Raw genomic sequence first — 72089 nt, forward strand, 5'->3', positions numbered from 1 at the left:
GCCTGTTTGTTTATCCATCGGTGCATGAATTCAGCACCAACAAGAACATGTCACTTCTTGTTTCTTGTTTACCGGTGGTCATCCTGTGTGTGGAGTCGCCCGAGTGGAAGTAACCATGTTTATGTTGCAGGTAAATAAGGCAGCCTCTTCCCTAATACAGCCATCTTTCTGTAAATACACAGCTGTGGCTCAACAGTGAGCCAGTAGAGGAGAACGGAGAGGGGATTTGGCCACACCTAATCAATCACTGACAGATTACTGCTAAAGCCACTTCCATACACATTAAAGAGGGACAAATGCAGAATTGCAACTGAACAAGTTCTAGTTTTAAGCCAACAGTGGGACTTCCTGGTGATTTATCAAAGTCACTGCTGCTGAGCTGCATGCCTGTGTGATTGTAGTTCACAGCAGACAGAGCTGAGGCGCAGCATTGAAAGGAGTGTTTATGCCCTCAGCTGTGGCACTGTCAGCCTTGTGGAATTTACTGTAAATCACATTGCTTTTATTGCAAGATTTAGTAGCTTATCCTCTGTGGGCTCTATTCACTTCAAGCTTGTCCCTATTAGGATTTTAGCCCTCGTCTATACAGGGACTTGGATACACATCTAGAAATAATGTGGGAAATCAAGCCTGTGATTTTACACTTTTTGCACATCTTTTTCTCTATAATAGCTTGTGCGCTTAAATGTTTCATTGCTGTGACCACACTACGGTGTCTTAAGCCTGTGTGTGTGAATTATTTCTACTCAAAGATCTCTATTCCTGATGGAAAACACTGCTTGTGATAGCCTAGAGATACAGCGCAGCATTACTGCAAATTATGTTGTTTACAGTATTATTCCATGAATACCCCCAAATCGGATTTGTTACAACAACAACAAGTATTTTTACACAGTCGGATGTGTGAAAAGGGTCACCCCAAGGAAGCTATTTAAAGCTTTTAATAGGGGACCCGGTTAAGTTCTGTAATGATAGTTTAGAAAAGAGAAAGCTTCTCTGTGCCAGTAGAATGACTTGATATATATTTTTACATCGTTTTAAGACTGATGCTACAAGCTGCTTTTTTTTTTTTTAATCGCACAATATTTAACAACAATCACTGCTCGTGGAAATGAATCAATAATTCTACAAACTACTGATCAGGGGAATAAAAGTCTCCGTTGTTACATCAAGATGCACGCTCCTGTGAGGAAAGGCTCGATGCAGCTGGTTTCGCCAAAGTCAGTGTTTTGTGGCAGAAATAATAAACGCCCAGCAACATCGCTGAAGTGATCACACATGACATAAGAGTCTGTAGGCAGAAGGTTAAAAAACAGGCAGTCACGTGCCATGTAAACCCCTAACCTCATTCCTGGGGAAATGAACAATTCCACCGTGTGTGTGTGTGTGTGTGTGTGTTTGTGTGAGTGTCTGTGTGTGCAGGATAGGAAAGGAAAGGAGATGTCAGCATGTGTTTTACATTCATTCAGTTTTTATTCCTTTAAACAATGATTCCTCATTACAGATGTAATAAACGTAGAAATAAAACCTGATATTCATCTATAAAATACTTTGATATGCTTCCACCTTTTATTTTTAATACATCAACAACTCAATTTAATCGTACAGCTTTCAATCTTTTTACCCACTCATTTACAAAATCCATAATCTGAAATTTTGATCTGCAATTGCCTGACACCAAATCATAGCAACTGGCTAACTTTTTTATTTCCTCAAGGTTTGATCTGTGTCAAGGAGGATTCAAGTGTGTGATGGACATGAACTGTGATCCCTGTAGCTGTATGTGCGGGTGTCTGCATGATGTGTGTATTGACGTGCTGTAGCAAGAGTTCAGGGAGGCAGCTGAGCAAAATAATTTAGAATGTCCTGCCTGCTGACACAAGGACAAAGGCACAGACTGAACATGCCCATATGAGGAAGGATACAATGGACGTGGCTACACCTGGAAATGCACTGCTGTTGTTTTCACCGTGACCTCCACAGCACACAGAGATTTTCACAGGCTGTTCCTACAAGCGTGGACACTCGCTTCTGGTTGAGTCAGCTCGGTATTAACAGGACATTATTCCATGATGAGCACCAGAATCCTCGTCTAATCAGCAGCACAGCAAATGAAATCAAGCACGTAGTGTTATTATGATCATTTTCTCTACTTCTCTGTTTTTGTGTGGTAGTTTCGATACAATCTGCATTGCTTTTGTCTCTAAATTGATGACAAAAGAAACACTAACAGGGGCAGCAGCAGTAAAAAATACTGGAGTGCATGAGCTTAAACTGTCATTGTCCAGAGCAGCTCAGTGGCCACTCTGTGTCCTGCCTTTTGGGTAGGATTTCTCAGAAGAGCTCATGCAGTTGGAATTAGCATGGTGCAGTCAAGGGAGTACTGAAGGCTGAATCAATGCATCACTCCGAGGGCCTTGGGTATGGATATGAGAGGGCATAATGGGACTTTTTGTGCCGATCCTCATATCATGTGTCTAACCAGGGTCTTCGAGCAACGCTCCCCCAAAGGAGAGATCAGCCTACCCATTTCAAGGCCATGTGCAGATAACAGAGAAACGCTGGAGAATAACCTGCAATAATGTGTGTCAATCAGCAAATGAAGAGAGGATTTTTAATTTTGGAAAGAATTGTTGTTTGATATTTTGGAATACATTATATTTGCTTTTTTGCTAAGAGAAAGATGAGAAAATCAAAACCACTTTTCATTCGCCAGGTAAGTATGAAGCTACAGCCACGCAGCTGCTGGTTAGCTTAGCATAAATACTGGCTTTATCTGAAGGTAATTGAGGCCGTGAAGTGGACATAGCCTCCGTGACATCACCCACTGATTTTGAAGCCTTGAGTTTGCCATTTTGGGTGTCGCCATCTTGTTTTGTTTTTTGGAGCCAGAAGTGATCGTATTTAGATGAGAGGGTGGAGTTGTGGAGGTGCTGACTGAGAACGCCGGTGTAGCAACTTGTCATTACAAGGTAGCCATGCCCTGAAACATACCCTGCTTTATCATTTATTTTACTCTAAATGGGACCGTAATTTACAAAATGAATATCATTGCTGGATTGCAGAAGACTTAAAACTAGTGACTGAGATCATAAATTCATTAGGAAAATGTTTCCTGAGGTAATGAATCAACTGCAAAGCAATTTTCTCATAGTCTTCTATAACGTGCTCCTGGGATGACGCTTTTCTGTAGGCCAACATGAAAGTTAGCATTACCCAAGTTCTCTTGTCAAAAAGCCTATGGGATATTTCCACTGATTTTGGATTATTGCAGAAAATAAGCTCGGTGGCAAACAAAAATGTATGTTTAGATGTTTTATTCAGGAAGATGATCTTCACAAATGAACACCACTTTTGCGATTTTTTAAGCATAATGCAATCGCCAGAACTAAAAAGCTAACGTTATGCTATAAATGTACTACACCACAGTTGCATGACTTAACGTCACCACCACCATGAGGCTGTAAAGCTACATTCGGCGTGATGACATTCTGTAGTCTCATTTAGCCACGTGTTAGCAACCGTCTCTTTAAAGACATGTAAAATCTTGAAAATTCAATATAGGGGCATGTACTGATAAGATGAGATGAGATAAGATAAGATAAGATAAGATAAGATAAGAAGATTATTGACCGTGGAAGTATAGATATTGCACAGTTTAACAATACTGATATTGCACTTGAGTTATTGGTTGTAAGCAGTAAAAAAATAAAGGCAAGATATAATAATAAAGAGACAGACTGAATGGCAGAATTTACATTATTACACGTATCACGTGTTGATATTTCGCAGTTAGTATATTACACCGATACGGATATTCACTGTCAGTATATACAGATACAGATTATACTGATGTGTTGTATGCTATAGAAAAAAACATCAAATCACATCGGACCAAAAACCCATTCAAACCCACTGACTTTGAGACAAGGGAAATGGGAGTGCTAGAATGCAAACTCATTCCTGGGTTTTATCACTCATTGGTGGAGCATTCTACTGTACATGTATACAATCAGACCTCTTTTTTTGCAGTTGCCCCCTGCTGGCTATTGGAAAGAATGCAGGTATAAGGCACTTTTGCATGGACTTCATTTTTCAGACCTTATTAAACAATGCACAGGATCCTTCCTAAAAATGTATGTACGGACAAAAGTGAATAAAGGCGTGCGCCAAAAAATATTCAACAATTTCTACACTCAGGCTTCCACCTCACCATCTGCGTCACCAATTTCCCATCTCCAAAATGTCCATAAGCTGGGGTCAAAGTTTCTACCAGCAAGTCTGTTTTTATAGATCACAACTTTTGCGTTGCAAGTGGCGCACACCTCTTTCAGGCCTCGTTTAGAAATGAGACCCCTGGAGGCTACGTCATCTTCTTTTAAACTGTTCATGATTTTTACGCTAAGAAAAGCTAGCCAGCAAATGACTGTGACATATACATAGTTTGTTCCAAAAAACTGGCTTCATAGTTAGATAGTGTATGTGGTATTGATCTCCTCCTTGAGTTCGGTGTCTCTCTGAAGTCGTCAAAAACGGGTGCTTGGGCAGGGACTTGCAGCGTCAGAAACCAACGAAAAAAGGCGTCCTTTAACGTTGGCATGATACACGGCCGGTTGCAGCTATAGTTTAATGGCGCCTGGTGGTGTCAGGAGGAAATGCAGCAGGACAAGGACAAAAGTTAAGGCAGTGAAAGTCCCACTGTTCTTTTTTCCTAAACCCAACCATGTGTGTTTGTTGTCGAAGGAAAAAAAGTGTTACAGTGTTATCTTGAAAGAGACTGTATGTAAACGTTAGATTTCCTGTTAAGTGTATTTTGAAAGAAGACAATGCATGTAACAGGCAGAACTTGACATGGCGTTCCAGAACGTCAACAACCAATGCACCCGAGGTATCTTGCACGTTGTATGTGGACGTGAAAAGTCCATGACCAAACGTCAAGAGGTCAGCGTGAGAATGTGTTGCTCATTTATCTCTTGGCAAGAAAGCAAATAATGTCTTACCATCCGTCGAACAATTTCTTTATCATAGCCTATAATGACCCCTATGATGACAGCAGATGATGGCACCAGAAGAGAAGAATAGACTATAGGCTAGGTAGTTGGCAAAGATTAGTCAAAGGTCATTCTTGGACAGAAGCAATGTTCAACAATGTGTAGAAAAGCTGCCCAACCCTTTGTATAAACACATCATATTCACTGATGAATGAGAGACGTGTGTGTTAAATGTACAGGCTCTTACAGAAAGAAAAAGGTACATGATGCACCTCAGTTAGTGCCAAGCAGTGCAGATGGACTATACAGGGCAGGGCACGTGAAGCCAGTCCCCTAGTAGTGCGTGCAGACAGTACAATTAAACAGTGAATACATGAGAGGGCCTATAGCGAGATGTTGTCATGATAGGCTGCTTGTGAAGTGCTGCTTATTAGGCTTGATTCTCTTTGAATTTGGCTCCCGCCGCACAGATCATGCGCAGTGTGCCGCGTGCTGCCTTCAGTCAGCGGAGCAGCTGTCCAGGGTTTGGAATTCCAACATGGCAGAGGCTGTGGTCAGTCTTCCCCTCACTAACTTGGAATGGTTTCAAATCGCGAGCAGCCGCGCTTAACCTCCGCGAGCCATTCATCTGCGCACTCACCGGATCGATGGTACTATAAACCCTGACGCTGCTCTGGCACCTACACAGGTAAGTCTTATCATGTCTATCAGCGATGTTGACAATTAAAAAGAGAAACGGAGCAGCCCTGTACGCGCAAACGCTCGCCGAGAGACTGTGTCGCGCATCACAGAAACTGCAGCGCAGTCTGTGGCCACTCATTCTGCGTTTGCACAAGCTACATGACTTGTCATCGTCTGAGGAAAGAGAAAATAAACGCGTTAAAGTTCCGGGATTAGACGTAGTTTGCATTTAATGTTTTCCTCACTGCACTTCCAGGACACGGTTACATACACGTCTGGAAGTGGTCTCCTAAATAACTTTCCTGCAACGAGAAGTTTTTGCATGTCAGCCTGAATAAAACTTGCCGCGATAACCGCAGGCGGGAGGTTAATAGATGGGTTGTCATTGCGCTCTTAGTGGGACAACTGCTGGCAAGTAATCTATTTTAAAAGTAAAGGGAGGGGGGCATCACGCTGGTTTAGCCTCTTCCTCTAATAGGCGGCATGAAGAATGTGTGTTTTATGTCATCTACAGCCTCTCACATGCTTCCTATTCTCTCGTTTCAACTCGCGCAAGAAGTGACAGGCTCCAGCCGTGCCTGTGTGGCTCTCTGCGTCTCCGTCCAGGGCTGCTGATTTCAAATTATTATTTCATTTCACTCGCATGTTCCGTTTCCCTTTTTGGTCTGCATTGTCCTCAGTTACACGACCCTAAATGAATACCTGAAGAAAGAAACAAGGGACCGTGCGTTTTTTTTTTAAACTTGTGAAATCCGATATCTGAGGAAAAAAGTGCCTGTATTGAGAAGCAACCTTTGGAATTCCTCCTCGTGAAAATTCCGTTTCTGCTGTTTTCCCCTCTCCTCTTGTTTTTAGGCTTGAAGACATGATCACTAGCACCAGTATTTATGGTACGTTCATTTTGGAATTATCATTAATATTGTTGTCATGATTTCATATTTGTCATATTTGCAATGATGCTGTTATTGCAGCAATGCTTTTTGTATATTTGTGCATGTTTGGTTCATCTTCAAAAGTTTACTTAATTTAGGTTATAATAATAATAATGATAATAATACATGAGCACAGTCCAGAGATTACAGCACAATAATGTGATTAATTTCATACAAGTGGCATTATCAATTAGGCTCAAAGTATCCTGTGCAGGTTAAAGAATTTGCCCCCAATTTAATTTGGTTTTGCTTTCTGTTTCTGACATTCTTAATGTGAAGTTTTCTTTCTCATTGCACTGCTTTCATATTTCTGCATGCATAACTCCAACAATATGAATATTTTTGCCTCATAGACAATAGACGTGAATTTATCCCAAAATGTTGCAAATTTCCATTTAGAGACTAAATTTCAAACACACACTTTTCTTTTCTTTTTACATTTTCTGTTGTGGAGACATAGTCTGCTATTATGACATTTATTAGCCATAAATTAAATATTGAGAAATTTAAAAAGATGATATCATGACAGCTTTAAAATGTCATTGATTGTAAAATGTATGACATGGCTGTAGCTCAGGATCTTTTGCAAATGTTTAAAAATGACTGTCTAGTGAAATGCCTGTTGTTAAAATGAAAACTGAACAGAACAATACATAAAGCATCACAGTTATTATCTGGCACCATGATATAAAAACTAAATCTGGTGTTCAGCAATTATACATTTGAAGGATGATGGAAAAGTAAGTACTTGCTCTACAGCAATTCTATAATATGTTGACAATATTATTATAGTATAGGTAATTTGTAAAAAAAAAAAAACCTTATGGAATATAGTACGACTTCACAGTTGGCCTTGTTTCATTTAGGAAGTTGTCATGCACTTTTATATTTACTTGTCACACTGTTTAACAATTCACTAGTGCAACTAAATCACATTTGCTCGCAAATTATTTGAAAGGCAGCGTCGAAAAATTGCTGTTATTCATGTTGCAGTGGAAATGGTTTGTGACAAACCAGTAAATGGATCCCAGCATGGACACAAAGTCAGGAGGTGTAACAAGTTGTGTGCTGTCTCCCTTTTGCAAACACTTTGTCCTGAGCGAACCGTTCCCACCTCCATAGAACAATTTACTTAATTGTGTTCACACATTTCATTTGCATGTTTTCCTTTGAGAGGAAATTAACATCATCAGCAGTGAGCTGAAGTATGTTTTCATTCCTCTTCAAAAAAATAACAGCATTGCACCATCCGTCACTCAGTGGGGAGAAAAAAAATGTACATTACTACCACGTTCATTATGTTTGAGTGTTTGGTTGTAATGTGTTTTTGTAAAGTGGGTATTAAATTTGTTGGTCGGACTTTTATGTGTTTCATATTTAGACCCCCCCTCATGTGTGGCTGTGGTGGGTATTTTGTATTACAAAAGAACTTTGATTTGAGCTACTCAGATACGGATACTGAGCAAAGTGGGATATAGTTTGGAGCAATTAATAATATTTGAATCTGTATCTACAGCTTGCAGTCTGAAATACACTGCGCAGTCTGTTAAATGTACTATTTTATATTTTTGATATCAATCAATCAATATCATCAATTTAGAACTTTGACAAATCACAATAATGCATTGTGGAAGTAATTGAAAATATACAGTATAAGTGTTTATATTGAAAAATTATAACGTCTCTGCACAGCAAAAACAATCCTTGTGCATTCATCAAACCGTTCCCCCATTTCTCTCTTAATTATCAAGTACAACCTGGTGATATTTATCAGAGTTCAAACCCTGGAGGGGTTCCATGTCTGAGCTCCTGCAGCGTGTTAGGTGATTCTTGCAGGTCCTTACTTAACCCCAGACACCTCGGGTGTGCATGGAAAGGAGCTGACAGCTCTGTTTATTTCTGATAGGATAGCACTTATGATAGCAATCTAAGCTGTCACTCGACGTGGATCTCTGAGCTGAATTTGACGACAGATGCTGACCCCCCTGTTTTCATAACCCTCTTTACTGAGTGTCACACATGTTCACACTTTGAAGAGTGACTGTAAATAATAACAAGAAGTTGTGTGAAGTAAACTACAGTTAATAATTACATCCACCCATTTCCCAGCGATGCAAGGGCGTAGAAATACACTTGTTATTTTTAGTTGCGCTGTATTGACAAAGAAATTGCTAAAGTGTTTGCTCGTTGTTTTAATGTAGTCAGATAGATTCATAATCAGGAAAATCACATTTCCAAAGTCATCTATAAATTTCAAAATTGTTATTAATATTTTTTAGAAAAATGTAGCTTTACAAGCTCCTTTTTATTTGAGCAAATTCCAGAAATTCAGTATCTGTGTTGTCTGCTGTTATGACCATTATAACACACAGCATATCTTGACTCATTGTCACGTTACTTAATGTGTCTGTGTGAAGCAATTTAGCTACTATAAACACTCTGTCCATAATCTGAAGTGTGCAGCACTATCAGCGATCTGATCACTTAAATTGACAGCATGAGTTAAACCATGATTAAAGGGAGGTGGTATACGACAGGACAGACACTTTATATACAGTATGTGCACTAATGATGAGAATTAAAGCCACCTCCTGAATACCTGGAGCTGACTCTGTGTAAACACCCCCTGGGATGTCTGCAATGCTGTCTGTAAATTGATGAAATATTAATCTTTACAGACGGATCTATTTGTCAGTAACTACTACTAAGAAATCCCATTCAGCCACACGACTATGTTTAATGAGATCAGCGCAGGATTGTCATCTTTAAGCAAATATGTTAAGTGGTGTCTTTCCTGTGTTTTATATAAAAAGCGAGGGAGTCCCCAATGGAGTAAAGACGCTAGCAGAAGGGACAAAAAAAAAAAAGAGAGAAAAACTCCAGTCTTTCTTCTAAGTATTCCACGTCTTCCTCCCTCCCTCCCCTCTCTTTCTCTCTCCATCTCCCTCTCTCTTGTATCCACATCTCTGTCGTTTCCCTCATGGCAGCTTGCTATGTTATCTTTGTGTGTTTCTTTCTACGCTGACAATTCTTGCAGTGATCTAAGTTGGACTGCATTAGAAAGTGGAGGCAGCTGTCTGTTGCTATACTGAGGGACGTGTTTGCTCTACTGCAAAGATGAAGGACCATGAATCCTTGACATCCTCCCTTTCTCTCCCCTCCGCCTCCTCCTCCTCCTCCTCCTCCTCTTCCTACCATCTCATTTAGACACAGCGACTGTCTGCTCAGACTTGTTTTTTTTCTTCCTCTGAGTGACAGCATATGGCATGGACATTTTCTAAAATGCATGTGCCTACCATTGGCTGCTTGTACTAACCCTTCATATGTCTCCTAGCTACAGGCCTGTTGTGTTATTTGTTCCTCGTACTCAAACAGAATACTTACAGTTTGGTGTTAAAAGACTCTGGTGGATAAAACAACACAGGTTGCATATTAGGAACCAAGTGGATATTTAGTCTTAACACTGCTCACATCACTTTCTGTGGTTGCACATATTTTATCATTTAAATGTTTTTAAGGGTTGTGCAAGTGCATGTCTTTGTGCACGTACTGTGTGTGTGTGCCTGTCTGTTTCTCTTTGTGCATGTTTTTTTCCAGTCCAGTTTAAGGGAGGACACAATGCTTTGTTCTCTATTTATCCATTTAATCTTTCATACATACATCTTGTGTTTATATGATCCATACCATAATGCACAATGTGCCTATAGAGCTTATGCCTCTGTAAATGACTGATTATAACTGCAACACATCCATAAGTCACGTGGTAAAGCTGGTTTATTCAGGCCATACATGCCAGGCATATTATTTACATGGAGTGTGGCATTTGTTGCTTTCAACTCCTTGTTCTCCTCATTTCGCCAACATGTTGAAACACAGGCTTTGTTTCATCTCCTTCGCATGAGGTGTCTGTGCACTCATAAGGAGACGAGGCAGCTCCGCGCCTGTTGGGGATTGGCTAGAATAGACAATCCCCAGGTGTACTAAACTAGGTTTAGCACTAAGGCTTTTAATCTGGACTTGTAGGAGATTCATGTGCATTCATAGATTTGCCTCTGTAATTATCATACCCCCAGTGGCAGCCAGAGAGACGTTTGCCTAAATCACTGATGTCCTCATTACACTGTTTACATTTTAATTAGACATGCTAAATTCTTGATTTTTTTTTTTTTTTTTTTTTATTTTTTTTTTTTTTTTTTTTTTTTGTAGTGGCCATAAAGATTGGAGGTTTTCCTCAGCAAAGATAGACTATGCCTGGAGTGTTGCCTGGCTGTATGTGTGCATCTCGGAAAGGGGGAGAATTTTCTCACAGTTCTTGTATTGTTAGCGTAGCCTTCTTTACATACCCTTAAATGATTTATTGTGGCTGAGAGCATCATGCGTAGCTTGCTTTATGAGCAAAGTCTGAATGGAGTGGCAGTAGACAGCTTTAGGATGATAGTATGAACATTTTATGTATCTATAACAAATCATATGACATTACGACTGAATCTGCTTCCATATCGTTAAATTATGTCTTTGGCCGGATTATTTATTGTTACTCTCAGGCAGTGAATATTCAAACCCCCAAGGACTATGATTAACAAAGTCTACAATTCCATGATTTTTGAATATAGCTGGCACTTTGAGCTGTCATTGTGTGCCTGAGTACTGTTGCTTATCATTGAATAACCTTGGTGAAGAGAGGTGTTTTTTCCTGTCCTTCTTCCAAGGTGTTTTTTTTTTTTTTTTTTTTTTGTTATTGCGTGCAGTTGGGGAGTTTTGTATTGTGAGAGAGCAGCAAGCCTTTCACAAGAGGATAAGAGAAAACTCAATATTTTTGCTGTATTGAAATTCCTCTTGTGTTCTCACAAAACAGTGTCTGACTAATCTGGCAATCGAGGCCGCCATTCTATCTGGACTGAAAACCCAGTGCAACAAGAGAAGCTTTAAGTACTTTTTCACCACCCCACTTTTGTCAGCTTCATTATATGTAAATGGACGTATTTGAAGTGTACTTTTTTAAAATTCATACTCTCAGATTTTGTCTTGATGCTGACCTGTCTTAATCAATATAACCCCTTAATTATGATAACACCAAGAGGCTGTGATCCAGCTGCTTTGATTCTACAAAAGTGTAGCTTGCTCTAAATTTAATCAGAGATAAAATATGTAACTGTGAAAAAAAAAAATTAGAGTTTGAATAAATTTGTCCAACAGAATAAGGCTGTATGTCAACCATTTTATTTTGCCATTGTGTGACAGTGTAATAGTCTTATAATCCATGTGTTGAAATAATGCCTGAATTAACTTTGATATTTATATTCAAGAGCATGCAAGGATTTGCTTTGAATATAAATGTTAATCGACTGTTTTTCCTCATCCCATTCATCACATCCCATGCTAATTGTCTCAAATTGATATTTGAGACAATTAGCTGAAGCGATGATCAGACGAGATGTGAGCTATCAGTGGTTTTTCCGCAAAAGTTCTCAGCGATTCATTCATCCTCGGTGGAGCTGGGTGGCTGACAGGTTGGCATGGTGCCAGGTGCTGGCAGAGGGGGCTTTGAGTGCCAGGGACGGGACCAGGTGCTGGCAGAGGGGGCTTTGAGTGCCAGGGACGGGAGAGGATGGGTTGAGGTCTGCCTGATGGTGTGGAGGGGAGGGGGGAAGGGAAGAGGGGATAGAGGGGTGAGTATACGCTGCCATAAAGGTTTAAGGTGTCAGGCTGCGGCAAGGCAGCGGGTGTCTGCAGTGACACTGTGACGTGACCACAGCAGCATGCACAGAAGTGAGGCAGGGCGACTGGATATTTGGAGATAGCCAGTGATGTTATATTGTTGTTATAGTACCCGGCTTACTAGGGTGTTGGGTACTTTGTTATTTAACTGCATAAACCACAAATTATGTTTCTACAAGGTAGCTGTTAGAGGTGGAGGTGGAGGGTAGCAGCTCACGGTTTCTGTAGAAATAATTAAATACGAAACAATGAGAAAATGTGACTGGTAGATTAACACATCTAGACATTTTTAAATTCATAAACATGTTTCCTTTTTTCTCTTGCTTGCTATCTGTTGGTTAATAGTCATTAGAAGTCTTGCTGCCTGGCGTGTGGCCTATTTGACAGTCCCTCTTAGAGTCCACACGGAATTAGATTAATTTAAATCAGAAAAATAAGAGTGCAAAAAAACAAAAAGAGCGCTCAAGAGTTGAGCATCATCACAGAGCTTTATGAGGGCTGACACTTCTTTTGTGTTCATTATCAGGAAATCACCTCAGGGAGTCGTGTTGACTTTGCATGGTCTAAAATAGCTGTTACAGCGGACTGCCCCGTGCTCGCTCACTCGCTTCCACTCCAAGTATCTGGGGAGGCAAGGTGGAAATACCAAACGAAGGTTCTGCTGAGAAACGCTAAACATAGTATAAACTCCCACTTTAACAAAACGAAATCAAGCCATTTGTCCAGTTGCGCTGTCTAGGATGTTGTGAGCAATAAACAAGAGCTCGTGTTCTGTGTAAAAAGGTGTGATTCCAGTGTGCAGTCTAGTATTACGTCTGCAGGAATCACAAGTGGACAGAATGTTTTCAAGTTTTTAGCTGGTTGCTGCCACCAGCTCAGTTTGGCCACTGATCATTTTTTTCCTAGGGTGAATAAAAACTAAAAGTATATTTTTATTGTTTTATTTTTCACCCTGATTTAAAGGAAAATGTATTAACATTATGTCATTGCTGGCTTTAGCACGCCTGCACAGGGTTTATAGCAGCATTTCTATACTGCACAGAACAATAGTAGATTCATTTACTTGGAGCGTGATGTTTCTGCAGTCCAAACCCTGACTGCATCGCCTCTCCCACATCTTTAAATGGATCCCATGAGTCTTCAGCTCTGTTGTTTCCATTATTCATTTCAAAACTTCCATGTAGAATGGAGAGGCTAGAGGGGTGAAAAATAATTTTGTGTCTGAAAAAAAAATTGATGTAGAGCAAAGTCACTGCTTTATGCAAAGTGTGCCATGCCTGGGGAGCATGTGAGCTGGCGTACTGTAGGAGGAGTGAATGCTTGGGCGAGGGACGGACTGTATGTGTGTGTGCCTTGCCTGTGTGTGTCTGCGTGTTCCTGTCAGTCTGTCAGTTAGGCCTAATGTGGCTCCCTAGAGGTACCTGGGGGAGACCCATCTAGCACCCAGTCAGCCTCTGCTGGCGGCCAAGTGGTGACAACGGGTTCCCACAGAGAGAGGAAGTGTCATAGTATGTATGTAAACTAGTGACAGATGACTGGAGACATGTGGCCTGTAGACACCGCGCCTGAAAGTAAAGCAGTTTTGCCTCTTCGACTTCCTTTCTCTCTTCCCACTTGAGACTTCAGAGAGCGAGCATCAGGCTGCACAACAGCATGGAATACATTGACAACAAGTCAAAGATGTGAATAAAAAGGATGCAAATCATTTGGCATGAAAAGACACATGCTATGTGCAAAGGTTTTGTTTGCCTTTGAAAGGCTGTAGCAAAGGAGTGAGGAGTTTTTAGTGTGCAGAGCTTCAGGCAGCTTTTCTAGGTCACAGGTCATGTGGGTCAGTGTTACACTCCCTGCAGCCTCACTTCAACCCTCGGTCTGGAAATAGAACATGCAACGTCACCCAGCCAGGAGGGAGGTAGATTCCAGACCTCAGTGGCCACGGGCTGCACATGTGGAATCTGCTCGTGTAGTTGACCCCAAATGTTTGAAACTCAGAATGCTCCCAGTAGGATATTGTTATTTCATGCATACCCAAATGAGCAAGGCTGTACGAATTGCCTTGTACAAAGTGGACCAGTATACTTAGACTCTTCACTGTCGGCCGTTCACAATTCATCAAGGGAACTCGCACCAGCCAGAGGCAGATTTATTTAACAGTATGCACATAACCTGTAAGAGAGGCAAAACATAGCAAATAAACTGTGGAGTAGTTGTCGTTTTTTTATATTGCATATTTCAGCCAGCAGGCCCTTTGCCTACTTTCCTCTTTTAAGCATTCATTGTAATGGATGGAAAGCTGGCACATGGAAGACAGACATTCAACCAGTGTGAAAAATCAAGCAAAGATCTCATCCAAGCCTTATAATCATAGGCCATGGAGCACTTCTACTATTAGGCTTCTTACTGAAGCATCTTTTTTTAGCCCAATTTGCATCTTACATATACAGCATTTGTCACAAGTGTTTTGTATATTATAAAATGTGAACTGGATGTTAATACTATAGTTGTACTGGTTTAAATTCCCACCATGATGGCCATAAATTGAATTTTTTTTTGTGTTTGCAGAAAGAACAGGCAGTGGAATGTCTCTACAGTTTCTATTTTCTTATTTCCTAATACATACTCATTGACACTAGTGTTACCTGGAAAGACAGACAAGGAGTCAACAGCTTGATAGGGTGCCATGAAAGGTCACCAGTCACATTATAACTTCATGTGTAAATTCTGCTACATGTTTAAATAAAGGTGTAGATTTCAGGGTGGACTCAGAGGACATGTCCCCCTCAATATTTAGAAAAAGTCCATTTTGTCCTCCCCCAATAAAAGCATGAAAGTAGCAGAGGGCTTTTATTTTGGCAAAATTAAAACATTTACACTGTAAAGTGAAGCAGAAAAGACACAAATTGGTGCTTAAAAATTCATCAGAGTGCAGGAAATTAAGTATCTGGCCCCCAAACTTCCTGCTTCACGTGTGTCCCCCACCCCAATGTTGGAACACAACACAGGCACTTGTGTTTAAATCTATTTTTCTTGATTTTAAGCACTTATGCAGCACCTAAAATGGATGCAGTCAACTGTGGCATATGCATTTTTATTTATTTTGTTGTTGCAAAACGGTGCATGATTCACAATAACTTCATAATGCTGACATAATAGCTCGAATGCAGAATTACAAGCAGACATTTGTGTCACTGTGATTCCCATAACAGATATTATCTAATATTTAGCCAGTGCAGCACTAGCATCACATATTTGATCTGATAATTAGAGTACAGTATGATTGCCGTATTGTGTTTACAGTAATACATGAGCATTTGTGAGTTGTGATAGTGAACACCTGGCCCTTTCCCTAATAGTGAGTTTAATTTGAGAGGAAGCTACATGTCCAAGCGACACCTCCTGGTCCCGCTATCTATCCAGGGAAGTAAAATCTATCAGCACTGATGAGTTCGTGCTCCAACAAATATATCTGTGCCAAACTGTTTATTGTGAGCTCCAATAGTGCTATTGTGCTATACTCTCGTCCATGTGGTGCAACGAGCCAATTCACATTTGAGCAATGGCTGACCCTAGGTTGTGTATATTGATGAGTGGGATTTGTTTCTTAATAGAATTGTGTCTAATTAATTAGCTTTTAATTGGTTGAACTCTGTACATGCAAATGCAGCACAATGTAGAACAATCATTGCTTTAAACTGCGTATTGAGGTCGACTTAATGAAATGTGGGGAATGCGTTTGTTGTGTCTGTTTATTCTCATTTCTGTTTCGTGGTGTAAAATTCTCTTCCTCTTACCAGAGAAATGAATTTATAACACTAGAAAGGTGTCAGTTAAACAAAGAGAATAGACATATTTGAAATGCCTGCCTCTCAATTTCTATTCATTATCTCATTTGTTTTTCACAATTGCTTTGTGCCACAGATTAACCTTTTTTTTTCCTTCCCTTCACTTTATAATCTATTAAGGAATACTCTGGAATAATTTCCATTGCACAGCCCTTCTTTCTTGCTTGCCTCATCTCTGTCAAAGAACTGAACTCTTTGAAGGCTGCCACTCTCTCATCCACCTGCCTCACGGAGGTTTACAGTCGTTTTCAATGACAGCTCTCATCCAGAGGCATTCATACAGATTACACTGCTGAGGCAATCACAGTGCTGCCCTGCTACAACATGAATTATGATATATTGTGTCACAGCTTAAGCAGAAGAGACATATTTCTAAATAATTCAAATTATGGATCTCTATTTTCAGTACAGAATAATTTCAACCACAAACAGCTCCTGCTTTTGATTGGTTATTGTTTAGAACAATAGAGTTAGCTGATTTAGATAACGCTATGGAGTGGGAGGGTACATTATATTGATTAGTCTGTGACCATTTTAGTGTCTTTACCGTCTTTCATTTTGTGTCTTTTAAAGTGGTTAACAGGAGGAACACAGACTGCGTTTTATTAAAGCATTTTTCATTGAAATGCTTGGCCTCTATAGCTTAAATAGCCATTTTCAGGAAATAGATAGAGCCAAATACCAGTGACAATGATGCAATTTACAAAGATATAAGATGGGAATATTGAATATAATGGATTAAAAAAAAAAAAAAAAACCTTTAAAGCGCCCATAAAATAAATGTCTGTTATTTCAGTCCTGTCTCTTAGAAATTATGCTGACATACAGCTAATTTGAAACAGCAAATTCTTATTGAGGAAAATGTAATGCCAGCGATTTACATTTTTTATTAGCATAATGAGAAATGTTGCTAATTAATGTATTTGGCAAAACAATGGCGTGAAAAATGTTCTGAACCTATCAGCAAATGTTCACTGACCACGTATTGCAGCTGCTAACTGCAAGAATAGGCAATTTTGCAATACAGTATCCAGTCGTAATGACAACCCCATTATTTTTTAATACTTTTTTTGTATCAAGATCTAACACAAATCACAGTCTTTCCATAAACTAATCCAAAGTGCCTTTGTTACCAAAACCTAAGGCAAGAGTCTGGATGCACTCGTGGGGTCATGATGTCAAACTCCTGCACTTTGTTCGCCTGCCATCCTCCCAACCACCTCCATGCAAAGCCTACACCAATGCAGAATCCAATACCTGAAAGAAAGCAGTTTAGTAACATATAAATGTAATTTCTAGGAGACAGGGTTGGTTATATCTACAAGTCTGCTATTACCGTAAGAAAAATACATGAAAAAAAAAATGCTATAATAGATGTTACAACAAAGTCACCCCCTTGATGTCATGTAAATTCAATACAAAAATGTAAGTGGAATATAAACATAAAGCTACCCCATCTGTAATTCAACACCATGAAGTCTGGCAACAGTAAAGTGAGTTTAGATATTTGATTGAATATGGGTATTTTTTTATTGTTTCATTTCCAGCCACAGTAGGAAAATCTTATCTCTGAACTTATTTTGTGAGAACTTTATGTGATAAATTTCTGTGCAGCAGCTTCTGACACAGCATATAACAAATAGTAATGACAACATGACATACACTGAAGGGGCTGGAATCACTGGAGGATCCACGATACGATATTATCATGATACTTAAGTCACAATATTATAATCTTAAACGCGTTGGGATAGTACTGCGATGAAATATATTGCGATATATTACTATTTATTTCCCTTTTTCAACTGTAAAGTATGTCTCCAAAAGAAAAAATTTGTGAACATAGTTTTCAGTCTGTTCTTCTCACTTCTGCCATTTTATTTGCAGCAAAATGTATGTTGTGGACTGAAAACTATTTGTTTATATTCTAGTAGGCTACCTAAAGTTAATTTGTATTTGTAATATTAATAATTTAAATAATAAAAAATACCTGCACTATGTGACGATACGATATTGCCACAAAAAAATATTGCGATACTTTGTTGTATCGATTTTGTCCTCACCTCTAGTACACTGTACTCATCAGAAGGACACACTCAGTATCTCTGCATATCAGGCAACAGGTGGTTTGCTCTATAATTCTTTTTTTCTAAAGCAAATTAATTTGGCGTCCATGTTATTCCCCATACTAACTCAGCAAAATGAAAATGCCAAACATATCTTGCTAAGTTATACAATGAATATGTGTAAAATGCTGCACAAAACATCTAAAAACATTTGCATCTAATTTGCTCTGACAGTGCCGCCACGAGAAACATGAGCATCACGTAGCTGTATTTGTATATGAAAGTGATATTCTCATTTCACCACTTTAAACTTCTCAGTAAATTTAAGAACACATTAGGATTCAAAGACACCTTTTGCTGGCAATATATTGTCACATACATTAAAGCCAAGTAATATTAAATCCCTTGTAAAAGCAAACTTACTTTTCAAAGCAAATGCCTGAATTCAGCTCCATGGTACAGTACTGACCATGCCACCTTAGCTCTCAGAAGCCATTGTTTGCCAGTGGGCGAACCAATCTCCTAGACAGCTCTTTCCTTGTAAAAGTTCCCCTTTATGGCTTCACTACTGCACTTCAGTAACTTTATTACAGTATAGCTGAGAGATTTCTATTTCATATTGACCTAAGATTGCTTCAGTTGTCTCATTTCACCTTTTGTCTGGCCTGTGTTGGAGAAGTGACCTTCTTTGAGACTTGCAGTCGATACCGCAGAAGGCTCCAGAATGCTCCGGCGAAAAGCTGGCAGTGGTTACAGGCAAACATCCTTTTTCTGTTCACTTGGGTATTTTCAATTATAGTTCCATTTGAACTTTTAATCAGTTTAATGTGTAGGAAACGATAAATAGAACAACAGATGGCCCTGGCTTTCCTCGTGAACCAAAACAGATTTCGCTTTTGAACTCTACAAGTGCATTTGCATTCTTCTCTGTTTAACTGCGTGGAATGATTTCAGGCTCATTCAAACAAATGAGGCCTTTCCCTCCTTTCCTGTTGCATATGTGTGATGTTTCTGCCATATAGAAAAGTATAGTGCTGTTTTTCATTCAAAGCATGTACAATATGTGCTGCTCTGTTTCTACTGTATATAAATGCTTAAACATTTAAAAATAGTTCTCTGTTAGCTATAGATTTCTCTGTAAAGGTTGAGGTAATGCCACTGGCTGTGTTGCTAGCTGTTGGTGAAAAAAATACACACTTATTCATTCTGATAACATCACACTGTGAAGAATGAGATTTTTTTTACAATGCGATTTCCTTCCTGTCCTAACCAGGTTAACATGGCTGTAAAGTCTAATGGTTGGAAGTGTGAAGTAATCACAGTTGTGAATCGGACCAGTGAACAAGATAATCCGTTAATTTCCAACGGGGCTCGGCCTGTTGGTTTGTAAATCAGATGGCTGGCTCCTGGTGCCATTAAACCGCTGCCTCACAGTAAAAGTCAAGATGTGCTAAATGTGATAAAAAATCCAGAAAGCCCTACCAAAATTTTTCCTGTTTGTGTTTTTTCCCCCCGACCGGCCTGTGCCTCTTTGATTGGAGTCTTCCTCGGGGTAACAGGACTTTGGGGAATGAAGATGTTAGTGAGTAGCTTTTGGTCAATGAGCCTTCATGTAGCAAGGTCACAATCTGCCTCTCTTCTCTTTTGAAGTGTGTAAGTGATCCCTCGAGAGGCAGAGTAGCCAAGTTCATAGAGGCTCGCAAAAAACCACTGCCTCCACTGTACATGTGCTCTATGGTTAAACAAGTTTCACCAAGTGCTTGAATTCAACGACCGTGTTCTTTTAACTAACAAGCCATTTGAGTATTCATCAGTATTATGCACTACAGAACACTATGAAGCCTGTCTCCTATAATTGTCTTAGTTTTATTCAGTGTACAAGTTCTACTTGTGAGTGGAGAGCTGTTAGTTTAGCATGTGTGTGGATTTAGCTATACTTAGGGTAGTAATGGAAGATGTAGCCTCGGGGGCTTCTTGGCCTGAAGAGTCATGGTTTAATTAGCATCACTGAGACAGAGAAATCACAGCTCAGAGTATCTCTCAACTTCACGATTTACTGTATTACAGGGGGAAAAATGAGAAATACATGTTCCCCTCAAGCCAGTAGAGTTTATCATTAGCTCAGCCCAGAAAGCCCGTGGGACCTGAGACTTTCCAGGGTATGTAACAAAGAATGCATTATCAAATTGAAGATTTCAACATCTGTGTACATTCGCCGAGAATCCCTGTGAAGTTTGCCATATATGGTGTTTATCTTTATGGCAAGAGCAGTTGCTGTCACTAACAATATCCAAGAAGCTCTCTTTGAGCTTATTTAACAAATCAATGAATTATTATTATGCTGTGGAAGCTGGTCAACAGATTGAACCAGAAGGCTGTGGAATCTTGGAAAAAATAAGAGGATCATATGTAACTACAAAAATTAAATGATCTGTCTGTTCTTCTGTGTGTTCATCACTTTGAATTCAAAGGGACAAGCAGCTGCACATGCACACATGTGTCCTCTTATTGTCAACAAACCTTATAAAAAGACAAAAGCCAATAGCTTTAGTCTATCACACAGTCATTTTTCATACCCAGTCACCAAATGTTGGTGTTGAATGTTTCTGCAAACCATCGATAACATCACATTCGCATGTTATTTTGAAGCAGATTCATTGCAACTTTATGTTTCTACAACGCTATGGTTGACGTGAGGCTTGGTTAGGGAAAGAACGAATGTTTAGCCTTAAAATACCCGGTTTTCGGGGACACAATCCAGGCAGGAAAAGCAGCGAGGTCTTAGTGAAAAAAACACTTTTCATGCCTAAAAAGATAATGGGAAAAAAGTGTTGAGTTACTACAAAACAGCCATGTTAAGTGCCTAAAAAGTCACTGAGAACACAGCAACGACTTGATGAATCACAACCGTTTGGCAGGCATCTCTGTAAGGTAGCACACTATCCACCACCCCCTCCATCCTCTGATGACAAAGTCATCTTATGTATTACATCACATTAAAAATGTAGATATGATATTTCTGAAACGTACAAATGTAACATTTTGGTAGTCTGTTCTTACTGAAGATATAAATCTTGGGTCACAAATATATAACTTCACTTTTTTAAGGCTTAGCATATTTTTTTAAATCAGCTGGGCACTGTAGTTTTAAACAAAAAAATCCCAAACATGGATTTAACAGGTATTATGTTGGGGACTATTTTCAGTTGCCGATAAATATACATTTGATGCTTAGAGCTTGGTTAATGCTCGCTGTAGTGTAGGCTGCATGGGCCAAAAATGACATCATCACGTATTTGCGTTAAACGCAGAGGCTCCGCAACTTGTCGCCACGCTCAGTTGTGCAAATAATTCAAAAAAGAAGTAAAATAATTCATTCATCTGTACTATTAATATCTCTCAAGATTTTAGAAAGATTCATTTTAAAATGCTTCAGATTTCTTCTTCTTCTTCTAATTATACATTTGAGTAAATACTTTATCAGCTGAATCAAATTGTTTACAGGATATTCTACCTTTCAGTATTTGTTTCATTACATTTGTTGGTCCAAATATCTTAACCCTTACTTACAGAGGTTGTACAAAGAGAATAATGTCCACAAATATCTGATATGTATGAGATATGAGTTAACAGTTGACCTTTCACTGACCTCTTCCTACTTTACAGAACGTTTTGTTTGTACGCCCCCTGGTGTTTCGGAGAATACTGCAACAAACGACACATTGTGCATAAATGCCTTTGTGCATGCTCGTACCTTGCACCGTGCATTGGTGTCTTGCACCAGTATAAAGCTAGTATAAAGGCTGAAATAGCCTACGTAGGTAGGATTATGTATGTGGGACTCAAAATAAACTAGAGTGCCCATATATACTGTAATGAATTAACATGTCAACATCGACTTCAGGACTTTCTCTATGTATTGCCTGTTCATCCTCACTCCACAGTATTTTTTTTAATCATGACTATGAATACTAAAACATTTACACAGTACACATTCATGTGTACCTCTTTCAAAGACGGACTACTTTAACAGTAATTTAAAATCCAAAGTGGGCATTTGTACAGTTAAATTATGAAATGATTTCTGAGTGGGAACATTTACATCTTCTCATTACATTTCAGATGAATTATTCAAATCATCAACAGCCCTGTGCCAGCAAACAGTTTTATTCTGTTACCAGCTCTTACAGCTGCTGTTAAAATAATGTGCTGCTCTGTAGAGTCATACATTTTTAGGAGTTGTCAGACTGACTGTAAGAGGAGCCAGCTTTCTCGGTTTTTTTTATAACCACCATCTTGTGTATAACACAAACGCAAGACGTATAATTTAAGATGTGAGACTGTAGCTGCAGTTAAACAGGTATTATGAGGATTATAACTTTTATTCAGAGGTGTCATCAGATCGTCCTCCTGGCAGTAGGGTTTGGTTGCAGCTACAGAGAGGGATGGTGAGCTAATGAGGTAATGATTTTGATCATTTGAGGCAATCTGATTATTTTCACTGTTTAACCGATAAACTGATTCCTGTTAGTGATAGGAAAGCCAAACAGCTGCAGAAACCAGCCTTCTCGATTCCATATATCGGGACAGTTCAAGCACACCAGTTGTCCCTGTGGTGGTTAGAATTTTATAGATCTGCCTTATATAGAGTATGTATGTTGCAAACAGGAAAATGACCATGGTTGGTGATGTTTCTACAGTAACTAAATGTATGAAAAATAATGGTGTATGAGAAGTATTGGATGTTTAACAATAATTTCTATAGTATACAGCTTGGATGCAGCCTTACTGATGGTGATCAGAGGTTGTGACTGTTGTTAGAAATATTCAAACTCTTCAGTAGTGATGCATGTTTTAAATTCTGGTCAGCTCAATAGGTTTTAATAGTTTTAACTGAAACAATACTTAACCTGTTCAGTAATACCACATTTCTTGCAGTCTTACTGCTGGTACAGTACACACACAAACTGTGAAGCACTGTATAAACAGAAACCACATTTAGCATTACATTTATGACATGATGCAGGTGTAGAAGATGACTTGTGGCTTTCTGATAATTAGTTGTACTAACCGCTCAACAGACACTGACCAACACAGCTGGATTCATTTTCTAAAACAACATATCGTAGAGTGTGTTATTGCAGTGAGATCTTTTAGTTTAAGGGTTCAATGTGATAGTTGTGCGAATTCTTATGCAAAGCCATATTCATATTCAACCCTTTCGCCAGAATAAATGTTGGCAAACCCCTTTACATTTGTATGTTTCATATGTAGTGGATGTGTTAAAACCGTTTCTTTATGTTTAGATTTTCAATTTTATGTTGTGACAACATTTTGGACAGTGTGTGGCTAGCTTTAAGCACAGAACCTTCTTGGCTAGGGTTATAAAACATCATGTTTTGGCTTAAAATGCCCAATTTGGGTGCCACAAACAAGGATGGTAATGTCCCGACGTGTCGTTAAAAATGCCCGTTTTTGTTGTCTGCTGGTCCTGATCAGTCATCTCTTGCTGTTTGCTGCCAGGTCCCAAACCATTCTCCATGCCCCCAACTTCCTGAAGAGAAACTCAGTTCATATACATGTCATCTGACTTACATCACTTTAGAAATGTTGATTTGATACATATGAAACAAATGTAGCATATCATTGGTTTGCAAAAATGTATAATCCCAGCATTTTATTCTGGTGACAAGGCTGTCATAATTGTAGTCACAATACAGGCAGTGGGATTTAGTTCTTGTAGTGGTGCGTCTATTTCAGACGTGTTTTAAAGACGTCCAGTTGCCAGTGTTGGCAGGTGGGAAGCCAGTTAGGGATCATGTTGCTAGTACTAGCAGCTTCTCCTAGTTGGTCAGGACAAAGACCACAGTGCACATAGAGGAAGTCTTTCCAAAAACACCATCAAGAAAAAATATCAAACATGACATTCATTGTGTGATCATATTAAGGATTAACACAACAAATGCAACACCTGTAAATCAGAAATCAGATGTCTGCACACATGTCCAAGGAGCCAACTTGCCATAATATATTTGAATCTCCGCATCAATTTATACATGCAATTTATGCATGCCTCCACAGTTAGGCCTTGTCTACACCAACTACATCAGTTTGGGAGGTTGCACCAGAATTTATGCAGTTTTCTTTTTGTTGGACAAAGCATACAGTATATTGCATTCATCCAATCCATGCATCAGCTTTATACGCAATCACCTTCTTGTGCCCATATGGCATCACATTATTTTTAATACTTAGTGTGCTGTGAACAGCTTTTTGACATGAAGATTTCTGATTAACCAAATTAAGGTTATTTATCAATAAAGTGATAATACCAACACACTGATAAGTTAACTTGCAGGGGTAGATTCAATGAGTGACATAAATTATTTGTCAGTATTGGGATGTATCAACATCAGGTTGGTTTTATAGTTATTATAAAATAATACAATTTATCAAGTAAAACATGCTCCAGATAAAGTTGCTGATTTATTTTATCAAATTTGTCACAGTGTTCAATGAATACTTTTTTCTCATTGTCAGACAAAATATGTCATATTTTAGGGACTTGTGATTAATATTTGACCTTCCACTGACTACATGATTAATTACATTATATATCAGACTAATTGCTCTCTGGATATACAAAATCTTTTTTTTATATATTATCTAATATCTAATGTTTGGTATAGTCTTTTATCTCATATTTTATCATATTGATCTAATGTTATTCATGGTTAATCAATATAATCATTAGCCTAACTGAAGTCTTACATGATGTAAGGGTTTTGAGGTGTGGTATTTTTTAAGTAACACAGGGTAGTCATACAATAAATACTGTTCTGCTGCAGTTAACAGTGTTGCATACCAAAAGAACGCTGCTTTAAATGACTAATCTGTGTTTACTGAATTGAAATGATAACAGCTCTGTCACAATGGACTGTCTCACTCACTTTGCTCCCTGTACGATCACGAGTATTATTCTGATTACAAAGGGAGGTCCTGTCACAGGAAGTTGTCTGCCTGACTGGCAGATTGACTACAATAAACATACTGTAAACGCATGCTCGCACGGTCATTTTCCACCTTTTGTATTCGGATTAGTATCGAATCCACTGGGATCTGTGGACTTTGATAGTGTGGAGACATGTAGTAATTTGCTGCCATGGGTGGTCAGACTGTGAAATGTATGGGCAGTAGCCCTGGAAAAGACGGTGACTGAGGAAGACATATCTTTTCTAAATGAGGGGTTAAATGGCACCCTGCCGTCTAAAGATTGGAATTACTGCCACATGGAGCTCTAAATTGAGTTTAAATAGTCTTAACTTGATATGTGAGATGAATGAGACTCTGTAGCCGTGCCGATTACCATTTCACATTGTATTAGAATGTTTTGCCCCACCCCTACTTAGAATATCTCCAATGAATTTGAATATGAATATGAGCTTGTTTTTATTTATAAACGTAATTACTGTCTGTCTCCAATATTTGCACGCTTGTCAAGTAGAGTGGTCTGTGTGTGCAGAATAAAAGCAAAAGCTCCCATAATTATGTTTACGTCCCGCGATGAAAATCCCAGGGTTGTAATGATCAGTAATTATAAATACTTTTCAGCATGTCTGCAGCCTCAGCTGGGACTATTGTGTGGTGTGGAGTGCAGAGTTTGTGCAGCTTAATTATGACATTGTACATGTCTAAATGTACCAGTCTGCTTCGGCTCTGCAAAACACTTCCAGTGAATAATCACGCTCAAGTCTGACTTTAAAGAGCTCATTACAGTTAGTTTTCTAAAGAGCGGCTTATTAAACACAGTTACCTAATAAGCATCTTTGGTGGTGCAAATTGGTAAAAATGGTAATGAGTCTGATTAGGCCACGTTTCAATTACGACAGCTTTCACTTCCCTCCCCCCTCTCCCTCAACCCTCCCACCTTCCCCTCCCCCAAACCAAAAAAGACGAAGGAAAGTCCAGCTCTTTATGCTTGGGAATCCTCCTGGAAGGCATTTTGCTCTCCCTCTCTCCCTCTGTGTCTCTCTCTCTGTCTCACATACACTCACGCACACACAGAAAGAGGAAAAGAAAACCGCTCTGCCACCTCTGTGCTTCCTTTCAGCAGCACAGTAATGAATAGAGAATTGTGCAAGCGGCGGTCCAATTTACGCACTGGGAAATTGGATGGACAGAGTGGAGGCCCACTCTTGTTTGCTTAAAAAACGGCCTGGGCTACCAGATTAATAGTTCCCAAAAAGGTCAGCATCTCTGTTTCATCGACGATGATCACTGAACCAGAAATTAAACACCATAGCGTAGCATAACGCCTTGGCATCACATGTCAAACGCATTTTGTCTCCACCTGGTCTGCTTTTCTTCAGTGAGTGTGAGATCATCTAAAGGATATGATAACATAAACCGTCACTTTTAATCGCAGTGGTGATTCTATAGAATTTTGAGCTGTTAAGACAAATATTTCTTAAATGAATCTTAAATTCAAGCAGCATTAAGATATGAGTCCATTATTAAGATACACAGAACAAAAAATTGAATAAATGTCACACCAAGAAATGCTTTCAGATAATTTTCTTACATTACAATTATCTCAGATTTACCCCAGAGGATTATTCAGATCCCTGAATTGACAAACACAATAGTCCAACAAAGGCTGTATTTGTTGGTGGCTGATCAGTGGAATTTGAGCTGCAGCCCCGAGGCTATCTGAAAACATTCCACTAATGGAGCGCTCTGTAATTATACCATTTCAAAGAAAGACAAAGGGACCTGTGGATGTTGTATTTGAATATCCAGGCAGGTGGAATAAAGGACAACCGTTTTACCGTAATGCCAAAGTACGAGATCATTATGCTAATGCACTGCTTGTGTGTGCACGTGGGTGCATTTGTGTCTATTTATGTGTTAGTGTTTATGTGCATTGGCTGCATTTACTATCCACTCTGTAACCTTTGTCTAAACCAAACTACTTAATGTCTTAATGCCTTATAAATATCTCATTAAGAGAAAACTGGTTGATGCACTGAAACATTTTACACACAACAGCACAAATTATGAGGACACTCATTATGTTACTGCTATTGTATGTAAAACTAAAACTCCTTTTTTATTAATTTTACATGGTCTGTCCTCCTATCCTTGCTTTTCTCTGGGTAGGTTCTGCATTAATAAAATACACTTTTTTGTCTGTAGAAGAGAAAACACTCCACAAATCCAAACCTCAGGTTGTGAATCACTGTCTATACAGAGTCAATATAAGTCTTTCTCAGTCAGTTTTTCACCGTGTGCTGTATTTAGATAATCATCTTGGATGGTTTCCATTTTATAAAATACCTGATGCTCAAAGATCTCAAGTACACTTTGCGAGTAGCACTCCTTTGATTGTCCAAAGTGGCACATTGTTCAGAGAGGATTAACAGTAATAGAAGAATCTCACTCAATAAGCTGTGTGCAATTTTGTTATTGACAAAATGTGCCTTGAGTGTTAATGAACTCCACTGAATGATTTTACAAAAACCATTATCCTGATACTTGCACTGCGGTGTCAGTAAATGCTCTGAATGGCTGAGATTTTTTTAGCAGACAGCACAGCGCCGGTTGCTGTCGCCCAAATAGTGTTTTGTTTGTTTTGAAAAGAACATTTTTCTCAGCAATAATGTGAAAAAAAATCATATTTAACAGTTTTTGACAGGTATTTTAATGCAGTAATAACAAGAGGGACAGGTAGTGCCAGGGTGGGGAAAGATTTCCACTTAAAAGTCTTACTTTTGCATTGCGCCCACCTACAAGCCTAACATAACAGCTGACCTAGAATGTAGTGGGTGACTAATACTTCAGTGAAAGTAGATGCACATGGGTGTAAAGCAGCAGCCAGTGAGACTTCTGCTATCCTCAAGGGTGTCATTCATACATTTTCCTCACTTCATACACATTTCAAGTAAATTAGGTTTTGATTTGCATGAAAGACGTTTTGTTATCTTTGTAATTGTAGTCATCTTTGTCACTGTCCCCTGTGATAATGCACTTTGTTTTCACATTCTAGTTCCTGTATGTTGATGAACCTTTCTGTTCCAGCACAGTATGGCTACCGTGTTTGTCTGCCCGGGCTTTTTGCCTCGGGCTTTTTTTCTTAATCATTAGCTTGGATGGTTGACAACCATGTGAGCCATAGCATGGATCTCTTTGACTAAAACCTTGTAAATTAACACAATTAGTGCAGCATCATCCTGCTAATTAGCTCCTGGTGTCTAGTGTGGCGGGTGGGCAAATAGCTGGGAGGGAGTCAGAAGGGAATCCGGAGACAAACACTGCGTTTGTAATCTGCCTCTGGACAGTGGCTGTTTGTTGCCTAAATCCTGTGATATGGATTTAACCTACTGAAGTATAAAGTATGGGACTGCAGTGCCTGATTAGCAAAGGCAAAGACCATTGTTACAGGCAGGGAAAGTTTGGTTAAACGCGTCTCCTCTTGTATCTCCTTGTAGCTCTCGGTCAGATTAGTGTTGATGTAAGATGTGTGAGGCTCTGCACACTATTACTGATTGTTTTTAGCCGTAACCTCTAATATTCTTCATTCTCTGGGGCTATAGTACAGCTTCTGATAATCCCAAACAGAGTAAAAGATGACAGCACATGTAAAAACTTTTATTTGCAGAATGACTTAAGGATTTAACTGGAGTATTTATGTCATTCAAACCCTCAAGGCTGTATGGAGTGGCTGAGAGATGCTGCAGAGAAAAAGACAAGTGAAGCATGTTTTTTTTTCTTCCCTTCCCTCACTCTGTGGACTAGGAAGCAGTAGGCAGACTGGTTGTGGATGTAATTCATGCTGGGCTGAGGGGTTTGTGTGATGAAAGCAACAGAGCGCTGCCAAGGAAGATTGCTTTGCTGCTCTCCTCCAAGCAGATTTGAAACTGTCTCAGAATGCCTCAGATGAGAGTTGGATTATAGACTGACCCGTGATGTCTGTGTCATTCTGCTCTGCGTTGGGTGGATTATACCACGCTAACCAGGTGTTTGGTCCCATATCCTCATACTGACCGTGATGTGTGTTCTGTTAGTGTTGTCTGTTTGTCACATGGATGTTTGATGCAAATTACTTCAAGCATTTCCTGGAAGTTAACTCCTTTTTTCTCCTAATTATGTCAGAATAGGCTCATGCTTTTTTTTCTGTAATTTCCCACCTTTTTCCACCCAAACAATTGAAAGCAATTAATGCATTATTGACTTTTTCCACAGTATTTGATTATTATAGAATATTTTAAAATGTGAGATTATTATTTTTAAATGACCATTAACCCTGATTTAATGCTTGCTTTGTCATATTTCTTCCTTATGCGGAATATGTAGGTCTAAAGATGCAGTGGACCCCGGAGCACACACAATGGGCAGAACAACACTTTGACATCTCATCCACCACCCGCTCGCCGGCACACAAAGTAGAGGCCTACCGGGGGCACTTACAACGAACGTACCAGTATGCGTGGGCAAACGATGACATCTCTGCACTGACTGCCTCCAATCTGCTCAAGAAATATGCAGAGAAGTACTCTGGGATCCTAGAGGGCCCAAATGAGAGAGCCCTGCTGTGTTCCTACTCTGATAGCACCACTGGACTCATGAATGGACGAAAGTCAGAGAATGAGTCCTGGCAGGAGGGGATTTACCCAATGAACTGTGCTCCAGATGTTATATCTGTGAGCAAAGCTGGAATGACAGCTGCCCTACCCCCTACAGATGTGTCGGCTAGCATAGGCAGCTCCCCGGGGGTGGCCAGCAGCTTGTCTGAGCCCAGCTATTCCAGCAGTAACTGTGGGAGCCACACAGCCACTACTCTCCACTCGGGCCTCCCCTCTCAGGAATATACTGCCAGCTACAACGGCTCCTACCTGCATTCTAGCTACAGTGGCCAGAGTACCCCAGCCCTCCCCTCCCCACACCCCTCTCCTTTGCACAGTGCCGGGCTCTTACAACCACCACCCCCGCCTCCTCCCCCTACCTTAGTGCCGAGCTACAACGCCGGGTCTCCAAACCTTCCTAACTACAATTATCCTCCAACAGGGTATCCTTCTCAGACTGCTGTTGGCCCCGGTTATAGCCCTGGGGGAGCACCCCCTCCTTCTGCTTATCTGCCATCCGGTATTGCAGCTCCTACACCAATCCCTCCTTCGACCCTGCCCGGCTACACCTACCAGTCCCATAATCATACACCAATTGCACCAACACCTTTGAATGGCAGCACATCCAACTCATTAAAACGAAAAGCTTTCTACATGAGCGGACATGGAGATATGGACTCTAGCTATGGTAATTTTAACTACAACCAACAGCGCTCCTCACAGAGCCCTATGTACAGAATAACAGACAGCGGCTCAGACTCAAACAGGGGCAATGGCTTTGACAGAAACGCAGAGTCTCTAGCATTTAAGCCAACCAAACAGCCAATGTCTTCTGATCAACAGAGAAAATTTATTGTGCACTCTGGCAGAGCACTAACTCCTCCATCCTATGGATCAACCAAAAGCTCTGTGGGTGATCTCAGAACTGGCGAGCCCTACAGCAAGTTTGGATCCCCCATCATGAGCGAGCAAACTGAAGAGCACAGACAGCACCTCTCTCACTCCCTAACAGGGCCTGACATCGGTACGGCTACCTCGTCCATCCATGCTGCAGAGGAACAACTGAAAAACAGTGACTCCAACCTGGTTGAGATGGTAACCACAGAAATCCTTCAGCAGGGCCCTCCAGTGGACTGGAGTGACATCGCAGGTCTGGATATGGCCAAAGCAGCCATCAAAGAGGAGATACTTTGGCCCATTTTGAGGCCAGATATGTTTAGTGGACTTGCCACATTACCTCGGAGCCTCCTTTTATTTGGACCTCAGGGAACTGGTAGAACACTGCTGGCCCACTGTATGGCCAGCCAACTGGGGGCTGCCTTCTTGAGACTCAGCAGCTCAGCTCTGGTGACCAAGTGGCTGGGGGAGGGGGACAAGATCATCCAAGCTTCTTTTCTGGTGGCACGGTGTCGCCAGCCAGCGGTAGTGTTTATCAGAGAGGTGGACCTGCTGCTGTCAGCCCAGCTCAGCGAGGAGAGCCCAGTGAATCGCCTCAAGGCTGAGCTCCTCATGCAGCTTGACAGCATTCTGACCTCCGCTGAGGACCACGTCCTCGTGGTCTGCTCCACCAATAAGCCTGAAGAGATCCCAGAGTCCCTACGGAGGTACTTTGCCAAGCGACTGCTCATCCCCTTGCCTGATGGGACAGCACGACACCAGATAATCAGCCAACTGCTCTCACAGCACAACTACTGTCTCAGTGACAAAGAGATGTCACTACTGGTTCAGAGGACAGAGGGCTTTTCTGGACAGGACGTGGCTCAGCTGTGTCAAGAGGCTGTGGTAGGTCCTCTCCATGGCATTCCTGGTACTGACCTGTCATCTATCCATCCCACTCAGATGAGACCGGTCTCCTACCAAGACTTTGACAATGTGTTTTGCAAATTCCAGCCCAGCATATCACAAAAAGAACTTGACATGTACACTGAGTGGAATAAAATGTTTGGCTGTAGTCAATGAAAGAGACTCATCAAACACAATTTCTTTAAGTCCAGTAATTGAATACAAATAAATGTTTGGCCTTCAGTGAACAGGAAAAATAACAAACAGTGGTGACATGAACATACAGCAAAGGGATTGTCCTTGAAGGCTTTAGATAGAAGATGACAGTCTGGATGTCACACATTGGTAAAGTTAATTAAATGCTTTATACGGCTGACTAAAACTCAAACGACTTGGAAGAAGATGCCCCCCGTTTTTGTATATACATATATATATAAATATATATACATACTATTCTGCTGATCTTGAGATTTAGTTGCTATCAAGTGCCTGAGGTGGTGCTGTTTAAGTTTTTTTTTTCTTTTTGCCTCACAATCTTCATTGGTGACATGTGCTAATATAAAAAAAAAGCTTTAAAATGAGACAAAAAACTTGCTTTCTCTTTTCCATTAGTGTTCTACAGCTGTGTCTGTTTCGTGCTCTCTGTGAACAGTTGTGGTTAATTTGAGCAAAATTAAATTTACTGGCATCATTTCAGTTGGGCGTCATTACCTTACACAGGTTTTATGTATGTGTAAATCCTTTAATTCCAATAACACTGACATACTTTTTCTGTTGTTGTTGTTGGAACGATGCGTTTTTCTAGCAAACTTACGGTGAATTTGGTTGCTGTACTAGCCTCTCCACTATAGATGAAATTACAAAAACAGATATTATTTTACAATGTGACTTCAATCTAAAGAATAAATTACTATGTAATTGCTGTTAAAAATATCGTTTCAGTAGTAATTCACAGTGTTTCACATAAATGTAAAATCCTATCATTATTTCTATTGATGTTCTCTATTTGAAAACTCAGGAAAGTGATGATGATATGTACAGTACCTCATAAACTTGTGTCGAAGCACTACACACTACAAGAGCATTTGGCTTGCATTTAAAATTCCATCATCAAACCATGTAAGGCTATATAATACCTCAAAAAGCTCAAAATGAAACGAGAAGGTTCCTACAATGAATGTATGAGAGTAATTCTGGTTTATGTACAAGACAAAAAAAAAGTAATTTGTTTGGGGTTCTTTGTTTTAGCTGGTGGTGATGCAGAGCTGAGAAAAATTTGAAAGGTGCAGACAAACATCTCGGGGTTGAGGAAGACAGCTGCCCCGAGCTATTTCATTCCATCCTGCTGCTGTTTTATCATTAATGAAACCTAAGGATTATGTATAGCCTAAGTTCCTTTCTACCTCAGTTTGTTAGTTATCTCTGAAAGACAAATACATGAAGACAGCAAAATGTCAGCACCTATTCCGCTTGTTTGATGAGGAAGCCTTTGAGAGAACACCAAACAGTGTTTTGTTGTGTGCAAAATCTATTAGCTTTACATTTTTTATAACTCCCAAGAGCCCTGTTTCTCACCACATAATGCACTTAAAGGGGAATACCACTGAATATCAGGCTTGGGATATACTATGCCTTTGCCTTGGGACAATTCGGTCAACCCGGTCTCACTCCAAATTCAGCAAATACCAGCTTTTTGTCAGTGGCCCTCAGCGTCTGATACCGATGGACAGAGGAACTCTTTAGCGGCTGTATGAGACACATCAGGTGGTGGCAACTGCCTCAGTATAAAGAATGAGAAAGTACACACAAGGCGGGTGAGAGATGAGGTGGATGGGTCAATCACTCGGGACTTTCACCTAGGAGACAGCTGTTCTTGTCCCATGTGAAACCAAAAGTCAGTAGAGTTATTTTGATAACATCAAATTGTGCTAGTATGTGTAGCATACTATGCTAGTGATGCATGTCACATGATGTTACATTACATTGGCAACAAACACTTATTTTAAGCTAAACCTGATGCTTTTTTTCTAAACCTACCACATGATTTTGTTGCCTAACCCAAAAAACGTTTTGTTTACCTAGGTTTTAAGTTTAATTTTAAAGTTTAAATTGAGTGTCCAAAACTGATGCTGGAGGGTAACCTAGAGCAGTGGTTTCCAACTGTCCAACAACATGATCCAGATTTCTCCTTAGTCATTAGTTCAAGGTCCACACAGTTTGATACATTCAGCGTCATACTTGCATTTGGCCATGTCATCGAGTTAGTTTGCTGTCTCTGTTAAGTAGCTGTCCATTATTTATTATCTTCAGCAGGAAGTGGCACTTCAAAATAAAAGCTCTGTGCCGGAAATTCACTATACTTCAAAATAAAGTGTGTTTTTTACCAACTTAACACTTTCACGAGTCACTTGCGCCCCATTCAGTTCACTTTTGGATTGTGACCCACCAGTTGAGAACCACTGACCTAGAGCGTCATAGTTTGACGTGTAGGGCCACTGACAAAACATTAGTATTTGACGAGTTGGGAGTAAGAACGTGTTGATTTGATCTATATTAGCTAACATTCACCAATGGATGTTGTTACCATTGCTTGTTTGGCCCCTGAATCTGTGAGGTCAGATAGAAAATTTGACAGCAATGGCAATGATGTTTAATACACATTCTCTGGCTCAATACCAACTCCATTATTTTAATATCAAGTTTACAAAATAATCGGTTTGTCCGTCTTAGGCCATAACTGTTAATCCATGAATTGAGTGGCATTCCTTTTTAAGATCATGACTTGAAGGCTAGTTTCACTCCACATAAAAACTGTTGTTTTTTTACTGTGTTGTAATTTTCACATTTAAACTTGTTGTGTTTACAGTGCTGTTAATCACTACTTGCTACCAGTACATTTCCACGCAACGTTTCTTTGGCAATGAAAGAGCACGACTGACAGCTGAATTGGCAAGTGAAAAATGTTATTGAATGTATTACGTCCTCTGAGCAGTAAGGAAAGCAAAGCACTCGCACATTGGAAAAATGCCACTGAAGTAGATAGCACTGTAGGTGTATAATACTGCAGAGGCACTAAAGGACCTTGTGTTTGTTTTTCAAAGGAGGTCCCTTCATGTTCGTTACCTATTGCACATTTTTACCTGTTCTTTTTTTTTTCTTTTAGACAGTGTGCATATTGATCACTGCTACCTGGTTTTGTATAATTTACTCTTCCAGACCTGTACTGGGATGTATACTGTACAGAGCATCCAGACGAAAGCAGAGAAACTACATAGCAGCAGAGAAAGCTAGCACGCCTATGAACAATAACATCTTCCTGTAGTTTCACATGATCTGTCTTATAGATTCAGTCATAAGATGGGCCACAGCATTCTCCCTGAATGCAAACAAGTTGCAGTAATTGGTAAAACGTTACACTCAACCCCACACCTGTCTATTAATGCAGATCATTTGTCAGATTCAACACATTCAATATATAATGTGTTTTCCACCTACATGAATGCCCATTTATGTTTGTTTGTAAGTATAGTTTTCTCAAATTATATGGATGTGGGTCTTCTAGTTTAAACTAGCATTTCAATTTTTACACATGATGGATCACCCCAAAGTTACACAGTGTCATCTTTACACAAAAACTTTAAAGATGAATTAAGTAGCTGCAACCTACACATGTTTTTATTGAGACTTACTGTACACTGCATCCAGGAGGTCAACAGACAGATTTGTTTTGAAAGAATAGTTTCCATCCTAAGTTTGAGTCCATTTGAAAGCTTTACACATGAAAATTGTGTAGTGACACAGGAAATTGAATTTTTAAAAGCCCCTTAAATATTGTGTCATTCATTACTGCACTTTGAGGTGTTTAATGGTTGAAATCCTCCTTGAAGCCAAAGTAGAAAAGCTTTCTTCTGAGTATGATGACTTGATAAAAGAAGTTGTGAATTTCAGTGACCTTTACACCACAGCGTGAGCTGCGGATGTTTGAAATTGGTGATTTCATAGCACTCTTAGTGGGCATTGTTTAGTTATTGTATCACAGTATGTCAGATATTTCCAAGAGGATGGTGTGCTTTGTAAAACAGTTTTTCCAGTTTCATCCTGTCTGACTTTATGAACAGTCATTTACCTCTGCCTGGAGTACAAATACAAACGTGGCTAATTTGTTTATCTTAAAAAAGGGAAAATACAGATATTAGCAGAACATGTCACATAACACACAGTGCTTTGTCAAACTGGAATTTAATTGTTTGTCCATGATTGCTAATTTTAAGAAGTGATTATACTCATTGCAGGGTTTTTGACAAGAAGGCGATAAGAAGCCCTAAGTGCCATTAACAAGTGCAGATTTCACGAGTTTAAGAGGGCGACTGTTCACGAACTTACAGAGAGATGTATAAGGGGAAATGTTCCACTCAAATTAAGCAGTGCTTGTAATCACTCTGACAACAACGGATCTTGTCACGCATTTGCTTCTTTCTTTTTTTTTTGTCTCTCTATCATTGCAATAGAGCACAGTGTAACTCAAGGCACATGGATAACAAGTTACATTTCAATGTTTTTAATTTTCATCAAAAATAGACCGTAAAAAGCCTTACAGCAAGATCTGATATGAGGAAAACAGTGACAGTTATTTAGATAGGGTGTACATTTCACATGCTATAGATGTTATCATTAAAAATAGTCATTCGTCATTGAGGGTGATGTGATGAAAGGGCCAGCAGTCGCTACCAACACATGGGCAGAACCTACAGTATGATAAGCACATCGAGTCTCACAGTGATGCCAACTCAGCCATTTGAATCGCTTTTTTTTTTTTAATCAAAACCTGTCAGTATTTCTGTAATTACATTTTGTTTGAGAACTGCTTTAATATGTTGATTCCATCCTTATGTAGTTTTATAGTCTGGCATTCTTTATAACCATTTCTACCTCATTGCTACATATTGTACATGTAGTACTTATGTCCTGTCATTTTGAATGTCATGCATTTGTGGATAAAAAAAAAAAAGTTAAAACAACAACAACAAAAAAAAGAACAAAAAAAATTTAAGCTTGCCCTTGAATCTGAGCAGTCTACCTCACAAAGACTGTCTTCACACTGTCGAATACAAGTCACAGAAAAGAATAAGGCACCTTGAGGGCAAAGATGAAGTCAACCTGCTCATACTGACGTACAGTTTATTTACAAAACCACCTTTCCATTGAATTGCTGCGGGCTGTGTAGGTCATCTACAAAGTCGCCGATGCAAATTCATTTCCTAAAAAGTAACAAATTGCTTTAATCCTTTGTGAATTGTCGTAGTGCGCATGTTAATGTGTATGTATGTGCACTTGCGATTCCACATGCAAGTATGAGGGGGTAACATTAAGATATGAAAAATCTTTTTACTTTTCATATTCATGTACAGAGAATAAACTTGCACATAGCTGTACGTATTGTACATTTGCTAATGATATACAGCATACATACAAAAAAAATGCACCACATACATGTTTATATGTGTGTATGTATTGCCATACTTACAGTACAGTCAATTTAAATGTATTTTAATTTCAAGGTACATAAAGGTTATTGAAATACTGAATAAAGATGTTTTCTTTTCTTTTTTTCCTTCCTGAAAACTGGATGCATTTTGTACCTTTACTTGATTAAATTTGCAATGGTGTGATTGATTTAAGCCTGTGCTATTTCCGTTTCAAGCTATTTCTTGTGGAAGACCGTGTTCGATCCATGACAACTTAAATCATAATTTCTTTATTTTCACCGGTGTTCAACGACAGTACAGTCGGAGTAATTCAGTTTGCAGCAGTTTACAGAGGCTGATTTTAAGGCTTACTTTTTATTGCACTCCTCCCACCAATACACCTCTCATGATCCATAATAATTTATAAATCCACATTGGCTGTTTTTTTTTTATTACTAAGTGAACAGCTATGCTTAAAATTCCTCTTTTATGTCATCATTAAGTAGTAGGTGTTATATGCGTGGGAAGTTTTTGTGCAATTAACATAAATGAGAAAAGACCCAGCATATTGTGTCAGTGTTGGTAATTCTCTTTTCTTATCATGTGAGTACGTCAATATCAGCTGTGGGTGCAGTTTTTTTTCATCAGAGTTACCATATATCATGATTCCAAACACGGGGGTTTAAAAACGTGTGATTTTACAGAAGACGAAAAACATACATTTTGTACCTGTATTATGTCATGTATGCTAATCATCTGGGGGAAACATCCATATTTTGCACTGAAAAATTGTAAATAAAACATGTTTTCATTTCCACAGAGCCTTTTCTAAATAAAGAGTCGTACATCATGTGGAGTAAAATTAACTAATTTACATAAACTAAGGGGTGTGAAAAAGGTAATTTCATATTATCGGTGCGCTGTCAGTGTCTGAACACTCTCCCTCACAAGCATTGATAAGCTTGTCAAGGCGAGAACACTAACACTTAAAACACTGCAGTCTCCCATGGAGAAGTGTCCTTGGAGGATGGAATTGTTCACTAGTCTTATTCAGCATGGCTATTATACAGAAGAACACTGCCTAACAAATTATGTCGACCATAAAACAGGTGTAATTCATTCAAGGTAATTCTAGACATTTCATCTTTGAATGAAAAGCTTTTAACACTTTTATTTAGAAAAAAACAACATACATTTATTAAATCCTCCAATGCAGGCATAGGTACATAATCATTTTTAGTCACAGCATAAGAGAGCCTGCATTTGCCTAAACATGTTGTGTTCTATTCATTAAGTTCAAGAAATACTAATCAGTGCTAAACTATACTATAAACTATTCCAGCAAACTACTGTCTCAATTCAGCCTGTGCCAGGGGGTAAGTATCAAGACAAGTGATGTATGTGTGATGATGACTGAACCCATTCTCCATAATATGATGCAGCCGACTGCCAGTAACACCTTAAGCTGAGACTGTACAGTCAACAATATTGTTCCTTCAGCAGGTTGTTCCCTTTCACAGTGTTAAGTGCGCCTGGTGTTTGTTGTTGGATATACAGATAAAAAAAAACACCTAACTGCATATGCATGCACATGCTTTGTTTTCATGTTTAACAGTGTGTATCTTGGGCTTGTGCCACAGCAGCATGCCTGTTATAAGACAGAGCTAGATAGACAGATATATATAGACACAGTCCACATCCTGCTGTCTCTGAAATTCTAGCAGCAAACACGCCCTTTGTTTCTTTCCACTGAATTTTTAAACAAGAGCCATTTGACCAGGAGGGAGAGTGAAAAAAAATCAGGACTGATAAGAGAAAAATAAAGTTGAGTCAAACAAATTACACTCAAGTTATTAGTGGCTATTTTGTAAATATCAAAGATCCACTTGTCCCAGTGTTCTGTGCTTCATTTGCATTCTGATGAAACTGGAGTGGATGTGTGTGAACTCGGAGGTTATCTGTGGAGCTGCAGCGCTGAGCAGCCGAATCAGACAGCTTCGCAACCGCATGGCTCAAGAGGATGAGCCACAGACCTCTCTCAAATCACTTCCTTCATAACAATTAAAATATGCAAAGTGATAATTTTCCTTAAGTAGCCTTAAATGTGCAATCTATTTAAATGTGAGGGAAATTGCCTAAAGCTTGCGGTGTGTGTATATGTGTGGGGTGGGGTGGGGGATAAATTATGCAAATAACAGAAAGGACTCTTGAAAGCCTAATTTTTCTGTAATAAGCATACTGTTTCATTTAATTTTTTGCCTCTTATTAAAAGTGACAGTTCTTTTGCTCTGTCTGATGGCTATATCTGACACAAGCCCATGGAACTGACTGCTAGACTAAATGGTAAAGCATTTTTGTAGCTTTTAGATGATGGTTACATTCACAAAGTAATTATGCACTAGAGAGTCCAGAAATAAGGTTTAATTACACAGTAATCGCTTCTGATGGACACTGGGAAGTGTGAGCACTGCCAGACTGCAATCCATCAATGACAAACCTCTGGCCAGTTTTAATTCCTCCTCATTTGCATCATAACCTCGGCACCAAGTTGCACAAATGCTGTTAAATGTTAATAGGACCTGTCTCTCCACTCAAAATGGATGCTTAAGCCATTTCAATTCTCCCTTTCTCTCTATCTCTTTCTTTCACTCCCTCTCTCTCACCCTCTCTCCCTCATAACACACACACACACACACGCGCGCACACACTCTATCTCACACAGTCCATATCTCGTCTCTCTCGCCTCAATTCTCACATTCTCATGAGTCTTCACATAAATAGCCCCTCTTCAGAGGGGAAGCTGAGCACAGGAGACAGTGCACGGTCACTGCTGTGCTAATTGGGAGCAACATGTAAAGTTTTATCTCTTGAGTGCTAACAAACCATACAGACAAGTATAATTCCTTGCCATGTGTGTGTGTGTGTGTGTGTGTGAGAGAGAGAGAGAGAGAGAGAGAGTGTGTGTGTCCGTGAGTACAATTGAGAGAGACTGTCTGTGTCTCACACACACATTCACACAGCTACAGAGCAGGAAGGTTTGTTCACACCATGCGAGGGAAGGCCCTCAAGTTATACCGAATCCCCATCCTAGGGGACTGGACAAAATGATGTTTTTATTAATTGAAAATTGTTATTGGAGCGATATGCTCTTCCTCAGACTTTTATAAGGTTGATTAGAGCCAGGATGTCTCATTATCAGCCTGTCTCCTTCATATATTGTGAGTACGCTCTTTATTATAAGCGGGACATCCTGGTGTACTGCAGTGTATTTCAAATGCACCTGACAGCTTGCAAAAGGTGGACATTAGACCCAGTGGACCAGTTGTGTAAGCAGAATGTTTATTTATTCTAATAAGGTGGAAAACAGCACATTTTGTACTTTACTAATCCCCCATGCAACATCTAACCCACCATATACTCTTAGATACTTATGATATGACCTTGTTAATCCCCAGGCATTCAAAGCAATTTTATCTTGATTTGAAAAAATAATGAGATGTATGGAAACAAAGAAAAAAATATATATTTGCAAGTCAAACTGTGACCCATGGCTATAATTAGAGTGTGAATATCTCCAGCCTGATTTTCTCAGTTTTTCTTGAAAAAATTTCATCCAAACTAAATATTTACTTTTACAGCCGTCCAGGATTTAAGGTCAGCTTTAATTATCGTGAACCATCTTGTCACCATTTTTAACTTCTACAGATACAGGAATACTTACAAGTGAGAACATTTTAAATATTTTCTGTCAATTAACAGCTTTCTCGTGGACATATTCATAGCCAGCTGTAAAGTTGTTCCTATTATTCATGAAGTGCGAGTGATTCTGTATCTGAGGTTTCACAGCCTACATGTTGTTAGCAGTCCCATCCCAGTGACAACATTTTAACCCCTGTGATTAAATATTTTCGTAATGTTTCGTAAGTGTTAACTGAACTATCTGTATGCATATGTAATAAAAATGATGGATTTCAGTGGTGGTTGTATTAAGAAGTAGTGCTGAGATATTTCCCTTTACTTTCCTAATGTAGCAGTGCCTCTGTATTAAAATATTCCAGTAAAATTCCTGCATTTTATACACTTTTTACCCCCTTTATTGCATCATAGGTTATTAAATTTTGTTTGAGTAAAAGTACAGAAGTACTATGGATACTTAAAGTATCCAGAGTAGAAGAAAATGCAAAATGGCACCAGTAATGACAGTTATATGTGACAAATACATATGTTTTTGGATAATTATTATTGATTAATTAACATGAAAGCGACATTTGAAATGTGGCAAAGTGGAGCAAATATCTCAACTTAGATGTAGATCTTGAGCCCAGGTATTTGTGTGTGTTAACCTCACTTTCATTTTTCTCGTAGTGTTGCTGTGATAATGGTGGTGGTGATTTTCATATTTGGCTCCATACATACATACATACATACATACATACATACATACACTGTTTTGTGTCCAGGTAAAATTGAGAGGATATAAGAACCATCTGATGACTTTGGTCCCCAGTTTATTAATTACTGCCCACCACAAATTTAAAGACAGCATTCACAACTTTTTCCTCTGCAGCCGTCACAGAGAGAGCAAGCTGTCTGACTCGGGGTGTAGAGGTCAACATTTTCACATTCAACAGCCTGAAATAGGCAAAGTGAGGAAAAACTCGGCTGGAATCACCTGTAGTTATAGCAGCGTATATTAGTGTTGCAGCAGCGGGAGAGATGTCCCTCTCTCTCAGCATACGCTGAGCTCGATAACAAGCTGGCCCCCTGCACCAGCGTGATCACGTCTAAATGTCCTCAGGTCAGCGCCGTCAACTATCCACTTCCTATGTTTATAACAAATTCTGGGTTGTGCACTGTAATATGGCTTTACAAATGCAGCACACTCCTGAGTGTGATCTACACCATTCAGATAATTCCTTTTCACATTTCCGCAAAGTGGCCAAAGTGGCATGTGGTTACCATTACTGTGTGGTCCTCTTTGAAAAATATAATGATGGCATCTCACACCATTCCTTTAACACCAGGCCAGTGCTGCAGTATGAAGTCGATGGGATGACAGCCAATATGGAGGGATTTCTTTAAGTTCTTTTTCTCTTCTTTTATCCAGTAACTAATATTATTACATTCTAATTGGAGTTCTCTTTAACTGTTGAATAGTCATTAATTAATGTCTATAAATTAAGGCATAACATCAAAAGTGACCTAAAAGTCTGATTCTTTCTTAATATGTTAATTGCTATTATGAAATCCCTAATTGATTCTAATATTTGGAGCTTTTATCTCCTGCAGGTCACCGATTGGAATTAATGAGCTTCATTATCATTTCTTCATATAAAAGTTGATACTGTTAAAATGCCATCACTGACACGTGGAGGCTTTGACTGGTCGGATTGGTGGATCTCTTTAGTCTGTCTTAACCCCTGTCTGGGAACAAGTGGAGCTAATGGGGAGCAAAGACAGAGGAGTACATGTCCGATACCCACACATCCTCCAGTCAAGGCAATCATGGGAAACACAGAACGTCACTCTTTCAATTTCATCCTTTCCACTGTGCGAGCCGCCCTCTATAACGTCATTATCTCCAGCAGATCTGCAGGGTCCTCTGACAGGGCCATGTTATCCAGGCACCGGGGAAATGCAAATTGATTTCATATCAGCCATGGCATTTTTAAGGCCTCCACATGTTACATAGACTGTCATTTCAGGCAAAGATATGAAAATCAGAGGGAAATGTCAAACTGTGGAGGGACTATATTATACGCAGCGTGTTGTTTACTCTGATCACCGGCTCATGGAACAAGATACTTCTTAATGCCACATTGTCGGTAGACCATTTAAGAGGTCTCGATTATGCTTTTGATCTGTACAAGTTTAGATAGTTCTCTCACATCAGAATAACCAACTCTGTTTCCTGGAAGTAACGTTTGTATATTGCATTGTAGTGACAATTTAATATCACTGCCTGGATTATGTTCAGAGACAACGATTCTTTGACTTAATGTACCACTGCATATGTAAAGAGCAGGAGTGTGACACCAGAATCTTGGCTTAGCGTCCAGACATTCTGTCTGTGATTAGATTTAGGCAACAAAAGCACTTTCGTTAGGGTAAGGAAAATGTTGTGGTCTCAGTTAAATATTAATTAAAAAAGTTAAAGGTAAAATAAAAGAATAATGCTGTAGACACTATGAGTAGATAGTGTAATGCAAGATTGCCTATTTCGGTGGAAAACAAATGAAATATGTTTTCAGTGAATAGGCTATGTTAAGTATCAACATTTTTGCGACTTGCCAGGTACGTCACTTAGCAACATTTCCTGATTAGGTTTATCGAAAATGTAATTCACTCAGCATTACGTTTCCCTCAAAAACGTATTTGCTATTTCAAATTAATCGTATATAAATGTAAATTCCAGGAGACAGGGCGGAAATTATACAACTGGCTAGACTATTGATGACTAATGTAATGCAACAGCAGCAAATAAGAGAACAGATGATCAGAGGTGATTGATTTGAATGACACTTTAAAGGGAATCTCACAAGGATGTTATTAAAGCTGCTATAACTGATATTTTTATGTTAACAATGGGTCACATGGCTATTTATGTGTTAAAGGGGTCACAGACTGTTCTCATGCACTGTTTGTATGTGTACCCAGGAAAAATAATGTACCACAAATTGTATATAACCCATGTAATCTTGAGCCAGTGATTCTTTTATAACTGTGATCATGTGACCAGTGCCAACACATTCTCACTCCGACCATGTCGCATTTCGACGTTTGGTCATGGACTTTCCACGTCCAGATATGACGTGAAAGGTACCCCGGGGTGTGTTGGTTGTTAAAGTTTTGGGACGCCGTGTCAAGTTTCAAAATATACGCACTACGTCGATACAACAACACAAATCTTTTTTCCTCCAACAACTAACGCACATGGTTGGGTTTAGGCAACAAAAACACGTGGTTAGGTTTAGGAACAAAAAACAAGATTTGGCTTTATAATCTTACAGGACACAAACACTACTCTCCTGGGGTTTTTTCATCAGTGTCTGACGATGCAGGTCACTGCCCAAGCGGATTTCGACAACTTTGGAGGGAGACAAGGTGGCCAATGCGCTGATGGGAGCAAAGGAATTAGTATAAAGACCGAAAGTCCAAATAGAAAGGCAGGTTGGTGTAGAGATGGGTCAAACAAACACAGGACTTTCCCCCAGGAGACTGGTGTTCTGAACCATGTGAAATCAAGTGAACTTCAAGTTATTCTAATGCACATCATCACTATGTTTCTTTTCCTAAACCTAACCTACATAACTTTACTAACCTAAACCGAACTTATGTAAATTTAAAATAAGCACATAACATCATTCACGAGGCATTCTTGTAAGACATCAGATGAGGCATTGTATGAGGATACGTTGCTTATAGTGACAGACTCACAAAAAGCTATATTTTTAATGTCTTTTAGCTCATTGTTTTGGTTCTGACCCACAACTAAATAACTTCTCAGCTCAGTCTCACCGCTCTCGTGGTGTTGTTTTTGGCTGCCCATCACCAAACAGGCAGTGTAAGCAACTAGCCCGTGAACACTGTAGAGCATTTAGCATCTAGAGAAACAGTGAATATTAAACATTTGTTCATGAGATGATGAGAAAGTAATGTTGCTCTTTATCTACTGGATGTGTTAATAGACAAATGTATGCTAACAAGTTAGCCATAAGTGAAAAGATAATAGCTCAGAGATGTGTTTACAGCTTGCGTCTAGTGCCCCCAGCTGGACAAAAAAATCTGTTTTTGGAGTAAAGATAAATAATGGCTAATTATTCTAGCCTAAACTAATAGTTATAAATTCCTGTTGTCAAAAATCAGGCATAACCTATTTAGAGTTCACGATTACTGTAGGCTATAAGGAAAAGAAAAGGGAGAAAGCAGATGGCTAAAGACGAAGGTCAAAACATATTGAGAAGTTTGTCAAAATTTGATGACATAAGCAATCTGTAAGCTGTTATTGCACCCAAGCTTGAGGTACACAGAAACATATTGAAATTACAAAAAAAAAAAAATGAAAAAAAACAAAAAAAAACACTGCAGCTGCCAGCACACTGCCAGGAATGATTGCCCCGAGTGTTTTTTTTTTCTTGCTTTGCCTTTCTCTTTCTGTCCCTCAACCCCCCCTTCATACGCATGGCTGCCTGCCAGATGTGAAGAGAGGCATATCTGGATTTAATGATATTACAAATGCCTTTCTTTATGCTCAATAATAACTCAATTTTGATTGATACACAACTGTCAGCGCCTTATCTTAATACAAATAGGGTTGTCTGTCATCCAGCATTGAGTCATCAATTTTAGACGGTGATGAGGCTCGTTTGCCGCACCTAATCATCTGTCTCGTTGGGAAGCCTCTGAGGCTGATCAGATAGCACTTGTAAATACTCGCAGCAACAACCATCACAACACAAGCTTTCAGGGAAAATTGAGTGGGTCCCATTATTGCTTGCACTCTTAGCAATGTCCGAGATTTCTTTGTACATAAAGCAAAGCCTGGAATAAATCATGCAGTACACCCACATTTCTATTGATTAAAGCCATTCCCATGCCTGCATCTGGTGAATTGTCCACAGAATAAAGAGCAGCTTTATATTTTGTCCTGTCAAAATGTTAGGTCATTCTATCAAGGCCAGCCTGTTCCGTAGCACAGTAAGTCTTCTGTTGAAAAACACCAAGAGGCGGAGAATGAATTCTTGTATTTTTTGCAATAGGAACCTGCCATCCTTTATTTTGTCCACTAGATATTAACGCTTAGTGCTGTGAGTAAACACCACATTTTGCCATATTTTAATAGTTTCTCTACATAAAGTGGGCACAGTATATATAAACAAATTAAAATGGATATGACTGTGAAGCTCCAGGCAATACTTTAAGTTCCTCGTATTCATGAGCAGTAAATTAACATCTAAAAGCTGTTTATTGTACACTATAATGTAGCTGTAAGTCCATAAAAGTGTTTATTTCTGTATTTGTATGACTCTGTGGGCATCCATAAAGGAAAGCTGGTGTATAAACAGATAATGAATTTCTATAAGGTAAAATATAGATGTTCACAGGAGAAGTTAATTGATGACTAACATTGTGCTTTAACAAACACTTTGCATCAGTATATCTGCTTACAGCTATGTTACAGTGGGTTTTTAAATTAAAGTGTGATGTTTTTGCAATGAAGCAATGTTAGAACTGGAGACTTTCTAAAAGTTTAAAGTAGTAACAACTAGGCGATTAAATAGATTAAATTTGATCATGAAAATAGTTGGCAATGAATTTCATCATTGCTAAGTTGGTTCTATGATACACGGCACATGCTGTGGCAATGCCTACAAAGGTGGGGGATAAGCCCGCCAATACCATGCCTTGTCTAGCTCATGTGATATATTACAGGAAATTACGTCCTTTCCTTTGTCTTTAGAATTTCTGATGTGAAGAAATAAGAAATTAATTCAAGACTGTCTCTGACTGACATGAAATACTCGAAAAACAGTGTGTCTTTGAAGCTAATATCAGTGAATTAGCATAAGCTAAACCATCTACTCTGGCACACTAGCTAATGCCATCTCTGGCAGATTTGTGTAAGTTTTGATGGATAAACGCATGATTACAGGTCATTTAATGTAACAGGCAGAAATACCTTCTGTCTGTTTATTCTCCGTTTTGTGACGGATCAATGTAGCTGTCGCGCTCCTGATAAAGCTACTTTAAAGCTAACACTTGATGCAGCTAACGCGATACTAGTGTTGATCCATCACAAAACAGAGAGCAAACAGACAGTAGGTATTTCCATTACATTTGTTTGAAAAGTTACCTGTAATTGTGCGTTTGTCCATCAAAAACAAGCACAAAGCTACTAGAGATAGCAGATTTAGCTTATGCTAATTAGCTGAATTTAATGTGGAGAGATGCTGTTTTATAATATGGAGTTTTGGGAATATTTTATGCCATAGTCAGAGATTGTCTAAAGTAAATCTTTTATTTCTTGAGCAATATTTGATCAAATATATTAGTTATTCTAAGTGCATGGTTGCATCCTCAATGTCCATTTCTTTATTGTAGTTGTGGCCTAGTCTGAACTTTCCCTTGATGATAAAAAAGCACTGTACAAGAAAATGAGGAATAAGTTATGTTCTTTGAATAAAATGTTGGATAATAATAATGGATTAATCAAAGTAATAATCAACAGATCAAGTTATTGTCAGAATAGCTGTCAGTTGCTGCATTATTTTTTAAGTGAGTTTTAATCTGTCTATAACCACTAGCTGTTATGCACCAGGAATCACATATTGTGTGTTACTCAATTACCATAAAGTGTGTATTAACACGCATGTGAACATGTCTTAATCAGACTGATGACAAGTGCTGCATGGCTCCTCTAAAACACTGTCTTGCATTTTACTGCATCCTATACAATTATCCTGATGAGAACTTGAAAGACCTCTGTTAATGTGGGAGTGTGAGAAGGCCTGTAGCCTATAGACCCTGCTTTCATTCATCTCACTAACATCAGGGAGCTCAAGCTTGGCGTCACTCAAAGCTTTTTTCCTTTGAAATTCCCCAGGCAGACCCACAAATTAAGCTCACTTCTGTTTGACCAAAGATGAGACCGGGCCCTGAAGTAAGGCAGCTTTCCCTCCCTTTTCTCACAAGAGTTTGCAATCCATCCCTTAGAACTCCGCAGACCTATAAATCTCTTAAAAATCTCTCTAGTCATTGTCAGCCTGCTATAAAGAAGCATATGGAAAATTCTTTCAATCATGATCTGACGGCAAACACGGCCTGGTTGTGAATGTCAAGAGTGCAGCTGAGAGAATGAGTTTTATCTTTAAAGTATGCTTTGTTTAAACATTAGAGGTACTGTAACTGTACATGAATTTCAATGCTGATGTTGCCAAAAAGTAAGGAAATAAAGGTGACAAGTTTTGGATAGCAAGCATTGCTTGCCTATAGGATGTAAACGTGTAGGTCTACTTGCTTGTGTATGGTATTGAAAATGTGGCGTTTCAATCCATAAATGTAAATAGCCTGCTGCCTCATTTGTAATGATAATATATTGTTTGGATGAAGCTTGATTTCCAAGGAGAAAAAAAATGCTTTATATAAGCTGGTGGGTAGAATTTATTGATTGAGGATTCATACAGCTTGCAAATAAATATTCATTATAAAGTATGATTTTAAAATCGAAAACTTGTACAGATCTATTTCTTGTGGATGCATTCATATTGCATTTTTGTGTTTTTAAAAGAACCACCATGCTAGGGTTATGTCCTCAGACAATATGTGGGTATGCATGTCCACAAGTTTAAAACCACCCCAACTTGGAGGACATCTCATGACAAGCAATCACTCTTAATGGGATTCTTCTCCTCCAGAAAGATTCACAAGGAAAGATTATCTGAATCTATTCTGAGCACATTCAAAGGCAAGGGACCATGCACTCCCCTTGCGAGTTCATTATCATTCTCAGGTTATCCCAGGCCCAGTGAATCTGGAACGCAAATGAATTAGTGAGAATTAAGAAGTCTCTGTGGTCTGAAACCTCTCCAAATCTCCTCCAAGATGAAAGGTACATAGCCATGGCTTATGCACCGTCGCTCTCTTCGCCTGAGCCCCCACGGTAGTCCTATATCTACAGACCCACCCCGGGACACCTCCACCATCCCCTCTCACACACAGCCGCCACCCCCTTTCAGAAAATGGAAATGGTACGAGCAGTTAATGTTGCCTAACGTCTCCTGACCGCAGGTTTTGTCGTGAGGGAGAAGTTGAGCAGGGCTGCAGGACTGAGGCTGCCATCGCTGGCGATTAATTACAGCACTGTGGTGCTGGCACTTCGACATGGTTGATCCCTCTGCAGGCAGGGCTTCCTCTCATCTCAGCCTCTCTGTAGCCTTCAAAGGGCTCTCCACTGCCTGCAAGACTGAACCTAGGCCAGGTAAGAAAGATGCCATGGCTCCACTGTGACTGTACTTCACATATTTCAATGGGACTTCAGTTGTAGATTGTGTCAGTATCACTCCCCCATTGTCCAATGCGATATTATGGACGGTTCCTGGTCGTACCAAGGCTTATAAAAGAATTATTAAAATTAAAATTAAAGTGCTGATAGATAATAAGGATAATTTTGTATTAGATGTGACATTATTGGTTTTTAACAGATTCATATGTGGTTAAAAGAATAAATTCCTCATGTTTGCCCCACACACCAAATTCCTACATGTGCTTCACGACCATTTTCTCTCTGACAAAACAGATGAAATATAGTAATGGTCTGTGCTCAGTATTTTTCCCCTCCTTCCCTACCCGTCAGGCCGGGCCTTTGTAACAGACTGCAGAGGCTGCCTCTCTCCCTCAGCTCATTCAGCATCACACCCTGCCCTTGTGCTGGACATCAAATGACCAGCTCACCCCCTGAGGAGCTCTCAAGTTTCTTCATTTCAGCAGCCGCCTGGCTCTCCCCTGGTCAGCAGCCGGCCACGCAGGGAGAGGGGACATCTGCCTGTCTGAGGATAAGGGACAGGCTGGCTCACTATCCGTCTGTCAGCCCCTCAGACTGGACCCCTCACGTCACTGCTCCACTCCCTCCTTGTTATTCTGGAGAGAACGCAGGGATCTGATATGAGGCATTGTTTGTGCCATACTGGACAGAAAGACAGAGGGGACGAAGGCTAATGCACTGTAGGCATGATCTGCAACAAAAAGCAGCGCTGTTTGGCACAAGCTGATTACAACACAAAGCCCTGTTAGCACATTGTAACCAGGAAATTATCATGCATTTAATCTATGCGACAGTAAAACTGGTAGTAATCTATGCAGTTTGTTTGCAAATTTAACTCACATCTATTAGAAGCTGTTGAGTAGCTGTGTGCAACAGATTGTCTTTTCTACGCTGGTATAAACATGCTCCATTAATGATTATTCTGTAATGATTATCTCTATCTAATTACATGCGGTTTTCTCCATCCCGTTCCATCAAAGAAAGGCAGAGCGATCGATAAAGGCATATTTGCATAAAAATCTATTTCACCGTAACTGAAGGATCAAGACTGAGCTCCCTGGATAAAGATGCCTTTGGCCTTCGCGCCTGTCTAACCTGCAAAGTAATTTGTTTGCTTCCTAAACTTAATATTTGTTCTTTTCCTCCACTGATTTATAAAATGGGGTTAGAGTGCAATAGCATGTGGCTAAAGGAAGTGAGGAGTCTCACTGAAATCATGTACAAAATGTTAATTAACACTCAAGCCAGAAACCTGCTGCTTGAGTTTCTCTTTAATTGGATTATATGGAAACCATTTCAACACATCCATAGGAAATTTTCTACAAGTTGTGAACATCTACATTTACTACAAATTGTTATGTACTCCAGCTTCATCATACTCATTTGTGCCCGGCTATTACCAAAGCAAAACAGAACAATGGTGTAGAATCTGACACCCTGGTGCACAGAGAGAAGCAGTGTAGTGTAAATGATCCTGTGCGGTTGACTGCTGGCCAGCAGCCACATCTATATGAGCAGAGGAGGACCACTCCGAAGAGCCCACACCTCCTGGACCGAGCCGGAGGTGAAGGAGAGAGTATCACACTCTCCTTGTCAGCTGCAAGGGTAATTACTGCTGGCTGAAATTACTCAACATTTGTTTATTAGCTCCCCAGAGCACACTGTAAATAGATTGTCTGTTATAGTCCGATCACATTAAAACCCCGTGCCGCGCGAACCCCCCCCTACACCCCATCCCAACCCCCCCTCCCCCTGCCTCCTGTTTGCTGTGAGCCAGCCTGCTGCTCACTTATTGAACAGCTAGAACCAAGGAGCCATGTTAAATGTGATTGTTTTCCATTAGCTACATCCTGTCTAATACCTCACTTGTGCGGTGCAATTACTGAATTCTGCCATGCAACATAACCTTCATTAGCTGACTGTAGAGTCCTGCAGCTCCAGTAGCCCCCTTACCATTTTTCATTTTTTTTTTTTTTTTTTTATTCATGAGTGGGGAATGAGTTTTAATTCAATATTGATTTCTACATAGACACTCTATGCCTGTGCTTTGTGTACTGCATGGTTACCATGCTTTAAGTGTATGCAGTGATCGAACTACACACACACACAAAAAAAAAAAAAATCACCAGGCCGTGTCTTTCCTTGTATTCATCGTGCTGGCTGGTTCCTGTCAAAGATGACATTCTGAAACATTTGACCCACTAAAAATGAATTCTTGGCCAGAGCCCATGTGACAGTGGAGAGCAATTCATTCCCCCGAAAATGTAAGGAGATAAAAAGCAGAGGCATGCAATAGTCCTGTCAAAAGAGAAAAAGAGAGAGAGATGTGGAGAAAAAGGAGAGAAATGGAGTATATTAGTGTGAATGGAAAATGTGAATGAAATTTATATTCACGGCTGTCTGCACAGAAACCCTTTCACGCAGTTTGAAACGTTACACCAAAATAACTCATCTCCACACAATGCTGGAACACTTTGGTGATAATAGCCCAAATGTTGTTCCACAGACGGAGGCATTTGTAACAGAGATATTTAGCTGTAAAAACTAAACTGAAACAAAACACAGCATGCTTTGTGTGCCTGTGACAGGTAGAGCATGGCTCCCTGGGAACCAGAGTAATAAAACGCTATCTTTCTGTGGCATCTTCCCTTTTCCTCTAATGTTACCCTAATAAAAGCAACCGCTGAGGTGACTGCGCGCAAATAAGGGCCTAAAGCTGCTGGACATCTATCCCAGACCCCTGGAGCCACATTACACACACCTAATGGCCACTCGAAGCTTCATTAGGATATTAATTCTCCACGTTTCTGAAGTGATTCCATCCGTAATGTGACAGTATCTGGCTGCTAGCAAGACAACTTGTTGTTATTGTTGTCCCACTCCCTCCATGCACCCATTTTATCCTCCACCCCCTTCCTTCTCTGAGCATATTGTTATTCTTATAGCGCCTCTGTCTCAGTTTTTCTAGGGAAGAGAAATCTGATAATACTGGGTGTCCTTTGAGATGGAGGCCAATGGAACAGCTCTGAGCACTGCCAAAAGCGTAGCTCCATCTGACCAGGGGAGCAGATGGTCAGGTCCACCCCGGGTCTGGGAAACAAGCAGCAACGCTAAACATTAGATGTCATTTTGCATTTTTAAATACATATCACCTCCTCCCACCTGCAGGATGTCAGAGTCCAATATTCACGGCCAGCAGTCATGTGGAGTGCATGTGGCAATAATAGATTTGTTTTCAAAAGACACTTGGAAAAATTCATCAAAAGGTAAACTGAGGACAGCAGAGTCAAAGCGCCTTTAAAGACTTATTGTAACTCTTTGTTTAAACACCCCAGAGTATTAAGATAATGGCTGAAAATAGTTTATAATACGGTGTAATGCATTTGCAACCAAATATAGGGACATTTTCAGGGAGTTTTAATGTATTTGTTAACAATAAGAACTCCTAAGAAATATCCAAAACTGCCGCGTGAACAGTTACATTTACATTTATTAATTGTGAATACATGTACAAAAATCATTTACAAACAGGTTTATGAATGTAAGGGCATAGTTTTCATTGCTACACTGGGGAGGACACGTATGAGATTGGGGCTTGGGGGTCGTCCACCTGAAAGTTTTGAGCATCAAATACCCACTTTTCTGCATTCTGGTTCATTTTTATGTGCCAATTTGTGCCTTATCTGCATCAATTTATGGTGTAAATGTCTTTCTTTTTGTCAAAATGCCCCTTTAATGTATTTATTTGGGGACTATGTACAAATTCGGAGATGTTTGTTGTGGCAAGTCAAAACACTCACTCAGAGAGTAAAAGTCTGGCTCTGAAATCTCACGTCTCGCGAGATTTGAGTTGTTGCAGGAAGTTACCGCTGGAGTGACCTTACAAACGCAAGGAGTTACTCTGTTTGGAGTAGTCATGGCTGAATTTTTACTTGATTTTGACCAACTGGATCTGGATGAGCCATTTGAATTTGATGACCGCCCGTATTTATTGGAACACGGAGTACACGGATGTACACGGACGCAGAGCTCATTGAAATTGAAGAGCGGACGAGGAGAGAGAGGGAGCAGCAACAGGCAGAGGAACATGTCCGAATCCAGCTAAAGGTAAACACAGACGTTCATTTGTCCTTTCCGTTATGTTGTTGGATAATTATACTAACAATCCGAGCCTATCTGTGTGGAAAAAATGCACTTTTAGTGGATGTATTTTTACATTGTTTGACGCTGTCTGAGTGCCCTATTATTTAATATAGCGCGTGCTCACGAGCTGCAGACAGGTCAGCCCTAGCTTCCTACTGGAGAAATGTCAAATATTGAACATCCTATCACTCATTTAGACAAAAGGAGATCGGAAAATAGGGCCCAGGTTGAAAAAAACATTAGTTCCCCTTTAAATCTGCCTACAACTGCATCAGCATGTGTAATGATGTGTTATATACCATTTATTAAATGATTATATGGCATGGTGGATTAAAATAAAGTGTTGCCTACTTAACATAATAGAAAAAGTAAGGGTGTATATCATGTAGGTGAATCATTTGGGCTTACTAAATAATCTAAAACACTATTATTTTATATCACTTTCATACTCATAGACATTAATGTCACTTATTGGTACTTATTTATTATTTGTTTTTGTATGATATTGTTCTTTGAGACAAACATGGCAGTGCAATGCGTCATGATGTGTGACTAGATTCTATTTTCGTTTGTAGTGTTTTGTCAAATTTGGTGTCAATGCTGTAAGATGTTTAACCATAATAAATGCACACATTATGTTTTTGTTACTTAAGTTACTGTGTTATTTATTAATGGGCACATTATCTATATTAAAGTAGTAATAGATTCAGCATCATTGAGTTACTGGTAAATTATTATTTCATTGTCATTTATAGTATTTTGTATATTGTTTCATTTGTATTTCCATTTGTGGTGTTTAAGTGGAGTCATTGTGTTCCCATGGTTATGAGCTCATTGGTTCCTACCTGCCCTTGCTTTGTGGGGATGTGTATGAGTGATACTCAAGCGAAAGTGAGTGCCTTGTGCTTGACAGTGAAGAGAAGCTGCTGTAGCCCTAAGTTGAAATGTGTTAGTACTGTCATGACGTGTTGGTAAAAATTTAATGAAGAGGAAGAAACAAATGTTGTATAGCCCGCTTATTACCCACAGCCGGGGAGAACTGGGGAACACCAACAATCAAGACAAGAGGGTTACAGATGTAATACCGATTATATATAGGGTTGAAATGATTGGTCAGTTCATAGGTGTAGATTATGGGAGGGGGGTGCAGGGACACGTTCCCATCAAAATTTAGAACATTGCATTTGTCCTCCACCAGTAAAATCATGACAGACAGCTGAGGATCTTTGTTATGAGAAAATTTACTACGCCATAAAATGATGCAGAAGATGTTGAAACAAAAACTACACCCTTGGGTCAGTTAACTGATTGGTTGGTTGACTGGCAGGAAGTTATTTATCAACAACTTTGATATTCCCGTAAATGTTTTTCATCTTTCAAGGAAATGTGCTGCTTCCATTTCTCAAAAAGTCAGCGTGTACTCCTTTTACATGATTGTCAGTGGAATATGTTTCGGTTTTGGACTATTGCTCAAAAAAATCTATCAATTTGAAGATGTCACCTTGGGTTGTTTGAAATTCTGATCTGCATTTTTTATTGTTTTTTCCCTGCTAAATGGTTGATAGTTAAAATAATTCACATATTTAATGGCAGCCCAGATCACATTATACAGTTCATATTCAACCCTGCACACACACACAGCTGGGCTAATTCAAAGCCAACATGTATTCTATGTTAAAAGAATTTCATTCCATCACTGCTTTCACACCAATTAAACCTGAAACCTTAAACCTCTCCACCAGTGTGATCCTATCACTTCCGTGCTCACATCCTATATCTTGAAATAACACAGCAGTTTCTTGGAAAATATCAAAGTAGGGGGAAATGAATTAGGAATATTTAAAATGCAAAGAAATTCTTCTCTTGTTTCAAAGACTGGCAATATCACAAGGTTCGGGGGTTGGTGGGAGAGAGCCACTCATCTTTGTCGGCGAAGAATTCCATTCATCCCAACAAGGCTCCTCAAGATACAACTGAAGTGTAGGATTCTGACATTTCTGAAGTGAAATGATAATTGCCTTTAAAGACCAAGGAGGGGAAAGAGAGAGGAGATGAAAGATAAAAGGTTGGAGCTAAAGAGAACATTAGGGTGGTGAGAGGGAAAGCAAGCCACAGAGACCAGCCACATAAATAGTCATGAAATGAGAACTTTCTGCTTTGTATTGAAGTTAAGAAAGAAACATTCAGCGAGAGGCCAGCAGGCCAGACTAAATAATCCTTGACTGAGCCTCCCATTCTGAATCCCATATTAGCTGCCCAGATTTTAATGTAAATATGCCATTACGCTGTCATTACAGTGATCAGACTGCATGGCTTACAGGTCAGCCCAGCCACTGTTAATTTTGCAGGCAAAAGCTTTTTTTCTGTCTTTTGAAATGTTAATAACTTTCTATTAGTTAATGTAGCGTGACTAAAATTCAAATTAGACATAATTTATTTTAATATCTGTGACTAGCTTGTCTGACCATTTAGCAATGGTCTCCCGCTGAATACAACACTCTAAATTGTGGTAATTTGCATTAGATGGTTGAGGCACGCCTTGTCTCACTGTTGTGCCGTTGTGAAGTCAAGGATGATTCATTTTTGCTCCTTGAGGTACAAGTATCCAGAATTTAATAATGCCATCCGTCTCATTTAATGCATGTGCCTTTAGCAGGGCAACGATGCCGACTAAAAATGTAACATTATTAAGATTTGTTTTAAGTTTCAGAGCCACTGACCATCGAGTGCAGCAAAGATATTGACCTTCTTTGATATAATATTGATGCTCACATGGCTGGATTAACCTGTCGCCTTTGGACCCTTGTTGACCCTCTACTGACCCCACCGATACCATCCTCTGGGCATTGTGTTTGTACCCTGTTGCCTCCAAAATCCTACATACATGAGAGCTTCAGTAAATACCCAGAGACCTAGAAAACATCCATTGCTCCTGTGCAGGAATAATACAACATACTGTTTCGTCATACAGCAGATATCTTACAAATTAGCGTCCCACGAATGACGTCATGTTCATTCATTCATTTTCTGTAACCACTTATCCTGTTGGGGGTCACGGGGGGCTGGAGCCTATCCCAGCTTACAATGGGGAAGAGGTGGGGTACACCCTGGACAGGTCGCCAGACTATCACAGGGCTGACACATAGAGACAGACAACCATTCACGCTGACATTCACACCTACGGACAAGTTAGATCCACCAATCCATGTAGCCTGCATGTCTTTGGACTGTGGGAGTAAGCTGGAGTACCCAGAAAACCCCTGCTGACGCAGGGAGAACATGCAAACTCCCCACCCTGGGTTCAAACCAGGAACCCTTTTGCTGCGAGGTGACAATGCTAACTACAACACCACCATGCCATTAATGTGCCCTGTTGCCTCCAAAATTCCATGTACATGTCAGTAAATACCCAGAGACCTAGAAAACATCCACTGCTCCCGTGCTGTACATATATCATATATCTTGCAAATTAGTGCCCCACGAATTACGTGCATTAAGTTAAGATACTTTTTTTTTCTTTTTCTTTTTTTTTTTAAGATAATTTTTTGGGGCATTTTGCCTTTAATGGACAGATCAGGTAAGTGTGAAAGAGGGAGAGAGGGAGAGGGGATGACATGCAGCAAAGGGCCGGATTCAAACCCGGGCCGATGCAGCAACAGCCTTGTACATGGGGCGCCTGCTTTACCCACTAAGCCACCAACGCCCCTTAAGTTAAGATACTTAATGTTAAGTTAAGTAGGTTCGATTCAGGAAAACAAACATGGTGATGACGCACCTTGAAATAACTCAAAGTTCACTTCACATGACACCATATATCTAGGTGAAAGTCCTGTGATGTTTGACCATCCCACCACCTCAACCTGCCTCCTTACGTGGACTCTCAGTCTTCATACTACTTCCGTCTTCACTCCCACCAGCCCATTGGTCATGTGATCACAGCATCACTGATTTCATAGCTTATATACAAACTGTGGTGCATTCATTCTTGTAAGTGCATACAAATGGTGCATGAGAACAGCCTGAATAATACCAGGCATCCTCAGTCTGGACTAGTTGTGGTATTTTTATTTAATAAAACTTTATTTTGGACTATGCACCACCAAAAGAGGACAGAGCCAGGCGCTCTAGGCACTGGATGGTACTGCTGCTTTTTGCGGGAGCTCTGTTGACAGCCAACGTTTCAGTAAGGGTAAAACACAACCATCTTGTTGATACGTTTGGTACCAAAAAAGTAACCAACAGCAACAGCTTTCCAGAATATTTGGGGCACATTGTTGGGATTCTCACTGCAATATTTGCTTACTTATTACAAGTATTAAATTGTGTGTTTCCACTTTTACTTTAAGTCCTACAGTGTTTCATAGGTGACCATGTGTTTTTTATTGTTATTCATTGCTTAATTTGTACAAATTATTTTCATTTTCAGCGATTTATGCTTCTCTAAACAGCATACAATCCAACAAAACTGTACACACAATGTATTTGCTTGTACTTTGAAGTTTATCCATCTGTGTGTACTGTGAAGGCTGATGTTAAGTGGTTTACATCACACATTTTCTCATTCCCTTTATCCCGCTATTATAAAGGATTTGTACTGTTTCTGTTTTAGACAAGGTCAGTGTGTGCCAACTTGTCTCAGACAATATTTCCCTCTGGAGTGTGGAATCATAGTAACAGATTTGCCTCCTATCATGTTTTACACACAGGTAGTATTTATACATCTATTACTGTATCAGCTCCCACAAGCTATGAAATAAAAAACATTTTTCTGTTTCTTGCTTTTTGTTTTTTACCTGAAAACCAATATATAAACTGTGCTACACTACGGTTACATATGGGATTAATCAAACTAATTAGTTATCAGTCATGCTGACGGAAAATAGAGTCAAACAAAGGCAAAGTAACTATCACTGATTAGCACTGTTAACACACAAAGGAAACGGATACAGGTTCAATATAAAAAGGTTAAGAGGCACAAAAACACACCATAGATACGTATAGCACCTGAGCAACCCACACACACATGCACACACACATGCATACATAATCAAGTAGTTAGTATGTAACTGAAATTGTCTTTATATCTTATGACACTTCATAAAAAAAAATGTAAAATATTTAAGTATAAAATGTTTAATTGAAAACCTGTTATACAGTACAGTCCAAACTGCTCATTATCTGCACAGTACTTTTGTTTATTAATTAATTTTTTTCCTCTTTCAATGGGAATGGAAATGTGCCAAGAGTTAAGGTGATGAGTCGGATGAAAAAAAAAAAAAAAAAATGCAAATTATCATTGGAAATGTCAGCACAGGTTTCAATTAATCAGATTTTTCTCATTCACTTTCATAAAATGTTTCCAGTGGTTGATGGTGGCACTCCAAATTCAGACGGTGGCGAAAGTGGGTGAGGAGGATAGGAGAAGCCCAGCTGATTGGAAACATCTGGGTGATTGTAGGGAGCACTCCCACATCATCCAACGCTGGCTGAGATTTGACAGTGCCCTCTGAAGTGACAGCTTTGACCTCGGCCAGTGTGCATGCGTGCAGCTGCCAGAGACTGGTCTGGCTGAAAAAGAGGACAGAGCCAGGCGCTCTAGGCACTGGATGGTACCGCTGCTTTTTGATGGGAGCTCTGCTGACAGCCAACGTTTCAGTAGGGGTAAAATACAACCAGCTCGTTGATGCATTTGGTACCGAAAAGTGACCAACAGCAACAGCCTTTCAGAATATCTGGGGCACATTGTTGAGATGAGTGCCATAACGTGTTGTTTTTTTTATAACTATCTGCACTACGCATTTCCTGCACGCAGTGTGATCACCCTGTGTATATTTCAATGTGCCAAGTTGCTTCATGTCAGTAAAATAAAATGTATTTTTGTTTTGTTTAATCTCCTGAAATTTCATTTTTCCATGTAAGGCTTGTGTTATGTTGTCTGCCAAAAAAACCATGCACAGAGCAAAATGCAGGTGCTTTAAGTCCAGTGATTTTCAGCAGATGTACATTGTTATTCCAAACAGATGTGTCTGAGAGAAGCAAACACACTGAGAGCAGACAATGCCTTTTAGATCTTACCTGCCTCCAACTCAGTGACAGACTGCAAATTTTAAGGCCGTTAATTATGATTAGTGTGGCACATTTTGCTTCTGCAAAGAAATATTAGTTTCCCACAATTGTTGCTTCCAAAATTACATATTCAAAGGAAAAAAATGACAAAGACTATTTTGATTTTCTAGTGTTTCCTTTTTCTTTTTGCAAACACTGGCATATTCAAACACGTCATTAGATATTGTAGCTCAGCATCACCACATAATGACATTAATATTAATGTTTATGGTAATGAACTTTTTTTTGAAGAGGAACACTTATTCATATTTGATTCATTAATGTAATGAATGCAAGGAATGATCAGATAATATGTTCTTGTGTCCTTGATATGCAATGAGGAGTATTAGACTGACTTAAATTAAAGATAGGTATGCCTAAGCTGCATTAATCTACGCTAGAATATAGAAGCTATAAACTCTCTGAGAAAAGACTGCAGAAAACCTACAGTGTTATAGATTAAACAAAACAGAGCGAAATGGGGTTCATTTGCATCACCCTCCTCTTTTCAGAGGAGCTAAACTGCTTACCATTATTCAAAGATATCTTTTAAATAAGGCCCAAATATGCGGGTGAAACCAATTTAACGAGTGGCCACCAAAGACGTTTGTCAAATGATCTATATTGAGATTTTGACTGTGTAAGCCTCTTATCATAACTGCTATAAAACACACATCATTCTGTTTCAGGACTGAATTTCAGAGATATGAAAATACAATAAATGTGACATTTTAAAGCTTGGCTTACTTGTTAATTGCAAAACCATTTCAAATTGAACTTGGGGAACTTAATAAGTGCATATTTGTGTTGAGGAATGAGATTCACTCTGAAAAAGGGAAAGAATCCTGGCTGATGTGTTTCCACAAGAGATCAACCAGAGGTCTAGCATTGCAGATTTAACTGCTAATCAAGCTGTATTGCAGGTGCTTTCCCTATTTAAGTGACTAACAACCTTTGTCCTCTTTAAGTTTTATCCAAAAGTGAAAATAAAACTGCTTATATTCACGTTGTGTGCGTGTTCTCTCAGTGTTTATAGGAATGTGCTCGAAAGGCATTTCAGTCAATGTAACAAAGGATTGGAAGATAATCACATTTGCATGAAGCAGGGGACAATAAGGACAACATCACTCATGCGGAAGAGCTTAATTACCTCAAAGAAAAACAAATTAATGCATCCTCTTTAATTGTCTGCTGATAACCAACGCAGAGGAAAGAAATCGCTGCACACCTTGTTCGACAGCAGCAGCGTGATACAGCGTGTGTAGGTGTGCTTAAACACTTAAGATAGAGCATGCAGTGTTGTATCTTTAGCACACTTTCATTGTAAACCTGAACAAGCAACATCCCACCTAAGCAGACAGATCTTGACACTCACAAACACTCCAGGCACCAGTCTGTCAACAGATGATGCAGCTACCTTTTGTGCCTTAATTACAAATTTAACATTAGCAGTTATTCCTGTGTCAAGTGAAACAAAAACAGTCTCTTATCTATCAACAGGCCCTTAAAAGGAGCCGATGCTGCCGGCCAAACATCTGCTAATGAGCTGCTACAACGTGGATTTACATTTACAAATGTGATTTTTAAAAGACATTAATGCAAAATCAATTATGAATGAAGACTCTGACACTGAATTTAAGGTGGGAGCATACTGCCACTCCAAACTAATGCCTGAGATCCACATTACGCTACATTATACTCTTTGTGTCTTTACACCGACTGTGTGGCTTATTAGGCTCTCTGTCTAGTTCAGTAAACACTGCACACTCCGCACACCACACGGTAAAGATGGATGAGCAACACTCCTCGGTTACTACAGCCACATTTATTTAGAAACAGTGGGGAGAGTTTTGGAGGTGAGGAATAATTCCAGCCAGCGGTTGGTGCCCAGTTTGAGAAAGAGGAGGAGGACCACCATGGGGCACCTGACAGTGATGAAGAGCATGGGCACATGCTGGCAGATTCATCTTGAGCCACGGTGAGGGAAAGAGAGAGAGAGGGTTAGAGAGAGAGGGAGTGTGTGTGTGTGTGTGTGTGTGAGAGAGAGAGAGAGAGAGAGCTCAGGAGGGAGGGCAGACAATGGCAGAACACAGGTTTAACAATAAAAACAGCACAGAGTGTTTGTCTTTGAGGTTTGTTCTGCAGCAGCAAGGCGCTGTAACTCTCTTTGCAACCTGCAGGAAAGAGTGAGGCACAGAGAGACAAAAAAGACAAGGAGAGAGCTCAAGATTTGATGTGACTTACAAATTGACACTGGGCTTTCAGAACATTACCTGCTACTTGGCTGGTGTTGGTCAATTACCTGTCACTCCACAATTCTTTTATTCCCCACTTCCTCCACTGTGTCCCCTGTGTGGTATTGTGATAGGGTTGATGCTGATCACAGTCCCCGGCTCTCTGTGGTCCAGCCGGCTGTCAGACAGGAGCTGAGCGGGTGTGCTGGGATGTAAACGAGTGCATGGCTTTGATGACTGAGAGATGCACCCTTCTAGTTTGTATTTATGTATTCAAGCTGCCCTCTACTGTTCGCATTCCCAATGACAGGAGACGGAACAAAAGGAAATCACAAAAAAGTTTCACCTCAAATCACAGCTACTGCGCCCAAAGTCTGACGTGTGAAATCAGCAGCACAACCCTTCACTTTCATTCATCTTCCTCTGCTTGCAGAATCCTTGCTGGTATCTGATTCACTGTCGGTTTTTTTTCATGGTACATGTAAAACTTCTTTCACTATGATTAGGTGGGTATTTATAGAGCAATCAAAGGACACATGTGAAGGGTTATTATCACTGCTTTTTCTTACACATAAATGACACCAGGGATGTAGATGTAAGCGATAATGGTGGTGGGCGGGGGGGCGTGGAGTTGAAGCTGGTAGTAGATGTAGCTGATTAGGTAGCTGTGGATAAGCTTTTAGTGTTTAATGTAATTCAGCTTCAGCAGATCCTTGCTCCATATATGACACAGACAGATGTTTACAGTGACATGGTCAACACAGGTTTTGGAGAGAAGATTTTTTTATTTTTATCCTTTGTTGCATTTTTCATATTCTGTTCTTTAATGTTGGAACACCGAAGAAAAAACCTTTAACAACCTCATTCATATTTGATGTACAAAAAAAAAATCCTTCATTTTTTCTCACCAAATTATCTCTGACCTCATTGTATGAAATGATGCAATTTTTTCCCTACCTGGCAATTAGATTATTGCTGTGATTTTCAGAAATGTGCAGGCTGAATGATAATAAGTTTCTGAAATGCAAGTGGCCCATATGCTAACTAGGGCAACATATTTCCCCTTCGCATTAACATATCATCTGAATTCAGTTACCTGACACAATTGCAGAGATCAACACAGTTGATGTGTCAGCTACATGTATGTGTTGGCTTGTGAAATCGGCTGCACTCAAAGTCAAGTGGATGTTAATGCCCCACAGACCCGTCTGTCTGATTTCCCTCATAAAGCAGCAGCGCATTTGTGCAATAGCTCTCCTTACATCTTTTAAGAGAAAATTGTGGAGTTTAACCTCCCAATATTATCTCTCCTTTTTTCTTTGTGCAGGGAACAGGCGTATATCCACAAGGAATTTGGCACAGTCCACACAGTCAAGACGCTGATAATCCCAAGTCTTTGACTGCTGATAAGACGGCCAATTTAACATAATTATAAACCAGTAGTATGAATAGTAACGATTCATTAATTCAGTGCATAGAGGAAGATGATAATTCAAATCTAGCATTTACTCACAATTATCACACATGATAATGATTTCATTAAATCCTGCCCAGTTTTTGGCATTATAAACATAATTGTCACACAGTAAAAAAACAAAAAAAAAACAGTTTAACATAATAAAATCATAGAGTGTAAATTAAATGATGTCTGTGCTGCATTAGAGGGGTGAAGCTGACAAATCCCTCTCTCAAAACAAATGCTGTTGACCAACACTATTATTACCTCCACACTTAATTACTTTTTGCTTTTTGGTTTAATTGCTTCAATAAAAATAATCTATAACGCTTTTTTAATTACACTTTCCGAGTGACCTATGTAAAGAGAATTTTATTATGTGCGCACAGTAATTACCCTGTCACAGTCCAGTTAGGGGCTATTGTCTAGCTATCCTTTGCATAGCTGTTACTGGCATGACCAGCATGCCTAACTACCTATTTACTGAGGGCTCATAACTTTTCCCCAATAGTTGCACAATATGCACAACACATGCATATTTTTGCCAGATATTTTTGGGATAAAGTCAGAAAGAGAAAGTCAAAAAACAGCAGCCAAAGCTTAAATCAAATACTTTTTGAAAAGCACTATTTTGCAAGATTTTATTAGCTAATGAATTATAGAAAAGTGCCAAATAATAATTTACCATCACAGCATCATTAGACGCAATAACTGTTGTTTTTGGTGTGGTGTTTGTGAGCTACTAAATGTTTCTCCGAAATGAAAAAGGTGTCTGTGAGGGGAGGGGGAGGGGGAGGGGGAGGGGTGTAAATGATGAAATCACCTATAATTAAATGGCTCAGGATATTGTGCAATATGTATGTTGCTAATGAGTTGCTAATACATACACAGTAATTGTGATGTTTTGTCAATCTCATAAATGGCATGCTTACCTAAGTGTTATTGTGGCTCATAATTGCTTTTAGTTCCATCTGGTTGATCATGCAGTAAGAAAGCAGCACAGAAGCTGTAACAGATTTTCAGCCATCGTTTGACTGCTGCCTCATCGGGGCCCCGCTCCACAATCTCCTGATCCATGGCTGTAATTTTAAAAATCCTCGCTTCACTTAAATGTTGTGAACACCTCATGAGAAGAAGCTGTCATATAGAGGCTGTTAAACAGAGACATTAAGAGGTCAGATATATTGAGATTGATAAAAGATCAAAATGTACACAATCAGGAAAGAAACAAGCATCAGATATCAAAGTAATTGTGTGTTTATGATTGCGGCTCTATTTGTTCATTTGCCTCCCCTCCCCCCACTGGATGACTAGAGGCTGCCCCTTCCTTTGTACGGGTGGCCTTGTTAGTCCTCATCCAGCTCCCAGCAGCCGTGGCCTCCCCACTATCTCAAGCTCTCGGTTAGCAGCAGCTTCTCTTGGAATATACTTCTAAGACACCACAAAGTTGGCTCACAAAGATGGTTCTGGTAATCCATCCATTCTGCAACTACTAGAAAAAATGATCTTAGAGGTGTAGAATACACCTGTGCTACACGGCAATAGGGGAACAGCATAGCATAGCGATATTTTGCCAAGTATGAATGCTTTTTTTAGATGAATTTTTAATATTACAAACACAAATTAAACGTTTGGAATAATAAAAACAATTGCTTTTCAGTCCACTAGATACATGTTGATGCAATAAAATGGTTAAAGTAAGATAAGCAGACTGAAAACTTTAAGAGATAAAACAGATGTTGAGAAAGTTTTCCTTTGGGTACATTATTTGCAATTGAAAAAAAAAATCGCAGTGTATATGTTTACACAATACTGAATATATCACAACATTTTTAAAATCGCAATATACTGTAGGGTGACAAAGTTATCTTGATAATATCGTGGGGCTTCTGGTGACTCCCACCCCTACTATTAAAATAATAATCTTCCGTTATGACTGACAATGTCAGAAAGATAGCGGACTATATTATATTGAAATGTGCTGCATTGTGTTGTATAGGTGTGCCTAATAAAGTGGCCAGGGAGTGTATTTTGGTCGGCACTGCACACACCCACAGATATTTTGGTGCTGCTTTATGGGCAAATACCACACATGCATCATACAACAGATCATACATGCACTGAAATATCTCTCTCAGATAATTTAATCAGCATCAGTCTTAATTATCACCTACGCTACAACGTACATTTTCCTGAGGCCGACAGTATATGTTTCAAAGCCAAAGAGATTAACAGCAAAAGTCAAAACACTGCAAGAGAAACACTGGATGAAATTCAGGATGTATTTAAGCCCTGAATCACATGGATCATTTGAGCAGTTTGGAATATGACCCTGCTGTAACACCAGCGCTGACCATGTCGAAGGCAGACACTCAGAGAAATTCACCATTTCCAGCTGTACTATAGGACGGCCTCAGAAACGTAAAGCCTCAAAGCAGATATATCGTCCTCAGAATCTCTGAGCGAGAGCTGAGTGGGGAGCGGTGGGACAGCCTTGGGACTGGGGGCCTTCTTCATGCTGGCTTGCCAGAGAGCCGCCCAAAGCATGGACAATTAGAGGGGTCCCTGGTGCCTCTTTGCTCTCTGTGCGCCTGGTGGGCTGCTCTGTAAGGCACCGGGGGGCTTGAGGAACTGACTGGGCTGGCTTGGCTGGCTGGGCCAGAGGCATAGAGCTGGGGGAGGCCTGATCTCAATAATCCCTTTGCCCCCAAGAGGCTGTCACACCACTCACACTGCTGGAAGCTAGAATGGAAATGGACCGAGGGCTTTCTGAGGCTTTTACCTGCTAGAAGAGCTCATCATTGAGAGACAGAGACGCACTGGGAACTCACCGTGGTTCAAACACAGAGACAGGTTCTTTTTATAAAATTGAACCAATGCCTTTGATTTGACACGCAGCACTGCAAAACATCACTTTCTTTATATTAAGGTGCTCACGTCAAATTTCATATACAGCTCTTCAAATAGCTGCTTAAATAGTTGTAAATACATTGTCATCTGCGCTGCCACAGAAACAAAAAGACATCATGGGTAGTATTTTACACCCATACATCCTTACCCCTCATGAGATCTGAGACTCTTTTATTTAAAACATGGAGAGTAAAAGAGCAATAACCCTGTCGCAATTCTTCTCTGCAGCCATTCTCTGCTTTCATTAATGTACAATTTCTTCCAGAAATTCCCCAGACCATGGCATAATCTATTGGCCTGGTGGAGTATATATGATGTAGAATCACCTTGTTGTACAACTTAAAGTGAGCTGTCCCATATGAATATGGCCACAGTCAAAACCATTGGCCTAATTAGACCGACATGCCTCCGAATGTGAGGGGAAACTTAGTGCAAATGGATAAAGGTCTTTCAGCACTCTGCCACTGGCTGTCTCAGTCCCTTAATGTATTACCACCTGCACCCGCAATCAGCACAGGAACATTTAAATGACTGCGATTCAGAGGAGACCAAGCTCCAAACTGGTAGGAAACACATGAGAGGTGATTTAAGATATTGGCTGTAATGAAGCTGACCGTTGGCAGGTCTGCTCTGAATGTGATGGGGGAAATTAGGGGCGGGAACAGGTCATAGACGTACATATACCGGGGGCACGGCAGCAAAATGAAATGCAGAGCAGAAGTCTGCAGTCCAACGTGCTGTTTACTCCGTGTCAGGTAAACATCAACCGTGGTGAGCTTTGGGTGTCTGTAAAGATGATATAATCAATGTTTTGTGTTTGTTTTCCAGCAGCTAGAGTATATTGTGGTGTTCCCTTCTTATCACCTCTGACTGCTCTCTTCCCCAACATCAGCCCTCCCCTTTATAGACTCCAGCACAAACACAGAAACAAACAGCCTCCCTTGAGGTTGAAAATAACAAATCTCGCTCATCTTTTCTCAACCAGAGGACTATATTTCTCTATATATTTCTTAACAATGAATTACCCAAAACAAACACGGAAGAGAATAATCAAAAGTGTCTGACAACATTGGCTTATGATGTGTAAAGGTGTAAAGCTTTGACAACAAGTAATGGAAAAAGGACAGCCTACGGAGGTAGAACATGAGGAGATGGAAGACAGGCAACATCTGGGTACGGCTTCTCAGACTGATGGCTGCTAACTGATCCCTGTGATTGTGATTGACAGGCACTGACCACCACTCTACTGGCCCTGGCTTCTCCACACTGCTGAGCACAGCGGGTAGTGTGAAGGCTCGCTGAGATTCCCAATAAAATGGACATTACAGGGAAAAACAACAGCCGGCCTTGCAGAGGTGAATGTTGGGCACGTAGCACTCCTCCATCACACAATGTACCAGGGTTCACTGACTCTGCACTGTTTCAGGATTGCAGAATATAGAGCCACACTCAGGCAAACATCTTATTGAAAAAGCGAAAATGACCAGTGGTTCTCCGAGAAAATGCTCGCCAAGAGCTCAGCCAAACAGAGGCATCAGATACTGTTAGTGGTAGTGTTGTGCGATGATGTTAAAGATAAATCTACATAGAAATAGGTTATATGAAACAGAAAAGCCTACTTTGCTTCATTTTTTGACAGGTGCAGCTGTAAAAAGCATGCTTTAAATAAGTGTTTAGTGTTTGTCCTTGAAAATCGTCGAGCAATATTCATGTGGTTTCCAAAAATGAAAGTATATGTATAATGTAGGTTACATAAGTGTCGTCTTTATCCGGTAAATATTCCCACGAGCAATGAAAATAAAGGCTCAGAGCCATTTACATCCCTAATTTTCACATCCATTTAAGAGATGAATGCTTTGATACCATTGCAGTGTTTATCTGCAGTCTCTGGGGATTCATTAAAGTGAACACTCCTTTCAAAATATAATCTATTGCTTAATTAAACTTCCCAAATATGAAATTTGAACCCACATATCTGGAGAGGAGTTACCGCTTTGTTGTTCCCTCATTTGCACAATATTTTAATGAACAAGTTGCTAAGATATATTGCCATTTGCATGTAAATAAAGCTTTTCCTCAAGCACTTAACAGCTTTGATTTGGATTATATGTGTTTTTTTTGTGCTGGACGAACCTCCCAAGAATAAGGAATTCAAGCCCGCTGACTGCTTAGTAAATTTCACAGCTTCTAGCTCTGAAGCACATCATTACAATGTGTGAAATTTTAATCAGAGATGTTGTGAAGAAACAGCGATCAGCCAACGAACATAATTAATGTCCTCTGTCATAGAGATTATGATGGCAAATTTGAATGTGTAAGTGTTTTAAAGAGCAAGGGGAAATGCATTAACTAAATTACATAGCATGACGTGAATGAGCCATCATGCTTTTCTGTCAGTTTATGTATGCACAGATATCCTTTATTATATAGGATGCCATTACTTCCCTTTTAATTGAACAGCGTTTTGTTTGGCACAGGCCTACTGAACTTTGCATCAGCCATGCATAAATTATATGCATGGCTTCCTCATATGTGTCACAATCAAAGCAGATTTGCAAAGAGCAAGATGCAACACATGACTCGGTGTATATTGAATATAGAGTAAACCGAGATAAAACAAAAAGAAAAACCATTTTACACACTCAAATTAATTTTCAATATACTCTAAATGCATCCAGAGTGTTTACAGGGGAATTATAACGATAACTGATCTACAAATGTGTTTATGAAATACTTGATTGCTATATTAAGCCACAGCTTTATTGTAAGAGTTGCTGTTGCCAGGACAATTTGTTTTATAATGCTCACTTGCTCATTAAAATGCAAATTGTGCATATGCTTTCATTTTCCAGTACAATAATCCAGACTCAGACTGTTTATCCAATCATCAACTTCACTATAAAGACAAGCTGGGGTTTACAGGGTGCTGCTGCAAAGACCAGGCATATGCACAGACACATGCACCCACTTGCCCTTGCGCACGCACATGCACAAACTCAGTCAGTATTACCATGCCACACACTCACGCACATAGATTAATATAGTTTGAAGATCGGGCCAAAAGTACTCAAAGTACTTCAAAACTATACTTGACTGAAGCACAATTCAGGACTCATTGTCAAGGACCAAGTTTAATGCAAATTTGGGAATATTTCTGTAAAGCAGGAATCCTTTAAATTAAAAAAAAATCCTTTATAATAGAGGTTATACATTTGAAGAGTCCTGGCTCACAACTGTTGTATCGCTGGAATTCAGCGGAACAAGAAAAAGCTGGTCCAATACATAATCACATGCAGAGAGATAATGCTGCTAAGTTATCCCAGTGGTCACATTGTGGGTGTCATTAATGTGTCACTAATGTGTGTGAGACAGAGCGAGGGGGAGAGAGAGAGAGATGCTGCAAGGGAAGACTGTACACCTGGCACCGTGCCCAACAGTTGCCAGGGCCGTACTCTCGTTTCTGTCACCAGCGTTTGTTTCACAAGCCTCCTAATCAATTGGAATGCAGCCCCTGAAATAAAACTTGGCACCAGACTCAACTCCTCTTTTGTGCCTGCTGGTCAATGCTCAGAGAATACCACCCGTCACTCATGTCACTTTCCAATTTCCCCCTTTAACAGGCTAAGCGGGGAGGACATTAAACAAATTTTACATTATTGGCCTGCCAGCTTGTGAGAGGAGGATTCCTACTGTACAATAATTTACACTGGAGTTGTTTGCAGCGAGTGTTCTGCCAGGTGTGTGTCCTTTTGTGTTCGGTTGACAAGCAATGTTAATGAAATCAGAAGCTGATGGCAGGGAGAATAAAGAGGACCAGTTAGGTTGGTTAGTGAACACTCTCGGTGAGAAGAGCAGGAGGAACTGCATTCATTCTAATTTACTTAAGACAGCACTGAGTGGGATCAACACCCAAGTACACTGTCATTAGTCCATTTGATACACTGTCAGGCGTTGGGATGTAAATCGCTGATTTCTCTCACAATGGATAAACAGTGGATAAACAACCCCCAGCAGGAAACCTGAAGACTGATAGGCCATTGCATCAGCCTCTGCATGTTGCCATGTGTTCCCCAACTAATCAAGGGCAGCCTGCTTCTCACTGTGTCCGTCTTGGCCTGCCAACAGATTCATCACTGGCTGGGTTAAACAGGAATAAAAACACATTAGTGTCATGTTAGACTGATCGAGAGAAGTGCCTGGATTGGCGCTCCACAATTGTAAAAGTCTGACTGCGTATTGATTTGTGCTACATAAATCTTGTTTTCTGTCTGCGCTAGTGAATCAGTCGTGACCCCTAGGGTTAACAAACATTGTCGAGGCTTTCAGCTGGCGTGTGAGCCAACAACGCCCATGCATTGCAATAGCCATGCCCCATCTTGTCATTTCTCAGCCTGCCTGGCTTTACTAATTGCTGGCAATCAACAGACAATATGATGGGGCTGAAAGAGGTGGTGGGTTTCTTGTGGTTTTTGGCTCTAACAAGGAGGTTTGAGGCTCCTGCAGCCAAAAACTATCAACAATGGATGTGAATTGGTCAGCAGGAGTCTGTGAGTTACAACCTGGATTAATTGGCATAAGGGGATCCAGCATGGCTAGCGCCAGATCACATTAAGCTGATGAGATTTGACTCAGTAAACTTTCACAAAGGCAAATCCCTCGTTACAGTGGCTGAATGACACTATTGCATATACCTTCTTATCTTTAAATCCAACGCTGAAAAGACATTCAAATACAGTATTATATCAGCTGAACAATATGGGGAAACTTAACAGTTGTGTCTTTCACAGAAGGCCACTATTAGCAGGAGACAAGCTTAAGGCAGCAAGGTACACAATATGTAGGTTGAGCAATATAACAACTACAATATTTTTGCAGGTCCCCTATGGCCACTTTTTGTTTTAATAAGCCATGGAGACATCAGGTGTTAAATTGTTTAATCTTTCAGTGGTATATGAAATCCATTTGTTTGTGGGCTTGGAAGATTACCATTGAGAGAGTAATTACATTATAACAGGTGCCATCATCATCATTTATCTTTCTGACATTTAAAGACTCACTAAATGCCAAAGTGTTCCTCAGAGAGAGGAGCTTGATCCTATGTGATGTTCAAACACTTTTAATTACAGGATCTTTAAATTCTAATAGTGTCCATCTGCAAACTCAAAGCATAACAGGAGCTTATGAAAACGCCTGTGAATAACCTTGGGTATTGCTTTGACAAAAGAGTTCATATACTGCAGTGTATAGAATGTTTTGTTTCCTTTTTATTTGAGCAATCTGCCTCAACGAGTGATCAAGTTAATTCCATGACACACACATGGGTCCTGATGCAAGTGCTTTAGAAGCAATAAATGTTCATGAGTACAATTGGCTAACATTAATCAGAACGCCTGCTGAGAGGGAGGTCTGCGTGTGTGTGAGAGAGAGTTTGTGTGTGTGTGTGTGTCGGTGGATAGGGAGGGAGACTGGAGTAAGTTAAAGAGAGAGAGGATAACAGAATTAAACAGCTAGATATAGAAAAGGGGGATGGCGTGTCTCTGGAGGCCTCCACACCAGTGCTCACCCTGCTGCCAGGCACGCTACACACACCAGAGACCTTATTTACCCAGCAGCCCCGAAGAGGCCTGGGCCCCAGATCTTATTTACTCAGAGCCTAGGCAACCATCAGGTGCTGAGGGGATCTGGCCAGCAGCAAAAGCAAATACCCCAGATCAAAACCAACCATGGAGGAAGAAAGGGGCGCTCAGCCAAAGTCCTGGTCAAGCACTAATGTTTACTCTTTGGTTTGAAGGACTATGGATGGACTCCATTTGAAGCACTCCAAATTGACACCCCCACCCTGCACCCCCTATGAAAAAGAAAAGGAAAATCTGATGGCTACCACTGTCTCATATCCATATGTCTAGAGTACCTGCGGTAATGTGGACTTCTCTCGTCTTTTAAACCAGCACTGCCACCGGTCTTCAGGATCAGACATGGTGTCGGGGGAAAGAGAGATGAAGACGGAAAAAAAGCCCAGCTAATGACTAGCTCTTATGCATCAGTGCACTTACTAATGAGCTTCCAGGGAGAGGCTGGCAGAGCCAGAGCGAAGGCTGAGCCG

At 39.8% G+C, this 72089-nt stretch overlaps 1 protein-coding gene across 2 annotated transcripts; it reads left to right on the plus strand.

Moving 5' to 3' along the window:
* Nucleotides 1-5524: 5524 nt before the first annotated feature.
* On the plus strand, nucleotides 5525-37937 carry fign (fidgetin). Of its 2 annotated transcripts, XM_050048715.1 has the most exons (3): nucleotides 5525-5679; nucleotides 6528-6562; nucleotides 29583-37937. In XM_050048715.1, the coding sequence occupies exons 2-3, from the start codon at nucleotides 6538-6540 to the stop codon at nucleotides 31808-31810; spliced, it is 2253 nt and encodes a 750-aa protein (XP_049904672.1). In that variant the 5' UTR covers nucleotides 5525-5679; nucleotides 6528-6537; the 3' UTR covers nucleotides 31811-37937. The 2 variants fall into 2 exon arrangements, with proteins under 2 accessions (XP_049904672.1, XP_049904673.1); XM_050048716.1 differs by lacking the exon at nucleotides 6528-6562.
* Nucleotides 37938-72089: the final 34152 nt, after the last annotated feature.

Source organism: Epinephelus moara, chromosome 7 (assembly GCF_006386435.1).
Source record: "Epinephelus moara isolate mb chromosome 7, YSFRI_EMoa_1.0, whole genome shotgun sequence".
Lineage (NCBI taxonomy): Eukaryota > Metazoa > Chordata > Actinopteri > Perciformes > Serranidae > Epinephelus > Epinephelus moara.

Coding starts and splice junctions, on each gene's coding strand:
- fign (XM_050048715.1), top strand. CDS start 6,538: ATGATCACTAGCACCAGTATTTATG. Junction 6,563..29,582: donor CACTAGCACCAGTATTTATG/GTACGTTCATTT, acceptor CGGAATATGTAG/GTCTAAAGATGCAGTGGACC.